Here is a 72,089-nt window from a genome sequence, read left to right on the forward strand (position 1 = left end):
TAATTATGTTGCGTGGTTTTAAGATGAAATGTAGTCCAGAAATGAACGTTAAACATATAATGTAATCAAAGTCAGTGAAGAGTAAAATATGGATCATATAGATATACTGCTGTGCTAATGGTATAGATTTTATCAAGATGCATTGCTTTACCAACTTTTATGATTCAATTTATAATAGTATCTATGCAAGTTGCAATGAGCCTATGTGGTAATGAGTTACATCTAAACATGGACTGTAAACAATTTAAGTTTGAATAAAACTCCAGACTAGTCTCATGTATGTCTCATCAAGGATATATGCACAGTATATGCTTGGCCAGGTTACAAAACAAAGTTGATGGAGCACAGAGAGAACAGACAACCTTAATTGAAAAATAATTATACATCATAAACAGTACGTATCTAGAACAGCCATACTTAACCTCCAGTTCATACAACAATCTTAAAATCTAAAGCAAATATCACAAGGCAATGAACAACAAATTGATAAAATGTACTCAAAATAACATCTGTTTACATATTAATTACATAAAATGTTTGATTATACTTGATATAATAAACACGAATTTAAGGGGAAAATACTTGCGAACATCATAACAGTAATGTCTTGTTAAATGTTCTAATACAAAAAGCAATATTTGTCAGTAATTATTACGAAATATGCAGAGACTAAAATAGTATTATCTATCTCGATATATACATTTTCATTTAAAGTACATCACAACAATATATATATATATATTTATATATCTATATATATATATATATATATATATATATATATATATATATATATATATATATATATATATATATGTGTGTGTGTGTGTGTGTGTGTGTGTGTGTGTGTGTGTGTGTTTGTGTGCCTCAAAGACACAATTAACTTTTGTATACATGTGAATGGCGGCTACACGATAGCAAAATATCATGTATGTATGGAATTTATTAGATACGATATAACAGGAAACTCAAACTATTAGACTGGCAAAAAATAAATTGTGGTGCAAGAAATGAAACATCTTGTGCCCAACCATTTTGAAAAATAAGGTAAATTAAAGAGCTTAATTCAAAATGCTGTAATCGTTTCCGACAGACTAAGGTGACGTCTTCATCTGAATACTGTTCTCACTTTAACCCATAAAGATATGTTATCTGTAGTATGTATGGCATCCATGATGTTACTCATTACTCTACTTCCAATGCAAGGAATGGAGGTTAATGCATTTAAGGTATAATGCAAGACTCAAACCCAAAATGCCGATATGCATTGATTGCAAAATGTAGAATTGTTTAAAAGGTCTAAAGCAATAATATAAATAGGCAAGGAATGATGTAAAACGCATTCACAGCAAAGCAAATTGACCACAGGAGCAAGGAATAACAACAGAAATTGACAACTATGTGAAACCTCAATTGTTAGTGCAAATCAGTAGATCATCAAATATAGGTCATGCAATATAATTCTAACTACGGTATATAGTTCTTTTTCGTCATGCTTCATATAACATAATACACAAGTTTTCGATCAATAATGTACAATAAACCGAGCTAAAGAAAAACACTCAATGCACTGTACAAGCTGATAAGAAATACAAATATATGAGACTTCTCATTATTGTATAAATTGTAAATTAAAGGAGCAAGAGTAGTTTATCATCAAAGGCTTAATAAAAATCTCATTTCTCTTACATGAAGATCTGTCATGGTTCAACACATTATTGTGTGTGTATACACAATACATATATTACATATACACATGGCATGGCGGAATCTCATATGCCTGAACACGGCTCGGATGAACAATTTGGAAAGTTCAAAATTGTTTTCACGTCAAACAGAATTGTTTCTTTCACATATAACATAATTTTACCGAAATATTACACACTGTGGATCTAACCTTCATATATCATAAAATGATGTACTATGTTAGATGGGCTTAAAGATATTCACACGCACCCACATACAGAGACACATACACACACAACACTGCAGAATAGTGTACCAACAATCCAAGTCGTGTTACAATGGACTGATTTGATTGCATGCAGGTTGTAAAAATGGTTGATATCTTTTATCACAACAACAAAAATGGTAACTTTATTCTGCAGTTAATGAACAACTGTACAATGTTCATTTCAAAACATTCCCTGGAATTAATCATGCTATCCCACTCAGATCGAAAGTCGGGGTAGTTTGCATATGTTGAGGGAAGTTATAACAAGGATCCACAAGTGTTAATACTGGGAAGTGTTCCTTTCCCATGACGTACAATGAACTGAGTATCTGATCCAGTCAACATCGGAGTAAATTTCTCAACTGTCATGTATTTCCTCCTAAATGTATGAAGAAATCCAATAGAAGTGTGTCCCTTCTTTGCTCATGGTGAAGCATGTAGCAGCTCTGTTAGTTTTGGATGGTTAGGTCTAGTCTTCCAATCAGGGTTATGATTGAATCAGTATCTGGAAAATCAATTTGCCAAACACCTTCACCAACACCACTAATAGCATCTAGGGCATATTTAGATTCGTGGACTTATACTTTGTGTGGAATTTGCCTTTTTTGACTGTAAAATATATAAAAGGAATGAGTATTTCAATCACCTTGTAATGACATAATTTTCCCCATGTACTACTGCACAACAAAATCTTGAGCCAAGCATATTGGATATTATTTGTGTTTCTTGTATCCGTTGATCTAAATTCTACCTACAGCCTCCCATTCTACTTGGCCATAATCCTGATATAAAACAGGTATGTGATAAACCTCACCATCGGAATTTCTCAAGAACAATGATTCCCCGAAATGCTGCATAAGCATCCATTGATACTCCATCTGCATCATTCCCCATTTCATTTACAAAGCTGAACCTTAATGTTGTATTCAAATTTGCAGATGCTTTGAAATATTACATTTCCTTCTGTAAATTGGAACGGTGCAGCATAATGGTCGTAACACATTTGTCGTCTGATGACGTTGCTTGTGACAGATCATAGGCTGGTTGAAACTGCTCTTGGGAATGAGCTGCTGTCATCAGCAACTCATGCGAAACAAATGTTAACTCACACACTTCATCATTAGGGTTGATCGAAGGCAAATTATCATTATGACCATAATAATGAATGCCTTTTACTTCAAAGCAATCCCCATGACATGTTATCAAATGCAGTGTTTGATTTTTCAGAACCAATCATATTTCAGCTTGGTTACTATCAGTTATATGTAGTTCATTAGTAGACACATATGATATTATAATTATATTGCCTTCGTGTCTGAACCTGAGGAGACTTCTGACCCAAATCGGACTGGTTTTGATGTATAAGCATGGCAGACGTTTCTGGTTCTGTATTAATTTTTCTTTCTTTGCTGCTGTTTACCATTTGAACTTTTTGTGTGTACTGTGGTTACAAACAAAAACCTAAGAGTCTTCAGTTTAGTGGATTCAGATATTTCCTTTAAAGTCAGTTAATCAGACAATGTTTCATGTGTTTGATTAGCAAGATATAAATCAAAGTGATCAACTTTTCTTGTCTTTGATATTCCACTGGGAAAGAAACGATTATTTCCTGTGCATTATATGTCGGAGACAGTTGTTTTAAGGAGGACTTAAAAAGTTCGTGTTCCGCCACCATATGTTGACCTAACCTGCTTCTTTCTGACTACTAACACTGTATGTATTTAAGCAGCCATTTTCCAATTTTCCTAGGATGTTTTGCATTTTTGTTACCTGGAATATGTGCTGCTCTCCTGAAATCTTTGTTCCCTGTTGATCGTAATTTGTCCAGTAGTCTATCTCTCAGAGATTTAAGAGTTCTTTGTTATTTGGCATAAGCTATTGTTGCTAAGCGGTCTCTATATCTTGATAAATATTTCTGTAGTTGTTATATATCCACCATGGAAAACATATCTCCATCTTTTTGAGATAAAATAAGAGGACTAATAAGAACATGAATTACAATATGCCTGTTTTAAGGGTCAGTACCTATATAGAAAATTTAAAATTCAACCTTATTGAGTTTATTGTTCGTGTATGTTTCTAAACGATAAGTACCACAGGGGATTATGTAATCCATCTGAGCTGGAGGCGTGAGTTTTATTTCCTCTTCACAAATCCTGAACAGGTCATTTCTTAATGCAATAATATATATGAAAGGTGCATATATATATATATATATATATATATATATATATATATATATATATATATATATATATATATATATATATATATAGAGAGAGAGAGAGAGAGAGAGAGAGAGAGAGAGAGAGATAGATAGATAGATAGATAGATAGATAGATAGATAGATAGATAGATAGATAGATAGGCATAAAGATATATAATATATATATAACAGTTAAAGGGCATAAGTAGATTTGTTATACAATGCAGTCAGCACAGTCTTTGTCCTTAGTTATTTATTTACTCCCTTGTGAGTTTCTCACTTAATAGTTTCTTATGTTTATATTTCCATAACTGTTCAGACTGTTGCTTTTTATCAAATAATGCAGTTATGTTCTTTGAATACCTTGGATGTTACAGCACAGAATATTTGGCTTATAGCTTCGGAGCACATTAAATTCCCCTCAAGGATGACCTAAATCAGAATATATTCCCCAAAACATAATACCAAGTTTTCGATAGTGTGTTTCACAAGTGACTTGTTGTGAAATGGTACAAGCTAAAATAATAACCTAAGGTTAGACTTTAAAGATTAAAAACTGTCAGTATTGTTCAAATATCTTATTTGCAACGAACACATATATTTAAAGTGTCACCTCATTGCGTTTCCGTGTCCACTGAGTCACGAGTTGAAAACGCCGTGAAATTATAGTTGATATTGTAAATGTTGTAAATGCTGTAACGCTGAGTACTGAGAGCCTGTATATACCGGTAACCTAAGCGCGATGTTTGATAGATTTATTAAGTGGTGACCATAATGCTTGTCCAGACATTACTGTAGATACTACACTGTCGGCAATTGCTTACGTGAGAGAGTTTAAAATCGATGACAGGTGGACTTCCAAAAAACTCATTAATGGATCTATTTATGTTTCTACGAAAACTCATAAACAAATGCACCTGATTAGAACAATCAGTTCTCAATGAGGTTGTTACTTTATTAACTGAAACTAACGAGTCAGTCATTGGAAGGATGTATTTTTATGTTACAGCGTCATTGTCTAATTGTGGTTCTCCAAGTTCAGTAATTTTACCATTAGACATATAGAGAGAAGCAGTCATTGTATCACCGGAGTTTTGTACCCGACCATTAATATTATTTAATATTGTTGATATAATAACACCGGGTTCAATTGTTCCATTATTATCAAACACATCTATGCTTTTTTCAGTTACTCCATTAATTATAACGATAATATATTTCAATGAAAGATTGCTTCTTTTGAATTTTCCTTGCTATTTTGAAATACAACACCTTTGTTTGGATCTATATCTGTAAGATTTAATAATTCAGATATTTCATCACTAATCTTTTTACCTATATTTTCATGAGTTATTACGTCAGTTTTTTGTTTTTGTTTAGAGGAAGCTTTTCCGTAAATGTCTATTATTATGCATTAAGATCTGTTTAAAAGGACGCTTATACTTGTATAATCGTGAACGACGTTATGAGGTGGTAATGTGATGATGACACAGCGTCGTGAACAGCAATTACTTCACAGCCACATAAGAGCTGATCGGTTTTGGTTTGTGTTGGCAATATTCAATGCCAAATTATTTTGGTAAAGCCAGTCCATACGAAAACAAATAATTAATTCCACGTGGATCAATTGTACCAGGACCGGAACTTTTATCGAGATTAATGATACCAGTTTCAATATTGTTTGGTTGTTTCGGTAATGGATCACGCATAAAAAACATTTCTAAATTTGGTGATGATTATTTTCTTAGCAGCTTGATATAAAGCCCAATTTGACATAGGAAGAATTAACGATGTGTTCCTGGAAATCTCAGATCGTTACGTACTAGTGTAATCTTAGACCGTTTCCTCTTGTGTTATCCATTTTCTTGTTTTACTGGTTTTCGCCTCAAATCCACCAGCAGCTCCAGCACCACTAAGTGCTGCTGCTTTTGCAACAGATGGGGCTGCAGTGGGTAGTACAGCTGGTACGGCTGCAAGAAATTGATATATCCCACCGGTTGTATTTGAATCTTTAACTGCGCCGTTATAAATATTGAGTTTAATGTTTGTTTTGACTGTTTGGAGTCATTGAAATGCCTCACTTGACGTTCTGACAATGAGAGTTTAGTTTGACCACCGGTGATCTCATCTTTTTTATAGTGATATTTGTATTCCACAGTTCTTCGCCGAATTTGGTTGAATTTTTTTAATCTGACCAGGAGTGAGAGTAACACTAGCATGATGATATGACATTTTTATAAGTAACACGTTATTTTCAACTGAGATGATACATGTTTTATATCGGTGCGTCAATAACTCGCATTCGTCCACCATTGTATTCAAGTAAAATTGACTTATCGCTCAATATAACTGCAATTGCTATACGATATGGAATAGCAGCAGCATCTCTATTTACACAAGTTCAAAAGTGAATATCAACTGCAGATTGTTTGAATAATTATATATGCTCCAATGAATAGTAATAGATCGGATACAGAGTTGCAAAATCTAACTGTGATATTTGTAAACGAGTATATATATTTTGACCACGTCCCATAATGGTCATTACACGATGATTTGAACGTGCTATATGATTCAAACCGAAATTTAAATATATATCTTCAGATGATTCTTGATGTGCATTTATCCGTAAAGAAACTTCATAAACTCCAAGTTCGTCAAATATCATGTCACGTGTTTGGACATTACTCGTGCATCATTTTGTAAAGCAATACAGATATGCCTTGGTGCAGAAGCTTCTTGTTGTGATGATATTTGCCATGTTACAATACCATTAATATTACTTTCATTAATATCTGCGGTCATTGTCAACCATGATAACAATGATTTTCCGCCTGACTTCATAAAACTAATTAACTTTTCTTCTCCAGCGACTGTTGGAGTCATTACAGGCATCCACAGTGAAAGCCTCTTTTATCAGTATTCTTCCAGCATCAGCAACAGCGGTTGCTCGCCAAGGTGCATTATCATCAATAGTTTTTTTTACAAGTACACCTGTATGTTTAGCCCCAAAGATAACCTTTCTACCATTTCTACAAAATCGAAAGATATGAGATAATGAGATAATATAATTGGGCATGAAAATCTTCTACATCCACCTTTGAACATTGACCAATGTGTAGCTACTTCTAAATTGTAATTTGCCTTCGTTGATGCAACTGCTTTTCCTCAACGGATCCTCCAGCGGCTTGTACTGCACCTTTAGCTAAACGTTTATGGTCAGGATGATCAGAATTATCCTTGACAAACATCACGGACGATCTAGCTGATATGATATAGTCATCTTCCTCAATTTAATACCGTCCTAGCAGCATCAACGTTTTTCAGATTATTTCGATATTTCCTCCTTCAGTCATATACGTAGCGCTGTCAAACAACGACATAATACCTTTGTTAACAGAACCAAAGTTAACATCGTCTCCATAATCACTATTATGTGGTTTTTTATGATTTCTCCTTTTACGTCGATAATGGCTTCAGCAGGCAAAACATATATGCTTGCATATTGAACTTGTAATTCTGTTCGACCACTTTGATTTGGCATACGTACGTCATAAGTATAATATTGATAATCGCGAACTTGTGCGTCTGTATGAAATGTGTGATCAAATAGGCGCTTAAACATGTCATCATAACTATCTTCGTCTGACACGAAGACCACGTCCTGAAATAAAACGTGTATTTGCCGGCATAATTGCATTAGTCAACTTTCCATGAACAACTTCATTAACAGCAAATTCTGTTAGTTTTTTATCTGCAGTTTGATTTATTATTTTACTGATATTTGCAGGCATACTATCAGTAATGGGTAATTTTACTGGAAATGATTTTCTTCGTACTAGTAGACCTAATCGTTCTTTAATTGCTGTAAATGCTTTACTGTCAACATTACCATGAACACTGGCACACTTATCGCACACAGCGTCGATAACTTTAATTCATAATTGTTTTGAAATCGGTATTACTTTTGGAGCCATTCTCTTAAATAAACATTGATCAACATCACCGAGTCCATCCCCTTAAATCGCTTTGTAGGTTGGAAATCGTGAGTTTACTACCCTAACTATTACATGTCCACGTTGGGCATTGTGTATCATCATTTGTTTAAATTACAAGTTGATTAATTAATTGTGTTCAGTCGATGTAATAATGATCGAAAATTGCATTAATGAGACAGAGAAAGACAATACGGTCCATAAAACCGCCTGTAAATATTCTTCGTCAAATATCAGATATTTCATTTGTAATTTCTGTATAATCATTTCCGCGTGCTTTCCTACGATCAGAACTTTTTGTCGATTAACATCGGCAGAAAATACTGTCAGGAAAATTCCTAGAACACTTCCATTGTTTGGAGTTTCTTCAAACAATCAACTAAAATGTTTCCTTTCCATACTTGGTGCTGAAATTCATTTGTTCTTTAATTTACTCTACGTGCATATGCTTGAACAAAATATATAGTATCTAAAGGTTCATAACAGCTTTTGCAATCACGATAGCAATAAAACCTGTAAATTGTCAATTTATCTTTAAGGTCAACTTTAGGTTTAGATTCAGGTTGACTTTACAGATGTTGCCCTATCTCTTGATATTTATTTATTTAATTTATATATGAGAAATGTATAGCCTACTGGGAAGGGAAGACTGTCTTCTTGTATAAAGTTTATCATAGATTAAATAGGCATAGGTCTGAGTGTTAACAGGACTACCATCATTGGGTGGAAGGAGATTAAATGGTGTGTTGCAATGCATAAATTATTCCCCAAGCCTGTCTGAAATACCCAGTGCGGCTCTATGCACGTACAGGAACGGATTAACTCTAAAGCAATAACCCTACAAGCATTACTCCCTTGATTTGTCAAGGTCGTCATTTATGTGAGTGTGTTTATAGATCGTCAGCAGGAGGTGCTATACGTGACGCAGAAACTGACATATTCGTCTATACATGCGTTACTTGGACCCTGCCGTATTCATCTATACGTTAGCTGTTCGACTAGTTCGGTATCCATCGGTGAATACGTTACACAGCCGTATTCATCTGTTAGTATATGGCAAGTATTGACTGTGAAGTTCATTATGGACAATAATATCCACAGCCACTTCGCAAACATTGCCAGTCGAGAAAACAGAATACATGTGCAGTATCGATTTTCGTACTGGGAGCTAACGTTTTCACCCATGTCAACCTAGCAGTATCGACTATAATAAGTCAACAGGGCGACATGGTTAAATTCGCCATTCAACGACAGTCACTCACGCAGTTAGGTCATGTCGCCACCAAACACGGACAATTATTGTCACTGTTTTCTTATATCAAACTGGCAAAATTTCTTTATATCCGTTCACTGACATATATGTGACAATCTCATTGTTTACTAGCGTGTGTATACAATTTTCCCCAGGTATATTTTTCTTTGTTTTACTTTATACAAATTCGAGGGACAGATTTTCTTTCCCATTTTCATTAAGCTTGTAATATACATGTTTTTGTATAAATTTTCATTAAGAATATCATAGCCACATACAATCCTTTTTTTTCACTTTCGTTATGAGTGTTATAATCATATTTTGTTATTCTTTATCATTGTCATTAATTGCTAAGAGAATCTGCGAGCAAATGTGCATGTGCATCATTTAATTCATCACTGCGTTTTCCATCAGAATGATTTGTCCACACTTCCATTGACTTCAGGCTTACAAAGAAAACAAGCATTCTTTACTACAGGATAGCTTAAAAAAAGTTATCCCCCCTTAGGTTTAAGTCACAAAGTACATAGACTACAAATAGGTCCACTGACTTGACGTTAGGGAATTACCAATGTTGTTGGTATGACGACCGGGATTCCTTTCTATATTTGTCATAAATATTAAGTAACCTTATAAGAATTTATTGCAGGATTTCTGTCTCGTCCTTACCTAAATAATAATTAGTTATAGTTATACGATTGTTACCTATTGTTTAGGTTCCGTTTCGACATTTGTTTTGTCAATATGCTGATGGCATTATGCATAATATGATTTTTTTTGCACTGCTTTGCATTAAGGTAGGATTATCGCCTTATTTAATTAGCATTTTTGTTCCGAGTCCCAACTATGAAAATAATGTTCATAATTGTTTTTATTTCCCTATTAGATGTTTCTGGCCTTTTCACTTCATAAAATCTGTTAGTTATCATACCACCGCATCTTTTCCTAAAAGTAATGGTGTATGATAGACAGTACTGTTACTCCATAATTCGGGATCAAATCTGGTTTGGCGTCATACATCAGTAATACTTCGCAAAATAAAATAAACGTCTTAAACACTATTATTGTTTGGGCACGTCATGTATTACTGTTTTTCAGATATTGATCGGATTATAGAAAATTATAAAAGAACATATACACACGTACGGTATAGGGCGGGTTTAATATTTAAAATGGGTAGAAATTTTTATTATTTTCATTAGACGTAAATATTGCAAAATCAAAACCGAGTTTGTTGGAGAACCTAAAGCAGGTTCATACGACAGATGCGAATGCGAAATTAACTCCACTCGTCACATATCGTGCGGCAAATTTATATGTTTTCCAGTTCAAACATGTTATCGAATTCGAGTGTTCGGGTTTGGTATGTTTATGACTACGCCCTCTTAGAGATCAATCGATATCACCACATCCTGCAATAAAGTATGATTACAATTGCTGAGTATGGGGCATAAGTTATCAACATAGCAAACGAAATCACTAAAACGTTTGACTACTAAGGCACAATTATTATAGATGTGATAATTTAATTACAATGATGTTTTGAAGACACAACACAAACTTTTTAACAACTGGTTTAAGTAAAATGATAGTGAACTGGTTCGTTAATATTTGTCATGCACTTAAAACTAAACGTGTATGTGGGGGTCTAAATACAATCCTTATGTTATGTGTGACAATTCATGATATAGTCATTGCAACGTTTGCAATATCTAGGTTACATTTTATATGACAAATGCGTAGTTCTCTGAGAAACAAACCTTTATATCATATTTATCTTCAAGTGTTTGCTATGAATTATACGTTTAAAAAATGCATTGATACTTTATCAACAAATCCTAATACATAGTTATTACCACAATTATCAGTTAGAATAAAACTACGACTTAAACGTGTTCTGTTATGCTTCCTCTTTCTCTTTTATATTACTGTTGTAAATAAATTTGTTGTCAATGTCAGTATTAGCAGCATCACCAGAAGTAGCACTACATACCTCGGAAAACTTTGTTCTCGTGTTTCTTGTTAATATGTTATATGATATCATGCATATTTATTATTCCAAGTTTGGGTTTCTCTGACTACCACTATCCTGAACAAAAATTGCTAATGGCCGTTTTGCAAATAATTCACGGACTTGTATAGCAACAATCACAATTAAATATGCAATAATGTGAATAATTACAGCCATGTCTTGCATGCGTTCAGAAAAGGCCATTTTAGATGTGAGGATCACTTTTTACAATCTGATTACAAATACTTCTAACAATCCGCTTTTAATGTTTGAGGTCGCGTGTTCGAACCCCGGCTGATTCATACCAAATACTTTTATAATTGGTACAACTAGATGCCTCAATTGATGATCAATATTACTAGGTTATTGTTAGGACTGGTCAGCCTAGTATCAGGATAATGTTACTGAGTTGGACATTAAGATACTTGTCTGCAAGTTAATGCCCCCAGTGCTAGTCATCACTATATACTGGCACGAAGCAGGCATCGTATAGATATGACATAATTTCAATATTTTGTAAGCTACGCTAGAAATCGAATTAGCACACACACACACACACACACACACACACACACACGAGCACACACGAGCAGATTTGGAACCCTCATCCAGCCATAATCCTTATATGGCTACCATTTTAAAACTCTATAGGGATCAATAATTTTGCGTGTGGACGTTTTTGATGACATATAAGGAGCAGAATAAGAAACAATCAAGATTGAATGCATTTTGGTTAAACAATTTCAGTAGTAATGTTCAGAACAACGATTCATATTTAATTTAAATTAAAAAGATGAGCCTACATGGCCACGTGCTACTTTTGTAACCCATTTTAAGACATATAGTGCGTGCATTGCTGCTACTATTATCTACACTTTCATTATCATGCCTGAAAATGTCCATGATACAAAGAGCTTAGAAGACGATATCTCCTGATCTATGAAAAATGGTAAAATGCTGTCAAACCTACCAAATGACAAGGGGAGAGAAACGGAGAGACACGGAGATTGAGAGAGACTGGGGGGAGGGACGGAGAGAGATGTAATATAATGTTTTGGTCAATAGTAAGGGTAATTAAAGCAGAATAATGACTTCGATAAGCTGTAAATATAATACAATATTTGAATTACCTCTTGTAACTTCGTAAGTTTTTTTTGGGATTCTAGACCACACTAATTTGCATACGATTGCCGACACGTAAATAACTGAGCGTTCAGTATTCAAGAAGATATCCATGTGTTTGTAGCAATCTGATTCAAATCAGATCTCCACTGTCCTGTATGACAACGACCGCTTAGGTGTCATATTATGTTGACCTCTGAGTCAGCGAATGGAAATGCATCTTTCGAAATTTGAAAGGGAATCAATTCGATAGAGAGACATTGATGTACTCCTACTGCTACTCCGTCTCCCACACTGATAATATTAGACTTTAATTGATTGGCTGATAAAAGTATTGTAATAGCATATACACCAGGACTTAATCTGAAAGAGGTCAGTGGAGTTCCAGTTTTAATCATATCAGTATTTATAGTCCTCGACTTTCTTCTTTAAAGTCATATGTCATGTTTAAATCATAGGTGTCTCTTCTATTTACTTAAGATGAATACAACTAGAACCTCGTAAATAAAAAGAATCAGCTCATCAATTTGCAAAGGGGCTTCTGAATAGCCACAAACGGCACATAACTACTTAATATAGCGGAAATCTTGGACAAAGATGTGAAGTGTTGCCTTTAGTCAACCTAACGTCGTTCAAATGAGGATTACCTGTATGTGTATGTGATGTAAAAGAAAACAATATAAATGAATGGTATATGCGCTGTATCTCTGATAAACCACTCGTTGTATAAAAGTTTCTTTAAGAAGAAACTCGAATAACCTCTTTCCCTTTTGACGAAAAATCTAAAAATCTATGTATCTCGTGGGATATAAATGATGCATAGCACATACATAATATATATATATATATGTGTGTGTGTGTGTGTGTGTGTGTGTGTGTGTGTGTTCTTATGCCACTTGCTTAGATAGAATAAACAGTAACACAAAAAGAGTGAAAACATTAAGCTTTTTAAAAATTTAACAAATAATTGATTTATCTGGAAATATTCTGTACACCTTAACAAAGAAGAAGAACGGTTTCAAGAATATAAACCAAACATATTCTTGCATTCAAATATATGGGCTGGGAGATTGTTCACTTGTATCTGCTAGTCACTACGAAGCTTAGTGTGGCCTGCAATCTTGGCCGCAAAGACAGGAACCTGATATCCATGTAAACGAGTATTACAATAATGAACTGAGCCGAATAGTGTTAACATAACTGTGCATGTATGAATCAGCATCAATGCAATTTCTTTGACAATACTTGGTGTTGTACTTGCCTCGGCTGATTTAGCAGCCAGTTAGTTCAATCAGGTTGTCCTAATACGTACACTGCTTAATTGTCTTCTAAGCCCCTTGTTCTGGTGGATAGCAAATAAAAATAAGCAGCTGTAGTGAGAGTGCACACAGAGTAGCTGTAGTTAACAAATACAAAGCGGCTAATGATGTGTAAGCTTAACTCAAAGGTTTAAACAAACCTTCATATGTTGCGCAAATTAATACTGATTGAGACAAAAATGAATTATAACTAATAGGCGAAAACATGTAATTAAATTAATTTAAATTGTAAAACAAGATGAACTGGTTCAATATACTCCTAGTTTATGTTGGGGCTAATGTCACATACGCTATCAAACTGGATGTATCCTGGCAAATTAAGAAACCAGTAGATCTTGTGATTAATGCTTTAATCTGCATTTATTATTGCACACACTATAGGAATGCCGACTTTTAAAGGTGTACATATTAAAACAATTGGTAATGTGTTATGGAATTAATGTTTAAATCTAATATATTTTTTCGTGAAGATTCAAATTTGATTTGTTATATTTTACTAACATCCTGAAATGGGCAGATACCACTGTTTGTTCGTTTCGAAATATGTTAAGGTAATACTTGATATCAGCATTATGGATATTCGTATGTGTCCTAACTAAATTTTCCACCCTTTTAAATAAAAACGAAACAGACTTGCAAATTTTGAATCGATTCTGCAATATATTATATATTGGTTTGAATAGTACAGCTAGCAATATGCGATTTACACATAATTGTGAAAACGGAAAAAGCACATACTGATACGTATGCATAAGTAAAGTAGTTGCACGTATATATATTTTGTCTATATTTTTCTATAAAACAATGTGGTGTAAACGCCGTTTGACTTTTGCTATATTTATTCTAACCTTATCCAAACTGCAAAGAGCGCCGAATGTGAAAAATACGTTCAAGGGAATTATTGGTGGAAGGAAGTCTGCAGTACTACATAGGAATACAAGCATGCATAACTGCTAGTCTAGGTTGTATAGCAATATAGGAAAGAGACGAACACAAAATTGTGTAGAATGTACTGCTACTGCAAACTCGTGTAAAATGACACAAATAATGACGCACTTAGTAAATTAATGTTCAGTTGCAAGATAAGGATCCCCATTTCTAAATTATGGAGGAGGCTTACCATTCCATCTCATGCAACAACCATGGATGTTTGACTATATTGCATGTATTTTAAAGTGTTGATACCTGTAATTGTTAATGATGCATTGAGGCATATACAAAACTCCAATGTTAGATCCTGAGGCAAACTTTAATATTCTGTAACAAATTTAGTTTTCGTTATAACGTCTTTAGAGTTACCACGTATGTCTCCAATTATTATATAAGTTGCCGAAATAATCATTTACTTCGAATCAACACCATATTGGTATCGATACAATAATCAGAAGAGTATCACTGTATTGATGCCTACACAAAATATCTTCTAAAATAAACAGTTTCGTTTTGTGTTAATACTATCATGCAAAAGTCTACTACGTTTTGTTTAGAAGAATATGTAGAGTGGGGCTACGTTACTTATTTCATCTGACAAACATAAAAGGTTAAAGGCACTTATTTATAAATATATCCCTTAATTTGTAAATTTTATGACCACATTTGTTGCAGAAATAATATAACTTTGTATCTTCGTCGCCGTCAGTTAACGAGAATATTGAATAATAAGTTCCATTTCGAATTTTTCGGTATTATTCGAGTAGGTAGAACTACGTCGAAACTGTCATATTAATGCATTAAAGTTGGATTGCGTACTAAACTAATAAAAATGGGCACTGCTTTACATCAGCCTTGTTTTCATTGTGTACTGACGATTGAAAATATTAACACTAGTTAGCAACTTGTTAACAACTTGTTACAACTTGTTATACTGCTACAAATGCATTTGACATAACTATACACTACCACAATGCAGACATCTTGACCATCGGACTAAACAATTATTAAAGCTACTATAACAATCCTAACATACCTACACACACACACACAGGTATTTGAAGAAACTTGCATAAATCTGTTTTGAAATTGTATAAATACTTCCACAGTTACTATTGTCAATCAGTTTTCATTTAGTGTGAACACTCTATCATACACATTGATCAAATTGTACCATTTGACCCAGTCGGTATATATCATTTACATTCTACTTTTGATAGCTTGTTGTCACGAACATTTCATCCTTGCACAAAATATCCTCTATTGAGTCCGAGTATAGTCTAGTTGTAATCTAGCATACAGTAAAATGTTCGTTATATTTAGCAAATTATTACATTTAAGATACCGAGAATAGTTTATCGCAGAGAAGACATATCACGATTAAGTAATGTGTGCCACGATGAGATAGTGATGTCAAACGTCTTGAAGAACATACAAATCATCTCGTTATATCATACCACTGCGTACGATCACGTTTATTATGGTCACATTAATCGCAAATGCAAAAACTCTTACAAAAGACGATGAGTAAGCACCTCAACAATCGATTATACTATTTATATAAATGTGACACATGAAGTTGTGCTTACCATTGCACATTGTTAAATAACAAACTATTTAGTAAAATCCTTAAAGTATGTATTTACCTATATTTGCAAGAGAGAGAGAGAGAGGGAGAGAGAGGGAGAGAGAGAGAGAGGGAGAGAGAGAGGGGGGAGAGGGAGGAGCATGCTGACACTGGAAATATAAGTATATTGTATCATTTTCACAATGTTATTTTACATAAGTTGAAAACGTTTTAACAGTCACGCATTAAACAGTCGTTGCAGGGACCTCCTCAATGAAACTGTTCACAATATTTTACTTAAGAATCATTTCTTTGGGACTATATTTAGTAACATGCATTTTAAATACTCGTACTCAAATGTGTACTTTGGCATAAAACGACATTTCGAAATATGGTTGTTTTGTTAAAACAAATGAAAATAACAGTAAATGTATATACTCTCCTTTTCTAAAGTAGAGTTTTGGTAGCGAACAAGACCCTTAATTAAAATTATGTTATATGTTCCTGACGATCGCTTCAAACGTTGCAAATTGTATATATTTGATTTGTAAAATCATGTAACTAATCTATAATACCAAATGAGGAAAGTCTTGCATCGATGCAGCACACCTACTATATAATTTATGTTAGTATCATTGTTATTGTTTCACGTTGCTGTTTATTAAACTATCATTCTTCCTGCTGTATTTTATTCGACTGTATTATTGATTGATGTAGTTTATTGCACTGTATTGTTTCATAGTATAGTTCATTTGGGTACTGTTTTGCTGTAGTATATTACACTGTAGTGTTTTCTTCTGTTGTTTATTAATGTGTATAGCTTCTTTCTCTAATAGGTTATTAATATTATATGTTACTGTGTATTGCTTTATATTGTGGTCTATCTATATATTTTGTTGCTCTAAGTAGTATAGTTTCCCTGTTAAAGTTTAGTACAGTGTATTGTTTCTTGATATGTCGTAATTTTCTTGCATTTGTTTATTGCATCAATTTTTCTTTGGTTTAATACAATATTGCATCTTGCTATATTTTGTTGCAATGTATCTCTTTCTTTGGTTTATTAGTGCCATTTTTGTGCTGTAGTGTATGTAGTATATTGTTTATTGCAATGGATTAATACAGTGTATTGATTCTTTCTGCAGTTTATTAAGTTTATTACAGTCTATTTTTCCTTATAATACTTTTCTTTTTGCTTTTTATCGTCGTTGCTTATTACAGTTTATTGTTTCTTGCCTTATTTGATTATTAACGTTGCTTGTTTTTTGTTGTAGCTTGTTACCGATTATTTTGTTTTTCCTATAATTTATTATTGTGCATAGGTCCGTGCTAAACTTCAGGGGTCTAGAACTCATACATATCACTACAAGGGTCACACGAGTACATTGGCCTAAGAGCTACATCACTACATCCTTTCATTCCATACAACGACGGCAGCTCACTCATATAAAAAGCACCGGTTTGGAAACAAGAGGTAAACTATGCAAGAATTTTGTTATGAAATTAGACATTCTATGTAGAAACAAAAAATGCATATTTTGTTTACAAATTCCTGGTTTTGATCCTGACTGCAGGAATAATTCCACGCTATGCCTGTTCGGGGCCTATGCTACACTTTAATCACAGAAAAGTGATTAAGCAATAGTTCGTCAAAGTATATTGTTTCTTGCTTTAGTTTATTATAGTGTTTTTTTTTTTAACACACCAATGGAGTGATGTTCACTTTTAAAAGAACTCACTCTCAAACCACGCTCTCTTTATTCAACACACTAATCAACTGATGATAATTCTCAAAAGGAAGCACAGTTGTATCTATATTGTATATCTGCTAGTACCAAGCTTGCCTGGATTACTCAACTCGTCTTGACCCAGCCTCAAGTACTCCAACCTGTAACCTTCAATGGCAGTACGTATCAGGTCCGAGTGCATGCCATCCATTCCACCCATCATTCTACAACACGTGTCAAATTTGAATATAGTAATACTTTTCCATTGAGAATATTATGTCTTACATGCTTTACACAAACTCGAACTCACATGCATTAGACGAATTGCCATAAAGTTATCCATTGATGCGTTTTACTTTCTGGAAACTAATACAAATACAATATTCCATTCAAAGACTGCATAATCAGTACAAATATATGCGCTTTGGTTAAATGCATATGAACAAGCCGACACTATTCAGTGGTAAGAACTCAATATACTATATTGTTGCATATTGAACATTTGGGTCAAATATTAGTAACCTGTAGGATAGTTTGCGAAATTAGTTATATCACAAAAGTTACATCATGTGGAACTTTCTCGCTTTTTGTTTCTAAACCAGTATTACACACATTCTTATACACATTATTCATGTATTATGCACCTCAAAAAGTACAATCTAATAAAGACTTTTATGTAAACATTGGCTATCACAATGGCAGACCCACGAACGCTAAATAGTAATTCTCATTAAGGCAGTATATTTGTCTCACAATTTAGACCAGTTTTCAGTAAGGTATACACACTATCATACACGGATATTATCAAGCTGGAAAACAGATTTACAAATCCAGAAGTGCGACTTAAGACTGACGTAAAGACGGCAAACAATGTGTTCAACCAGGCCTAACAAGTTACAAAAACTTATTTTGACTTGGATACAGTTACACAAACAGCAGTTGAAAAACCGACAACACCAGATAGCCAGTTACCGTTAGTGCTGAATTCACGTGCTATTTTCCTCCAGAATATCTCACTCATCACTGACTAGGGAGTTAACTTGATGCAAGAACGATCTTAATACTAACTTAGTGTGCTCCAGATTGTGATTGGAATAAATTACATATACCGGTCAGTGTGCATTTTTCTATACATCGTGACTTTGATTGGTTTATCATCATCTACACGTATACACAAGTGGTAGCTTTCCATTTTCGTCTTGTTCTTTAGTGAACCGGATATGTGGATCAATGGGGTTGAGATGATCAGAAAACCCATGAAACTCTTACTCGAGTAGTTCAGTCAAGGTATATATCTGAACCATATTGATGATGGACTCTTGGTCGATTAATGGGCCCTTTTTAAAAGCAATCCAGGTATATATTCGCAACCATTGGTCAGACTTGGTATTCCTTTGCAGCTTCAGGTTTATGTTGGTAAAACGGCCAACCATAATGAACCATACGTTGTGCAATCACAGTTACAAAAAGACATATGTTTAGCAGGAGACGTGATCAAGCTGATGATGAGAGCAGTGTATTGCCGAAATGTTTGAACTTCTACGATACACTGAGCATGGGATATTATTTGCGATCATGAATTATCCAGAGCAAGGATCATCCTTTTCAGTCAGTTGATGAATGGATCAACTTCAACACAGATTCAAATAAGCAAATACTGCGCTATGAACGGTAACTTTATATACATGTACAAACCATCACAACCAGACACTCAAAATCAGCACTTTACAGTTTAATTGTATGTTATTGTACAGCTTAATTCCGACGGATACCCAAAAACACATACCACTAAAATCGTATGTACAATATCACATGTACATATCAACTCCCATAAGGACGAAGTCAGAACTACTAATGTATAAAAAAAAGAACTTGTATACTATTTTCCTACTATATCCCATGTGCTCCCCCTATATCTTACTATGTATTCCCACTAGATACCACCATGTATTTCCACAAGATCACACTCTTTAGTAAACTTAGACTCTAATATATACTTACACTATATCCCACTACTTAGTCCAAGTGTACCACACGACATAATTTTACTATATCCCACTAGGTATTTCGGCTATGTCTAAGATTATATACTTACACAATATTCCACTATTTATTACAAAAAAAATCCATTATATTTCACGACTATATCCTAATAATATACGCAGTATATTCCACTAGTTCAAACATATCCCAATATGTATCCATACCGTATACATATGTACTCTCACTATTTCCCTCTAAGAACTCCAACTATACATGTATGCATATCCCACTATTAACCACACTATATCTCAATATCATTTATTCCAATATGCACTGCAGATGTATTCCCACTATGTACTGTACTACCACTATATTAGAAAAGCTTTATGCATATAATCTTGCAATTCTAGTTTACAGACCAGGTCACTACCACTCAAAAAGTCATACCAAAGAGAGACAAAAGTTTTACTCACTAATGATACTGGCTTATTACAAAATACTGACTTGAAGGCTAGACTCATTTATACTTACTACAAACACTTAAATGAGGCTAGACACAACGTATACTTAGTATAAAAATATGTATCAAGGCTAGACAAAATTCACAATGTTTTCAAACATTGACATCCTTGATTGGCTTTGGATAACATTTACATATGTTTTGTGAACATGTCAGCAAAGTTGATGTTCACAAGTCAGCATATATGTGGTGCAGTGGCAACGATAACATCTATATTATTGATGTGTTACAAGAATAAACATCCAACAATGTGGTGTTCATATTCGACAATCTGACTGAAAATTGTCTATTACTGAAAACAAAATAAAATCGTTTTAATTAAATGCAGATAGAACAGCTACACTGACCACCAGTAAATAAAGAACACTTGCCCATAAAGGGAGAGTTTTACTGTCTCCGTTTGTTCATAAATAATGCATATTTAATATAGGAAATACCTGCTTATCATGACATAGGTTTTGCTCTTTTCCAAATAGTCATGATTCCAAGATACGATTATACAGATAGACCATACAGTCAGACTTATTCGATGTATTCATATTGACCATTGAGTTCGATTTGTCTTTTGTATATAGTTTGACCATAGTGTCAGGCTTGTTCTATTTATACAGATTGACAATACAGACTTACCCTATTCATACAGACAGACCATTCAATAAGATGTATTTGTCGCAGAATTGTAACCGAGTGGGTTTTTGGACTAAATGAACAAGATAAACACAATGTGGGAAAGAAGGAAATTTATGAATGAATTAAATGATAAATATATGATGTAAAAATACAATCGAAAATAAACAAAACAAATATTAAATAAAATGAAGTGCAGATCCAAGAACCCTCATGGACTGCACATACTCCTCAAACAGTATTTTGTTCAACAAGATATTCACAAAATCTCGAACAAAATTATATTAAGATTCAAAAATAATCTTAACACAAGATTCAAAATACTCTTGACACCACTAGGTTCAAAATAATCTTGACACACCTAAAGATTCACAATAATCTTATCACAACTAAGATTCACAATAATCTTATCACAACTAAGTTTCACAATAATCTTATCACAACTAAGATTCACAATGATCTTATCACAACTAAGATTCACGATAATCTTATCACAACTAAGATTCACGATAATCTTATCACAACTAAGATTCACGATAATCTTATTACAACTAAGATTCACGATAATCTTATCACAACTAAGATTCACGATAATCTTATCACAACTAAGATTCACGATAATCTTATCACAACATACAGCGTTGTTCTGGAAGCTCCAGATGACTCCAAGACACTTTATACGGCTTCGTACAGCTTCGGACCGCTCTAGTCATATTCACAATCACATTGCATAGACAATCACGGCTACAAACACGGTCAGCTACCATAACAGTCAGCTACTATAACAATCAGCTACAAAGTCAGCTACGAACACAGTCAGAATCATCTTCAAACACAGTCAGAAACAGCTACAATAAAACCAAATTGGACATAATAGTTTCTATATAATCTCTAGATATATGATAATACTTTAAATTTGCGTTGTAATAAACACATTATTACGCGATAACACAGTACAAACCGAATATGCTTCGCCCGTCAAATAAAAATAATGTAAATTTAACACTTACCCCTATGGCTGGAGAAAAAGGAGAGTGCATACTCCTTGACGTGATCCAAAAACGACCAGTCTGGTTTTTAGAGATTCGTCTTACTTAAATCCATAGGAGAGTGAGTACAAGTCGGGGTAGAATACCCGTGCATATCATGTTAGTCATGATACCTGACACAATTAATCTGTGGCTAGGTACATGTTAATACAGTCGCTTACCTGGAAAAACACATTCACCCTATATAACGTTGTACGCATGTACAACGAGAAATAGTCTAATTGTTTTTAGGACAAAACCAAGTTATTTCGTTGCCTAATTCTGTGACAGTGTTTGATTTATACCGTTTGACCATACAATCAGACTTGTCTAATGTATACGTACTGACCATGCAGACATATCATATGCATGCATAATGAACATTCAGTCAGATTTACCTTAGGTATACAGTTTGACCATATAGTCGGAATTGGTCTGTTTATACAGATTGACCATACAGATCCATCCAATGTATGCATATTCACCATTCAGTCCGATTTTTGTTGTGTTGACCATACAGTAGGACTTGTCCTGTGTATACAGACTGAATACACAGACTTATTATATGTATGCAAATTCACCATTCAGTAAGATTTCTCTTATATATAAAGCTTAACAAAGGAATCGGATTTGTCCAGTGTATATAGACTGACCATACATATTTGTCATATATCTAAAGATTCACCATTCCGTCTGGTTTACCATATGCGTACCGATTTATGATAGAATCTGACTTGTTCCATTTATACAGACTAACCCTACAATCAGACCTGTCATTTGCATATAAAGAACATCTAAAAGGGTGTAGTAAAACCTATAAAACAGGTAGTTATCTAAATGAAGCTTTATTTGAACAATGCGATTGTGTTTGAAAGTGACAAAGTGGCTGCTGAAGACATGTGCTTGCTAAATAGAGGTGACTATTAAAGTTGGTCTGAAAATACTTCCTATCATACATTATAAGATCTTGAGTGAGACCTTATATATGTAATTCAAAATTTTACCCAGCTGTGTTTCAAGTTAAATATCAGTTACAAAGTATAAAATATTATAGTAAAACAGATTCTGCATGTACCTAGGTCAATGTCAAACCACACTGGGCAAACGATTCTGTCTTCCCGGGTACATGATACTCACATAGTACAAACAATTATATATGATCCAGACTAAATGGTAGTCACACAGTTTAACTTAGAATGATTGTTCCTAAGTAAATGTTAATTGAACAGCACAAAAGATTCTCACCAATGCGAAACATCAATCTACATCTTTTGTTAATCTTACTGGTCTTATCTCACTCTGGTTATCTCGGACCTGTCGTCTTAGTCATGGTGTACATGGACTAGAGACCACACCACCAAGGGACGCAACCATTTATGTATGTTTCATTTCTTGATGGAGTTAAGTTCCGATCAAATAAACTCCACCACTTGGGAAAATTTACCAAAAATAGGTGGGGAGATATATCATTAAAGCAAACTTTGTGAATTTGTACTAGTCTATTTAGAGTTTTATCTATAGACAGACGAAGACGAGAACAGTGAAGGACATATGAAAAAGATCATTGGTAAATCAGTGATGTACGCAAACCGTCTGTTTCCAGATAGATGTCCAATAACTATCTACACATGTTTTATGAACAAACGTACGAGTAATTTTATGTGACACTGACATTTTTCCTTGCCTCTATAACTCAGGTGCATGAACACATCGGTTCAATGTGCAATGTTTTCACGGGCGCCAGTTGGCAACCGAAAGCTTATCTCACTAATGAAAGAATTGGACATGAAAGCAAACTCGACAGATTTAGCTTCTAAACGCATTACAAACTCGAGCGTGAGAAAATGTCGATGTAAGAATGTAAACAATGTTCCAAACACAGGCTATCTACTATCCACATCACTGGAAACGAACATCATAGCTCCCTCAACAACTTCAGAAAATGAAGCAACATATACTAGACCATAACGATTTAAAGAACTAACGCACAGTTTATAATATTACATTCATATAAAAAAATCTTAGACAAGGTTGTTCTATCCTAGCAATGTACAATCTGCATATCGCCCTTGCCACAGTACTGAAACTACTCTTCTAAAATTAGTTAATGACATTCTCTCTGCCTTGGATAACGGAAATATTACAGTCCTCATCCTCCTTGATGTGTCTCCCCTAGTGGTTAGAGCGTCCGCCTCGGATGCGGGAGGTCGTGGTTCGATCACCGGCCGAGTCATACCAAAGACTTGCAAAAATGGTACTAACAGCTGCCTCGCTTGGCGCTCAGCATTAAGAGGTTAGTGTTAGGACTGGTCGGCCCGGTGTCAGGATAATGTGACTGGGTGGGACATCATGCTACATGTCTGCGGCATGATGCCCCAGTGCTAGACATCACTATAAACTGCCACATTGCAGACATCGTAGCGACATGACTGAACAATTGTTAAAGCTACGTTAAAAATCGAAAATCACATCACTGATTTGTCTCCAGCATTTGACACAATATACTATAATATATCTTCAGCATGTATTTGGCATTCATGATACAGCCTTACTGTGGTTCAAGTCCTAAATGGTCAACAGGGCACAAATTGTATCTGCAAATGGAATACACTCCAGCCCAGTTGATCTGTGTTGTGGTGTCCCACAGATGTCTGCTCCTGGACCTGTTCTCTTCATTCTGTACACTCAGTCGCTCTCAAGTATCATAGATCATCATGCAGTGTCACACTAATTGTACTCTGATGACATCCAAATATACAAATCTAGCTACCCAACTGAAGTTGATGCTACCATCCAAGGTGTAGAGAGGTTCATTTCTGATGTGAAATCATGGACGACATGTACCAACCTGCAGAGGAATGATGATAAAACTGAGGAAATTCTCATCACAACACAAAGATATTCTCAATTTTATCCTTTACCTCAAACAATAAATATCAGCAACAACACTATTAAATTCAAACAATCAGTAAGAAACCTACGTGTTACTCTGGACAGTATTCTCACATTGCACCAACTTGTCATGAACATATGCAAGGCTGCATAGCTTGAGCTGTGTCGCATCAGCTCAATTCGCAAATATCTTTTAGTTGAAACCACTACAACCATTGTGTGTTCATTATTACTTTCAAGACTGGACTATTGTAACTCAATTATGTATGGTTCATCTCAATATCTACTCCAGAAACTTCAGAAAGTTCAAAACACGGCTGCTCGTATAATACTTAGAGTACCACGATCAGAGCACACCTCTCCGCTGTTCTGAACCCTACACTGGATACCCATTCGATCCAGAATCAAATACAAAATTTGTTCTCTGTGCTACGTTTCATTGTCCAACATCCGACCTCACCCATGTGTACACACCAGCAAGATACTTACGCTCCTCTTCTGACAATCGTATACTCATTATTCCCACTTTGAAAACAACGTCACATAGACAGCGTTCTTTTGCATACCAGGGCCCAGCAACGTGGAATGAATTGCCTACTGAACTTAGCACAAACACACAGTGATCACATTCAAGAGGGCTCTCAAAACGCACTTATTTAGACTGCAAGAATATATATATATATATATATATATATATATATATATATATATATATAATTTGAAACCTTTGTCAAACAAAAGTAACAAAAGCATATATATCGATTATTTTAAATCTATCTTCTACAAATTATTTAGAACATTGCTTTCTTTCCCCAAAAATGTGTATTTTCCTTCAGCGATAAAGTATTCAATTTTCTATTGTAAACATCATTTTATAATGTAATAAATTCATGGGTGCTTTTAGCACTTGAACGATCCACTCTACATTTTCCTCATTTGTGTTTGTTATCAGCTCAAGCGTAATTTGTAAACACATCTATCCATAACAGAATTTATATGCATTCATCGTTGATGTTTGGTTTGCCCCATATTATCTAATTATCTTTTCTATCGCAAAATAGGCTTTTACTGTTATTTCTGCATTAGGTATTTTCGGATACTAGGCTACTCACCCAGGATCGGGAACCCCAATCCGCTCAGTGTGTTTGACCCCTTTTGAATTTCAACTTCCGTGAATATATATCAATTTACGCACTATTTGTTGTACGGTGATATCAAGCAAGTTGCGAAAATTCAAATGCCCAATTCCGACTGATCAACAAATATATACCATATGGTGGCGGCAAAGTCGATCAGTTTTGGACGATGATGCACACAGGCAATAGTTAGATCGACTTAGAGAATAGATCGTAATGTATTCCTAGATATATGTATGTATGTATATATATGTATATATAAAGAGAGAGAGAGAATTATAAATATACACTAGACAGAACGGAAAGAGCTATCCCTTAATTCCTATAGAATAATGATTTATAGTAGGCACAATTAATATTTTAATACAAATAATACTATCATACAGGTTAGATTATTCTATATTCGTACGGATATTCGAACCCGGATCCGCACCTATGGTCTTACTTGCGCACATGAGCCCTTATTCCCCCACGACTAAGCACACGCATAATCATCACACAATTATAGGATCGTTGAATTATGTTGCCCATTCCCAATTTAAAACAAAAACACTTGTGCATTAACAATTATTGTTGTAGCCATTCAGACAAAAGGTTCCAAAGTGGTAATCACTGGGCATTTACAATGTATAACACTACACATAAATGAAACTTTTACTGTTCTGATATAGAGAAACTTGATTCCAATGACAGAATTAGTTTTAAAAACAATTAGCTTGAGATGAAGGTCTTGACAAGACAACCATCTGATCAACCATGACAATAGCTGAAAATCATATTAAATTTTTAAAACCAGACCTAACCATAAATATGCTTCATCGATCCATATGTGTACGTGTGTATCTGATTTTGGATTTTTAACGTAGCTTTAACAATTTTTCAGTCACATCGCTATGATTTCCGCAGTGTGGCTGTTTATAGTCATGCCTAGTACTTTGACATCATGTTGCAGACATGTAGCATGATGTCCCACCCAATCACAGTATCCTGACAACATTCTGACCAGTCCTAACACTAACCTAATAATGCTGAGCGCAAAGCGAGGCAGCTGTTTGTACCATTTTCTGTAAGTCTTTGGTATAATTAGGCTAAGGATTGAATCCACCACTTCCTGCATCCATGGCGGACGCTCTATCCACTGTATCCACTAGGCCATCGGAGCGGTTCGATACTTATGTAAATTTTTCAATTATTGTTTGGGCACCGAATTTAGACATGCAATGATGTGTGACAAAAGACAATATTATACTTCAGTTTGCGTAGTTTCATTGGAATTATTATGGATTATGCCTAGTGGCTAGAGCGTACCTGGAATAAATGTGAGGCAGATAAATGAAAAAAAAAATAAATCAAAAGGGCATGACCAAACAAACATTTATGCAAGATTTCCCTTAAAACTGCACGATGTCAATAAGCAAAGGCTTAAAGAATATGCAGGCGCACACAACAGATATATGCTGGAAGTAATCTACAGTTTCTTGTTTATTAATTTCTTGATATGAAACACGCTAGATCCTTATACAAGAAAGAAGCAAATAGCGGATAATATCCGAATGAATTTTCATACTAAGTTCCAAACAAGTTAAAAATGGTTTTCCTATATGGTTGATATAACAAAAACAACTTTAAGCATAGTGTTAATAAAGCAGGTCCTAAGACACATTCTAAATGAATTGTCGTATGAAGGTACAATGCAGGCTGTATTATATGCCAGCATCATGTAAACAGTCCTATGCAGACAACTGAAACTTCTGCTTAACCCATTTTTATTCTGTCTTGACCTTTGATCCCAATATCAATACGCTTCTTCATTAACCTAAATGTAAATCATCCCGAGTGCTGTCCATATCTGTGAAATAATGTCATTATGCTCTTATTCTTGTCAAAATGACTTGATATGTGAGCAATTTAATTTTCCAAATTGATAGTATTCTTTCTTACTTTAAGAACAAGCCATTCACAAAGCTGGGCAATTGTTCATGGAGGGGAACTGTATTTTGTTTGGAGATGAAAAGGTAAAGACATATAGGTGGACAGATGGACATCATCAAATAATACTATGCTGTATGGCATGCACAAACAAATTATCTCAGCTGTTCAAGAAAGATTAAAAATAGGTATCCCAGTGGTTACTAATGAAGTGACACCGACATTATTTGGGACACATTATGAACTAAGAAACATTCCGCTAAACTGTACCAATATTAGCTTAGCTATTTATAAGGATAAATTTATATTATGTTTTCCATATAATAAAAGCAATATCATTGATAAGGGCGCCACTCCAAATTAAAGTTTGTGGTAGATCATATCCTAAGAAATAGTCCTGCCATGTTCGATCCAAAATGTCCCATCAGTCTTTGAGAAGTCAATATCATTCGCAGACTGTCAACACTGAATGCTTGGCAGATGCATAATCAGGCCTGAAACCCATACGGTTCCCTAGCTAAAATATGGCAAAATATGACTTCTCTAAACATCTAATATTCAATACATCCTTGTATGAAGCTAAGTTGATGACATTCAAAAAGGTCATGACTATGCTTCAAAATATCTGAAAATTATAAGCATGAGAAAAAAACGAGACTCAAAAATATTAGTTAAGATTCTGGAATGTTCATCATATATATATTAGCCTACACTGTTTCCGTATAGTATCCTTACAGGGATTTGGTAGTTCTCTAGATGAGAGCATTCAGTGTCAATTTCAACCCATACCTTTCTCACTCCATCTTCACTCGTTTCCACCATTATTTCAATTGCTTCTCTTAAACTTGATAAATGTACCATTTAGAACATTTTTTCTGTGTAACCGTTTCTGATGATAAGGATTTAAATGCAATAAATAATCTGGCCATATCACTCATTTCAGACATAACAAACATTATTTCTTCGTCTTTTTTCTCCCTTTTCATATCTTTGAAAATTGTCGATATCCAACTTGCTGGATAAGAGAATCAGTGTGACAATTGTCCAGCCTCATTGGTCCTAAACGTGTTCAGGATCTCTTATATAAACTCTTTATCTATGTGAATGATTGTGCTAGCAAAACGCTTTGGCTTCATATCATATGCGGTTAAATTTATGCAAGTTTGTTTATGCTTGTAAAAGGAACGGTTTGACAAAAATCACTTGCAGCGATAACACATTATAAAGCCATCATCATAATTGGGTTTTCTTTCCTTCATGAACTGCATGTTATCAGTTTCATTCATTGCTGGTTTCCTTCGTTTCGATTGTTCTCAAAAAACTTATTTAACAGTTGTTTGGGCAGCAACATAGCAATCTTTACTTGTTCCTCAAATTTGTGTTTCCTCAGGAGGTGTTGGTTTATCTTTACACAAGTAATTAACTAATGGCAATATATGCAATAGCGGCTAATTTCTAGAAAAGAAGAAATTATTTTATCTTGTTTAACCAATTTCAATGGTAAAAGTCCAAAGTTCTAATATGAGTGTCATGATCGGCCAGAAGCTCAACCAGTCAAAGAGTGTACACTTAAATCTTGTTACAAGTAGCATAGGTTCTGATATTATGTCATACAGTATAGTCATCCCATGTGGACATTCCAACATTTAAAAAGGAAAGTGAGTAGTCGCTCAAATTTCAAAATTACTACATATGAAGTCATACAGGATATCAAACTATAAAGTATTTCTATAAAGTATTTCATTTGGAACAAACTAAACAGTACGAAAACTACCCAAAAAGGTTCTGCAGAATGAACTTTGAACGCAAAACAAACTCCTGTAATATCAGGTTACAAGTTTTAGGCATAATTTTGTTCTCAGATTTCAGTAAGGGTAGTACAACGGCTCTACGCTAGTTCAAAGTGTTGAGCTAAAATTTAAATTGTAGTCATTCCACAAATTCTAGTAATTTTGATGTTGTTTCACTCAAAACATAATAATGGGAAGGTGCACATGGATATACGTATGATGTTCCATTGCCCCACTGTCTGACATACCAACCAAAGGAAGACCTTGTCCATAAGGCAGATACCATTTTCAGCAACATATAACAAATGAAATATAACATTACTGTCAGCTTTAACATGCAAAAAGTGTGCTCTGATGTGATGAAGGCAATACTGTATCGAAACTTAATTGTTTGTACAGTACACTTAGACCGAGAGTTCAGTTTCAGAAACTAAATTTCCAAATATTATGCAAACAGGTGGCTCATTGCGATATCTTTTAACTGTGTGTCGGCTGTTTGGGGAGTTATTTTGTCAATTTTATTCAGCAGTCGTCTCTTCCGCTGTGAGCAATACTCAAATCAACATTACATTTTGTCCAATAAAAATAATTTGTTGCATTTCCCGTTTTCCCCGTTTTTTTTTTCCAGGCCATCCAAGAATCAGAATATTCAGTTTTCTAATTTCATGTCACTTGTTTGATCATGCATTAGTTTGGTTAAGATTAAAGCATCCGGCGTATTCCTGTAGGTCTGTCTTGTTCTCTAACAAACTCCATTGAATCTGATATGAAAACCTAGATCTTGACCAAACCCAGACAAGCCGATATCAAGATTTTACTGCAACAATCATATTTGTATACACTTTGGATTTATTTAATAAATATTTAATATAAGGATCATTTCAGTAAGGGTTGCTAAATTAAAACATACATGTGAACCAGGTAAGGCACTTTTAAAGTGGGGTACTCACCCAAAAATGGATTTTAGAATTTTCTTAATATTTTAATCAGGGTTCAGCAAACATTTTTGAACCACTGATCCAGGACTAGTGGTTTCAGAAAATTCACCAGTCCCACCTTTCTCTTCACTAGTCACACTTTACTCTTCATTAGTCCCATTTTACTCTTCACTGGTCCCACCATGATAATCAATTGCCGAGATTTGCTGAGACGTATGTACTTAATCAATAGAAAACAAACAAAATAATATACAACATAATTATTTCTTAAAAGAAATTAATTTTTCAAAAACATTGGTTGTTATACATTTGGCTTCTTCAGGTTCATGTATATATGTTTTAGCTAATAAATTTGAAAATAAGTCCATGTACGTTTTATCCCTCCATTTTCAAACAAATCTACCTTCTCCGAATTGCAGTTATTACCTTTCTTGCGAAAATAATTGAGCAAACTCATTTTATTCCCAGAGGAAATATCAGCTTGCTTGACAACTACTTTTAAATTGATCATAACATCAATTTTCTCTTTTAAATACGAACTGAAACAGCTCATTAATTGTTTCTCTTCAAACACAATATCGCATGTGAGAATTAATCATCTGTATAATCAATTATATATTAAAGAATCATTACTGTCTTTTAATCAGTTCATAAAGGAAACCAACACCGATGTCGGTAAAGTACCATTCATTAATTTAATTACACTGACTCGCTGGATTAAAATCATCGTGAGCCGCTCGTTATGATCTAGATTGAGTACACTCATTGCACCAAAATGCTTACAACACTGCTAATTGATCATTCTCGTTTTCTGTTGTTTGACGTGTTTTGATTTGAGGATAATTTGGTCGCTTAGTCCAATATGCAGTCAAGCGGTAACAGGATGTAAATGTATACACGAAGAGGGGTAGAATCAAGTATTCAGTACGCCCGGAGGGCATGATTGGCCAAATAAAGGTAGATAAAGTGGTTAAAGCACAACAATATGGACCAGCCCGAACTTTTTAAAAAGCACTTGTCCCGGACTAGCGACTTGGAAATCTTTCTTGCCCGATTTAAAAAATGAATAATCTGTATCGTCGGGCTATGGGATTTGCTCATGCCTGATTTTAATATTAACTATGTGAAGTCAAAGTACACTGGCATATATGTTTGATTTTTTAAAATATCTACTCTGGGTACCATGTAAGTTTAAAAGGAGCAGCCCTAAATGGTTTGGTCAAACAAAAGGGACGGAGTGTCTGCATAGTCATCAAGTCACTTTCATTGGGGGTAAACGTATGGATAAAACTGTACTAAGTAATAAGCAGCCTAAATACTCACATCTATATATCAATGAGAGGCAGCAGGGCAGAATGATACTAAGCCCAGGTTTCTTTTAATGCCAATATTCAGGTAACTACTCCTTCTGAAAGCATCAAGCTTGTGGCTATTCTGACGTCTGTCATCAGGCCAGTCATTCTGATTGGTATAATTATTGCAAACATCCTGCATACTGCCACAAACCTGATCAACATCATCAAGCCGGTCAATGACAGGCATCATGAAGGTCAACATTCCGTTTGCTGTCCTTAAGCTGGCTAGTCTGATTGGCATCACAAAAGTCAACATTCTGACTGATGTCCTCAAGCTGGTCATTTTCACTGGCTCCATGAAGTACAAAAATTAAACTTGTATCATCAGGCTGGCTTTTTCATCAGCCTCATTAAGTTTAAGAATGCAACTCCTCTCTTCAAGCTAAATATTATGACTGGCATAACACAGGTTAACACCCTGAATGCTGTCAGCAAGCTGACTATTCTGGCTAGCATTTTGAAGGTTGACATTCTTATTGTTGTCATGAAGCTTACCATTCTACAATCGTTATCATCTTGAAGGTCACTGTCTGAGTAGTTATATTCTATAACAATCAATTGGATGAGTTCAAGTCATTTGTAACCTGATAACCAAAATTTGAGGCTTGTGTTTTATTAAATGCCTGGAACATGAAAACCAATGCCAAAAATATATTTGAGAAAATCAGTTTAGAAAAGTAAACATAGATATTATGTGATCATACAATAATACTAACATTAATATGGTTATAACTTAAGTCATCAATACAGTAGTCCCCCTCTTGAACGGCCACCCTAACCACCGGCCACCCGCTTGTTATGGCCAGAATCATTTGGCACCGACAAGTTCTTATTCTAAAGTACTCCTGAACAAGAACACTCTCATTAGAAAGGACTTCTCAGAAAAAGGCATAGTACGTGACGATAAAAGACTCTGAGAAGCTCCTGTGTCCCTTACAATTTTAATAGGGATAGGATTGGCCGAATCACCCAAGAGTGATATATAACTCTTCGATATCAATGGTTCATAATTCTCCATAATCACACCAGTCTCAGGTTTATTAGACCCAGCAAATGTATAGCTTTCGATATATGATCATGACCTTGACCTCTTAGAAATAAGAGCATTTGTAAAAGGTTTTTCTTCAGTCTGATGTATATTTTTCAGTTTGTAGTAATCATAAATAACGTGTTCGTTTTCTTGCAATGTGTACAAGTAAGAAGAGAACATGATCTAGAATCAAGCTTCTCCGAAGTTTGATTTTCAGAAGTTGTGCTAGTTTGAGGTTTAGAAGGGCTTGTATTAGGATGCCAGAAGACTGTTGAGTAGAAGTCTTATTTACAAAAGGAACGTTATGAGTTAAAGAATACTCAATCATCAGCACTAGCAGCATATACCTAGGTTTCAATTTAATGCTCATCAACAAAAGACTTAATGTCACTATGGACACAGATTTGTTTAAATCTTCAAGTAATACAAATTGTTTGAGACTTTCATAATCTTGCTCAACTTTCTTGGCTAAGCACCATCTATCAAATAATTGCTTTTTTTCTCTAGCAAATTCGACTTGAGTTTGTCCAGCTTCTTTTCTATAGTTTCTGAACTTTTGCCGATAAGCTTGAGGGACTAACTCATAACCCCTTAGCATGCATTCTTTAACGACATCGTAGTCATCACTTTGGCAAACTGACAGTGAATAATAAATATTACTAGCCTTACCAGTGAGTACACATTGTAACAACTGAGTCCATTGCTCCCTTGGCCATTTCAAATTTTCAGCAACCTTTTCAAAACAAATAAAGTTTTTGTCGACGTCTCTTTCTATGAAGGGGGCACTAATCTAAAGTTCTTTGCAATATCAAAACTTAAATTTGCATTTGAAGTGCGAATGTGTTTTTCACTTGCCAGTTCCACATCTTTCATTTTACATTGATATTCCCTTTCTTCATTCTCTCTCTCCTTATCTATATTTGATCTTGTAACTGTATTTGCATCTAATCTTGTTGCAATTCCATTTATCTTTCTTTCTATCTTTCCTGTCTCTCTCTCTCTCTCTCCTCTTTTTTATATTGTAACTGTAATTGTTTACTTGCATTTGTCTTAATATTTCTTCTACTTCTGCTTGTAATTTCATTTGGGTTTTTTTTCTTTCTCTAATTTCATGTTCTCTTTCTTTTGCTAATTGCAACTGAATTTGCATTTGGTTTTCTCTTTCTTTTTTCTGAAGTTCCAGCTTCCTCAACTCTAATTCCATCTGGTATTTTAATTCATTTTTCTGTCAGAGTCTGATACAGGCGTACTGACTGAAACCAAAGAACTTTTATCCAAAACATTCTTTTCTACCGAAAAATGAACCAAAAAAAACATTTTGCATTTCCTGTTCCGTTAAGAAAGCCTTTACTTCAGACAAAGGAACGTATGTTATGGCAAGTTTAATTAACTCATCTTTGTTGAAAAGATTTAATTGTTCCTGGGTAGGATTTGAAAGAAAGATTTTCACTGTTGATGCCATTTTAGAAAAATCTCATTGACTATTTCAAAACCAAAGGGAATTTAAATTTAAATAAACAGTTTTATGAAATGTTTTAGCTAAAATTCAAATATCCAAGGACGAGCGCCCAATTTATATGTTACATGTTTAGGCTCAAATAAACAGTAACACATAAAGAATGAAAACAAAAAGTTTTTTAAAATTTAACAAATGATTTATTTTCCTGGAAATTTCTGTAAAATTGAAAAGTCCTAGTGATAAATAATAATTTCAAATTCGAATCCTGATGTAAAATCCAAGATGGATGATGATGACGTATGCTGTAGGAAATACTGTACTTATCTGCATTTCCTTGTAGAAATATAATTATGGCACTCCGATGTTGGAAATCCAAATTAAATTTATAAGCAATGTCTTTCCAAAATGTATGTGTGAGCACTCCTCAAAACATTTCCAGAGAATAAAGAATTAATCCTTTTGAATTCCAACTGATCTGAATAATTATTATAGCTCAAATATGGTTAAAATAAATTAACCTGAGATCAGTATGAAAAGACCAAAACTGAGAAATCTATCTCAAACCATTGTATATATTGTATCATAAGACGCAGTTTCAAAATTCCCCCAAGTTGTGAAATCAGAGGTAGGGTCACATGATCATGTTGATATCATATACACAGAATATGGCCTTGATTAGACCAATGATTTTATTCCCAGAATACAAATTTTAAAAAAGTGTTTACTTCTTAACACACGTAGTCCCATCTTGACCTTGACAACAACCAATCATTTAAAAAAATAGATCTTTGTTTACTAATTCTCAATCTAGGTCAAAATTAAGATCGACACCTGTTGTTTATAAACTAACATTCAAGGTCCAACAATTTTCTGTAAAAGTATCATCTCTACTGAATACATTTACACTACAATAGCATGTAATAAAATACAAATTTAAAACTGACAAACAAACAATTAAAATAAAATATATACATATTAAATCAGATATAAGTAACAATATTTATTGTGAAAGCTACCGAAAATCTGTATATCTTCCAGCAATTTGAAGAAAATCAGATTCACTACGCAGAGAGCAAGTGAATGTGGTAGTCACGTGACATCAACATAAACAACGCTGACACGTGATCTGTACATCTTGAAAATGCCCCTCCCCCACCCCCCGCTGCGATACCTACAGGTTTCTGGTCATTGCTTTCAGAATAAATATACTGAGAATTAAGCGAACATTATATTTATTTACGAACATCAAGTGACGTCTTTATAATATGTCAAACTTATATGTACAACAACTTTGAAAAGTTGTTTATTGTCGATATCATATGACTATATGACATCTGATGTCATTGACATGTTGGTTGCAAGATTTGTAAAGTCATGTGACTCGGGATGCAAAATAGCCAGATCAAGGTCATATTTCAGCAACGACGGACTTTCCTCTCGTCTGTCAGCAGATTATAGACATGACGAATATAGTCTTGAGAAAAATCTTATTCTTATCGATTTCATGCAGGTTTACCTCAATGAAAGGTCACTAACGTTTGCTGGGATGCCTAGTAAGGGGCTACCCCATGCCAACACCAAATGGTGTCGGTGAATTCCAACTTTGCAATAGGAAATGGTCTCTACACCCCACCATACATATCAGAATGTCAAAAATGGGGTGACAAGGGTCATTGGAAACTGAGACTACCTTTACAAGAACAAAATTTAGTAAAATATATCCATATTAGAAATTTGAAAAGTGTTCAACTCATTTTATGAGGAATCAGCAGTTGTGATGAATATTTCTTGTAATGAAATCATGTCATTGGTTATCTTGGTTAAACAGCTGCATTTGTAGCTATCATTATCTGCGTAAATTATTGTAAAAGTATATTCCTGCTGATTATTAATAGTTCTGTTTGCTTTTATTAAATTGCGTGGAAAGTTGTTTCAATTGAATTCAACCTTTGTGGAAAATATTGTATTTTCCAGTCCAAGCTTTGTTAAAAATCTTTTCCAAAACATCTTCATCAATATTGAAGTCATTATGTGCTGGGCTATAACTGCTAGCGTTTGGACTTTTCTCAATCTCATTTTTTATAAACAAGGAACGGTGGTCCCAAGCTATAAGGATATTCTGCTGTTTAAGTGTATCGCACACCATAATCCCACCATGTTATGAATGCATTCATAATGTAAAAATAAAATGTTCCTGATGAAATAGATTTGTAAATTTAAACTAAATACGTTATAAAGTTATTAGAGAGAGGCTGTCATACAAAAACACTGTACCGTAAATAAACACAAATTCTCCAGAAACCAAAATTCTAAAGACTGAATATATTACTTCCACTATCATTATCACACTCATTAGCAATATAATCTTATTCATTTACTTGCTGAATTAATAAATAAAAATAAGAATAATCACTCACTGAATCATTAACAATGCTATTCGCAGATGATACGATTATAACAAAGTAAATATACATCTAGTTAAAATGTTGAACTGTGTCAGATCCATTATGAACAACAACGAAATTACTAGCCACAACTTTCTTGCAGTTTGTCCACTTTTATCTGCAATATCATGTTTCACAATCCATATAATTTTGGCTGTCCTAACATCACTTTTACATATGTACTTCGATGTTAGCTGACACTGCTTAACTCTCGTTCTGACGTTATCACAACAGATGAATGATATTTATCAACAAAATATGATGAAATTGGCGACAATACGAAATCCCCTTATCTGTTTTATAAACATATTAGTACAGTTAAGCTGACTTTGTGTTGTCACAAAGTTTGTCGTATTTTATTGATAAAATGTCAGACTCTTGTGATTACTTTTCTCAGAGTCTGAATAGGATAGTTTTACTCAAAAAGCTTGAAATTGGTACCGCTGGCTGTGACTGCTTAGTCCCAAACCTGCATTTACTCGTTTTTTGTTTTCAGCACTCAAGGGCCAATACCAACTATTCTCATGGGTTGTTTCCTTGAATTAAATGGTCGATCATGCATACAGTCATGGCCAACAGGTGTTAGTAGCAATGTCTTCGTTTCTATTAATATGGTCTTCGGATCTTTTATTCAGTGATATAATTTAGTTATTGGTGAGAGAGAAAGTAAGACAGAAAGTTTTACAAGTAGAACGACAGAGAAGAGAAAAGATAGCTCATTTAATTAAGGTAAAAGTATTACTTTCTGAAATCAAGAAGAAAACATAAAATGCAAATGAAAATAATTAGGTTTATTTAATGTAAACAATTAGTTAGATAAGCAGTTACAAATGAAGGTTATGTATTAGATGGATGGAGACTAAACTTAGGAAGGACATTAGGAAAGTATTACTTAATCTGATAAATGATTTAATTAATGGAGCCAAGCTGAATTTCTTACCATACTGTAGGCCAAAACAAACCATATGATTATATCGTGTCGATAGAGTAACTTATCTGCTCTAGAGCCACACAATGATGACTATACCAAGCTTCAACAACCACAAACAGCAATTCCACCTGACCGCACGATGGACCGGTCAAAACACATATAAACAATTGAATGTAAACACAAGCCGCAAATTGACTATCTGACATGCACAGAGAATTGACGTGTGCGCTGACAAGTAAAAATGGTCAGAAATAAACAGAGCTTAAATAAAGTCTTGAGGTAGAAAATAAGGGGGTGTAATCTTTGAATTTCAGTGTAAATAAGTCATAGATTAGATACATCGTTTATTAAAGAACTACTTCAAGTAAATTACACATTCAATTTCCACCATCGCACTTGTTTACTTAAAACTAACATTAGGTTATGTGCAGTTTGGCCCCAGTTTCCAGAGTATGAAAAGATAGTAAGTTATGGGGGGTGGAGGAAATTAGGCCTATCACAGGTAGAACAGCAAAACTTTTGAGAATTTGAAGCATTTTATTCCCGGACGATCGGTCAATATTTAGTGAAAACGAGGCTTAAAAATGACACAAAAAAGCCCCCGGTTTTAAGTCTCAATCCCTCTATATTTTTTAATTTAGTCTCCTTCCTGACATTTAAAAAGTTAAATACCGCCATGTCGGCCTATTCTACGCGTCGGGTAATTCTGCACAACGATACGTCATTTCTGTACAAATTTGATAACGTGCTATTTTTGGTCAAAAATCTATTCTGTATCCACAAAAAAAGAATCGTACATTAATTAAGAAACGTGATATTCATAAAGTATACCAACATATTCATCATCTAAACTAGAAATGCATTTCTAAATGGCAACGGGAAGACCAACTCCGTGACCTTTTAAAACCTGTAACCCACAAAAGTTTATTTATTATGCATATTTTAGAATCATAAAATTAATACATTATAAAAAAAGATGGATCTGAGTACCTTAAAACAACTCTATTTTAATCCAAGTTTCCATTTTTGCAAGAAATTGTCCCACACGTACAAACTCATCTGCTACCCAACGTGTCTACATGCCGCTAGAATATATATTCTCAACCAATTCTCCGGCATGTAGTCTGTATCTAAATTATGAAGTAATTTTTTCCCGTCAACAAGACGTTGTAAATACATTACATCCTATTTACTGTTCTTTCTCTTCCACGTAATAGTTTTTTTTCCCATAAAATATTGAACTTTACTAACTTTTTACAAGATCGGTTTAGTTCGCTTAATATATATTGCCATTTAGTGGTATTTTAGGTTGAATTTTGTAAAACTAGCTATAAATCTGGCCTAATTACTTGACTGATCTGCTGAGAAAAAGAGTCCACAGTAGTATATTTAATTTTTATAGCAAGATGGATAAACATTACAACTTTTCAAAGTTATGCGCAGAATGGGCCGACATATGGTGAGTCAGGAAAACAGGTTGGTGGTATCCATTGTGTTCAAAATTAATATTATTTTGAATAGAATATTCTGGTGACAACTGCATCTGTTCAAATAGTAAGCATTTCTGTATTTATTGTTGTCAATCGCTCGAATTCGGTATGCGTTTTGCTTCAATATTGAAAATGAAAACCTTAGGTGCTCAGAAATGCCCGATACCAGTGTATGCAATTCCAAATTTTTTTTAAATTATTGGAATATACTGTAGTGTACTCGAGTGAAATGACGCGTTATATATTCGTTGTCATGAATGGCTCTGCTGCTTGCTGAAGAAGAAAAGAAAACTGCACCAAATGCAGTCACTCGTAACATTAAATTTGGGTAGGCAATTCATCTTCCAGTCTAACCCTGGATACTTGCTGATTTTTAAGTTCTGCCATTATGTTGAGCACATACTTAAACAATCACATCCAGTAGAGATAGTGATCGTGGTCTACCCACAGGGGTTCGTATCTTTGCTTACAATTGACCTGGCATACATGTACTGTGTAGTTATTCTATAGCAAACGTATGAGAGGTCGATTGTAAGCAACGATACACTCAATTGTAAGCAACGATAACAGCCCATGTAGGTCCACCACTGAGATCCTTTCAGCCATTTTCTTTTACCGACCATGTTTATGCCATATATAGACAGACATATCGGGTAACCAATATCGATATATACGACTTTACGAAAGTACGATAATTCATTGTAACATTTAATCCGCTTACCATATCAAACAGGCCTAATGCATCTTCATGTCACTCCAACGCCATAACGTTCTTCTAACCTTTAGCATATCTGCGCATGCACGATGGGGGCAACCAACGACGGTAGTTTGCACTAAACACTGCGGCTGATATTCAATTTAGGACGTTTGTGGCATGCATAATTGTAAAGTGTTTTTCTTCTAGGGCTCGTAAGACTGCTTTTTCGGCACTCTCTGATATATATTGCCAAAATTAATCTCCAATAAAAGATCGGTAAGCTTTGAATAATAATTAGACAACCACTTAAATATTAAAATTACATCACTATAGATGAAGCAAAAGCATAACAGAATGTAATTAATACATATCTGTTTGTAGAAGAACATTTCGAAACTTAAGGAAACCAGGTTTTGGTTGCCCTAAAGCCATGGTCTACTTCAGGATGAAATTTTGTTCTGCTGGTCTCTCTTAGTTGCATTTCCAGGTTTTACATATATATATACAAATACTGTGTTTTGGGTTTTAAACAACGTAACAAGAGTTTAGTGAAGACAACAAGGTTTATAAAATTAAACAAAACATTTTTTCCCCAAAAAACAAGGCAAAAATGAGAAAAAGAAGTTACGGTTCTAAGATTAAATTCCAAATATTACTCAAAGAATTAAAAAGTAGAGGCCCTAACAATGAAACGACCTAAAGAAACTGCGTTCAAATCCCACATTAAATCCAAAATTTAAGGTGATGACGATTACGGAGCTGATTTATCAACAGTTCTTTGTAGAAGCACGGAAAATAATATTTCTGTGTAAATTTCGATCACTATCCCCGTCCGAGAATTAATTTAGAGCACTAGCAATCCCAAAAAATTAAATTAAATTAAATAGTCAGGCCAAAACTGGTCACAGCATACAATAATTTAACTTCTTAATTGTTAAGACATTAATGACTATTCATTCTTAAATCATCAACACTAAACATAGCTACAATGCAAGTCTGTGGGACAAATGACTATAGTAGCCTAATTGATACATGGTATTTGTCACGTTGTCGAAGTATGGCCTCAAGATAACGTTTTGCATCAAACTCAGAGAGAGTATACAAACTGAGAACAGTTGTTTAATTCAACTCTTACTAGATCTGAATCAAAGTCAGTAACTAAGTCATAATTATGTATGTTATCTCTATAAAGTATGTTACGACAAAAATATAATAAAAACAGTCAGAACTGAATAATATAAAATCCAGTAAAGAAAATTACATTACAATATACATGCGACATAGTTATATCAGTCTCATGCTATTAAAATGCAATTAAGGTGTCGTATTGCACGTATTTAAATTAGGTGTGGTTGTCAAGTAAAAGCGGTTGCGGTGAAACAACATTTCACCGTATTATTACTAGCAAAACCAGATATAGAGTGTTTGTTCTGTGATTTAAGAGAAAGCAATTCAGGCATTCACGGATAGAAACAAAACATATATGGGCTATTTCTTATCACTTTGCATGGAGAAATATGCTTGTAAAGAAAGAGCATTTCACCTAATCCCTCAAAATGGTTAGTGTCTTAAATATATTAAATTGCATAACTTTTTGGGGGGGTTAATACGACTTAATAAAATGGTGATTTTGTTCAAGGTAAAACTTCTAACTTCTTGACATTGTTTTTTTAATACATTATGCAAATGTATGGGACAAAATATGCACGTTGAGTTCGCATAGAAATGCGATGAATCTTTAAACGATGTGTGGGTCAATATGGTTACATATAAATAGCATTGCGTTTACATATGTATGGACATTTCAGATATGTCTTTTTGCAAGCGATATTGGACCATTAACATATCCCATTTTTTACGGGAACGGGATGAAAACAATCCTATTCCAGGAAATATTAAAGACAATTCAGATGATATTGCCAATGCTGATAAAGATTATACGATTTTTATAAGAAGATGCTGACTCCACTTTGAATATGTCAGCAGATCTTCATGATTACTCTGCTGGAAGAGTTAAAACACGTGACCAATATGGTTTGATTTAAATGCATTGCTAAATCGAGAATCAAAAAGATGTTTACTTATCAGCTTGTGTAACTTTATAATCAAGTTATTTCAACTCAAAGAAACCTCTTTCATCCAGTATATGTTTATCCGACAACACGGCACTACGGGAATAGAAATTTTAAAAGATTATGTCCTTCGTTAATCCAGAAATCAGAATATATATTAAGGACCAAATGCCTCAATAATCTGTAATAATGTACCTAAACAGTAAGAAAATTGATATGACAGAATAGACAATCGGATAGTACAGAGGGATCTACACAAATCTGGAGGTGTATCAAGTTATCAATATCTGACTGGTCACATGTTAGCGGCAAATTAAAGCTACAATAATGATCACGTAATTATGCGTGTAGAGAAACTTAACGTTGCATTGCATTATTATAAACAGCGATTATGTAAACAATGCATGTAATTACCATTAACTGGCAGGGCTGTTATTAATTAAATAAATGCACTGGGATCAAATTGTTCAGACTTTCTACACATCACATGTTAAATAAATTAATTGTAGGGTTAAGTCTCTTTTTCGTTACAAACTTTATTTAGCAGCCACAGTTTGTTGATGTCTGTACAAATAATTTTGATTGATTTAAGCTTTGAACAGCACATTAGCATAATTAATATTTATCAAATATAACATTTAACTGTTTTACATAAAATTCCAATAATGCACATAACAGTGAAATATAGTTTGCATATTTGTTGTACATCTTACATTATTCAACCAAGCATAGACGAGTAAAGATACACTTTTTAAAAAAAATGATTCAGTTATCTGGAAAGCTCATTAATCCATACATATTCACTGGGAATAAAGGTGAACGGAGTAACAGGTTTTCAATGATTATGCAGATAAACTGCTTTAATTGAAATCTATATGTTAGGCCATAATGTAGTTTATTTGAGAAACTGGCATGATTTAAACTGACCAGATGTCCAGTGTCAGGCTACTATGACAGATGATGATGACATGATGAGGCAATTTAAAAACTTCACTACCCAAAATGATCCTGATATGGTAATGACAGGAAACAGTCATTGATGTAACCTGAAATGGAGCGTCTATGACTATATTAAACATAGCAATCAGAAGATTTTTTTTCCAAAGGAATATCAGACTACAACCTCTTTGATGCTCTTTGATAAAAGGAAATGTGACATTTTAGCTGGTGGAAGATCACTGAGCCCAATGAAACATGACATGCTTTTTCACTGGCCTTGTGCGCCTAAGACATATATTGTTGATTGAATAGTTTTATTTCAGATTTTGAACTTAAACAACTACATCTAGTATCATTAGTAATAGAAGTGACTGTTTGAGCGTCCATGTTTGATTAAATGACCAAACATTGATATTGTTAACAAATATATACCCGGTCTTCAATGACAGGTTTCCATCTATTCTTGTCTGGAGCAAAGTAAGGACAGATACTCGAATTTTACTAACGTTAAGATTAACGCTTTATAGTGTCTATACATTTCTAATACACGTTTCTAGTTGACATAAACCCATAATGTGTGATGATGCCTGTGTCAGACGATATGTCTGGAAGTATAAGCGACAAATATATGACAAAGAAATGTGTAAATTTGACCCATTCTTAGTATGGTGTAAAACATTATTATGTATTGCCTTTGGACTTTTGAAAAACAAATATTTAAAACTCGGTATTCAAAGTGGATGCATAGAAGGTAAATATTATGTTCAGCTGAAACATTTTTAATGTAAACTTCGACCATATTTACCTATAATACAGCTGCACAAATTTTAGTTACAAGCCCTATGCATTTCAGTTGTTCGTTGATATCTCTTAACTTGACGTACTTATTGACTTTCTGTTCGATTTTACACTACTGCAGCAATCATATCGTCTGCTCTATATATGTTCTGACTGACATGTTATGCCCAATTAATGTAATTGTTGCTTTCATACTTTTATTCACAATAATCGGAACATCCCTTTTCTTTATTCTGTACTGATTATTATTACCTTTCAAGTGGCTTAACTTATGTGTCGCGTTCACGATATACCATTTGCAGGAAGCCTTTTTTACACTTTTTCAATCGACACTTTGCTCATGCGGACTTTTAACATGAACAAATATGTACAGTTAAAAGCGTCTGAGGAACTTTTATATATTGTATATGGTTTCCTAACCAACTTCACTGAATCAAATACGAAACCCTGATTAAAACAAACACGGGTGGGTAAATAATATTGATTTTACCACACCAAACATGTTTCGGTATTTTTCGCTTTTGCTCCTTAAATAAATGGGCTATGTTCATAAGATTTACTTCAAAATCGTAAGAGATGGCAGGTCTGCAAACATTCACTTTGTAGATTCTCTGCGTACCAATATCCACATAGACCAGTTTGTAAATACCTTAAAAAAGTATTCTTATTTCCGAATACGTGCTCATCGTGTTGTGTTAGGAAGGCTTTAAGTTTGCAGATTGTATATTGCTCCAAGCTTACATTTATGTTATACGCTTCATCAGTTCATTTATCTACCTCAGCTAGTGTTGACTGCAATAGTCGGCTGTCGTGATAGTCGACACTAAAGAGTTTATATATCAATGGAATTAAATATGTTGACGAACGGCATATATGAAGACATTGTTTGCTTAACCGATTTTAAGAGTATTCCATTTCAGTCCAACTAATGTATACATGAATTCTATTAAAATCGGTGTCAGTAACTACACTTTTAGAATCTGTTTAAATATATGCCAATACTGTCCTTATCTGTCCTTTAGAACTGCTTGATTGCATGCAGATAATATAGCAAGCGTCAACAATTTTATATTCCTTTATTAAGAAGCCGAAAAGACATTCATGGGCATTTTCTCCAATTACTAACGTTTCTTTTTTGTCTTATTTCAAACATATTATAGATTGTTGTCAAACTTTGATATTTATATGGGTGAATCTGAAAACGATACATCTTTACTCAGTTACTATTGCTTGCGTTTGTACAATGTGTACTTGGCATACATTGGTCGTTTTCGCGATATGTAATATTATCGTTACAAAATCTACGTTGTCGTCGAATTGCGCTGTGCATTAGACACATTGGTACATACATCTAGATCAATATGTAATTTGGTAAAGAAATGTTAAATCATCCGGTCTAAATTGTTCGCTGTTTAATAAAGGTAATCATCATTTGTTTTGTTGTGATTATTTTTTCTAAAACATTACATGATTGTTTGAATTTAAGTTTGAATTTGCCACGTCAGTATTTTCCTCATGCATGCTATTTTGTGCTTCTGATTTGTTTCTCCAAACTGTAATTTCATCAAACTTGTAAGATATACAATCAAATGATTTAAATGTGGTATGAATTAGGTTTTCATTCAAAGATATAGAACTAGTAATATCATGACTATATATATATATATATATATATATATATATATATATATATATATATATATATATATATATATATATATATATATATATATATATATATATATATATATTTGCCTTAGAATCTTGACTGCTTTAATCAGTGTCAATTAGAGGATATTCGATGGATTAACTGTCTAGTAGCCGTTCAAATTTTTAATGCAGGCTTGTATGTATGCATGCATGAATGTATGTATGTGTATATGTATGTATGCATGCATGCATGTATGTATGTATGTATGTATGTATGTATGTATCTATGCATGTATCTATGTATGTATCTATGCATGTATGTGTGTCTCTATTTGAAATGAGAACAATGTTATGCATGCCATTATTTTTGCCTCAATGACTAAGCCGATAACTTGCAATCGTACTGGCTAGTCATTGACTTTTATTTGACCTGCACTTAATATTATTCGTCTTGTACTATCGCAGGATCCACGTACAGGTTTATTCGACGATGATTAGTAGAAACATTAACTTTCTTTTCTCTGATTTACGTAGGGAATCTAGTTATTCTTCAGTATCATATATCAAATGGGTTTGTATCTCTTGAAGTTATATTTATTTTCTCGAAAGGTCAGACTTTTGTAAGGAACAATTTAAGCATGTTATATAAACACAAATTGTCCCGAAAATACGTATGACCATAACACTATAGCGAAGGCTCTTTATTTCAAAATATTTGCACATATTTTTATTTTTCTAATTTGATATAGATTTATACGTCCAATTGATAAAATCATCGTTTCAATGCATTTATTATCTTTAACAATGTGTATAAATACAAGCCGACATCAAGTGTAAGACAGAAAGAGGATTAACATCCTTACTGCACAAACTTTAAATGAGGAAACGTTTATTTTCTATATATGATAGGTCTTGAGAAACAAAATGAGTTTACATTCTTTCTTCACCGTATAGGATTTGGTTCCTTACACATTCAAAGAAATGTGAATAGTTGATATGTGTTGATTAGTAGTATTTTTGTGATAAAGACATCTTTAGAATATTACTTCAAAACATGTTTGTTAATGTTTCAATTCCTTTATAAAATACTTTTATGCATTTTATTTTTATATGAATTTAAAATTAGATTTTATCCATTCCTAGCAGAATATATATATATATATATATATATATATATATATATATATATGTATGTATATATATATATATATATATATATATATATATATATATATATATATATATATATATATATATATATATGTATATATATATATATATATATATATATATATATATATATATATATATATATATATATATATATATATATATATATATATATATATATATATATATAAGCTTTATATGACATTCACGTATTATAGAATCTGATCTGGACGACTTTTTTCTCGAGATCTTTATAAAATGGCTTCGAATGTAACACATTTAGATATCAATTTCCGTCTTTCATTATCATTTGTTCAAGCGAAAATATTGTGCAGAAAACTTATATTTTAAGACATGATCAAGTGGAAGAGCAATCAACCAGCCACTCATCCTTACATAACACGGTAACTGCTAACTACTATAGGTACAGCCTTGAGTCCTTCTCAACTACGCTCTTACGGAGGCCTATATGTTGGCTTAGTGAGCAGGGCCCCTTGATCTAGTTACCTACAGACACATACTACTGATATCGTGTCGCTAAACAACAACGGCATAAACTGTACGGCCCATTCCTGGCACACTTGCTCACTTACTCTGTTGCTTTGTATACATTTAATGAAATTATAGAATATGTGCAATTCACCCACGCAAATTGTGATTGAATCATATATATATATATATATATATATATATATATATATATATATATATATATATATATAAAGAGAGCGAGAGAGAGAGAGAGAGAAAGAGAGACATATAGAGAGGAAAGAAGGAAAGAGGGAGCGGACTACATTGAGACATGCTTATAGGAGGTTTCACGATTACAAAGGAGTTACTGATCGTAGCGCCTAAAATTACCTCCCTTAGCTCCAATGCGCATAACCCCAACAAATGTCCAGTTCCGGATAGTTGATCGTTCTACACTTGGTTAGCGAAACATAAAGTCAACAAAGGAAGGTATCTTAACTGTACTACAGATGATTATGGTTAAACCAATGACTCAGTTATATATGTCAAACATCTGTAATTCATACTAGGAAAATAAATATAGACATTAAATCATATAATTAGATTCCGTGTCCATACTTACATTCTATTAGATAATTAAATAATATTTACTTTCCATGCTTAAATGATATCAAATAATTAAATTAAATACACTTTCCATACCTGATAATATATATTCATTATCCATAATTCAAACATTTGTAGAAACATTTTACTCTACTCTCCGGTTTTAAACATTTTATGCACATTTTTGGTTATATAACTTTAACGAAAACATCTCAAGAATTTGCAGTTTTCATATGTTGATATACTCTTCTTTCTCAGTTATTTTCGCAAGACTAATGCTTCGTTTATAATAGGAGTTAAGAAAGTTATAATGCAAGTTCGATTAGAAAATTATAACATAAATTCGATACGTCAACTGATTTGTAAAACTAAATATTTTAAACCAGAAACGTTTGTTTTCTATTAAAAATATGGAACACAGTATTTTGATGTATTCAGAAGAACTTAACAAGGCAATAATTACATTAACTATCATAACGATAAATGAGTGCAATTAATGCAGACTGAATATGTATTCATATCTGGGTGTAAATATCGTACAATATTCAGATCAAATAGCATGCCCAATGAGGTTTTTTGTCTTCTTCTTCTGTTTCATTTTCTTTTTGACTTTTGAAACATCAAATATCGGACGGTACATGCAGCAACTTTCAGCATGATTTTCCTTTGATTATGCAGACACATAATAACTCTCAAATGTGGTGGGGTCTTTAGACAACATTTCTGATTGCAACCAGCAAATTCATATAGAACAGCCTTCTTAAAATTAGTTTATTTCTGTTTAACTTTCCTTGCATCAACTATGTAATTTTGTAAGATCCAATTATTTCACAGATTCCGTTATATTACTTTGGTTCGCCTTTCAATCAATATTGATCCACGCGACCGGATGTAAAATTGCAAAATGTATGATTCAAAAAAGAGACTGCTTGTAAGAACATACTCTACAAGTCAATAATACATAGATACTCGCAACTATTCATATTTGTTGTCTTTATGCATCAGTCACTTTTCCTAACTGAGCATCATGTTATGCTTGCTTTTAACCAGAAGTATGTTTATGTACTATACTTATGCGAACACACATTCATTCAAGGATATACATACCCATGCACCAGATGAAAGAAGACATACATACATACATACATACATACATACAGACAGACAGACAGATAAGTGAGAGCCACAAATGTCCTACAAATGCATATTGTGTCTAAAATCATATTTCTCTAAATTGTATACTCAAAAATTTCCAACCGTTCAAGGAAATAAAATTAAAATAATTATCAAAGAGACTCGTACGTACGCCTGTCAGTTCAAGCGGGGTTGACATTTGTCCATTTTGAAAAAAAACTCAAGTTATTTCATGAAAAATATAATGAACATTAATAGAAAAGAAACAGCCTAAATCAATAATAAAAAAAACTTAGAAGTTAGAATTTTTTTCACCTTGTCGTTCAACCTCCATTACCTGCTATGATTGAAGCTGTACCAAATAAATATATTTTCATTATTCTTCAATCGAGATAAATTGCAAGAACGTTTTATGCACTTTCACACAATCAAATAATACAAACTAGGGCATAAGGTAGTAATGGAAAGATAATGAAGTGTAATGGGCAGATACTATTTATTTGAAAGTTGGGAGCAGCGCAAGGTAGTAAAAATTAAAAGATGTAAAATAATTGCTCAAATATTGATAGAATTTCTTTTTAAGATAGTGAGATATCGATCCTGTTTGCATAATGTGAGCGGTCTGTCACCTTTTCTAAATCTGTATTGCCACCGATATGCCCTCTGGGGTTTTCAAGGGGACATACTAACCGTGAAACTCCCTATACTGGTCTCTTCATACTAGTTACATTTTACCTCTCTTTTTGTCGGTATATATGTTATATATGTAATAATATTATTAGTGCGCATACACATATCAGAATAATTCACGGACTGTTCCAGTGAAATCATTCGAGTCTTCGAGTGGGTAATCTACTGAAGCAAAAACAAAACAAATATCAGACAGAAGAAAAGGAACCAAAAACAATTAATAAATTATTGTAATTTACATTTATTAGGCTATACTTGATTAAGCTGCAATAAAGCCTGGTGGATGACAATAGTCATGAAAAGCAACATTGAATCGATTTAAGAAGAGATATCACACTCATGACTAACAACTAGTTTGAATATCGGACGAGAAGCTGATAGATTTGAGAGAAAACATTTCAAACTTAATATATAAACTACTTAACACATGTCTAAATCTGGCATTAATATTGCAGAGAAAATGAAAGTTGTGTATCTGTTACACATTTATAAATTGATCGCCTGTTATAGTTTGATATGATAAAGAAAATACAAAAAAAAATTTGAACGTCATATAACGAAACATTTGGACTTAATAATGTTACGTTTGATGACATAACAAACTTAATTCGAGAAGCTGATACATATTGTAAACACAATTGAAATAATATACATACATTACAATAGATCATAATATAAAAGGAAAAATCTAATACAGATATTAAATGCTAGACAATGTTTGATATCTTAATCATTACTTTAATCTACATTATGCTAACTATGAGTTAAGTATATCGGAGATTATGGAAACACGACATATTTCTCTGCTGTATCTCACATTTGGCGTGATGTATATAGGATTTCATTCTGAAAGAAAATACATGTTAAAATATGTCATTCAAAAGGAACCCAAGCAGACATACGACTTATAACATTTGATAGTTGTATTGTGTAATTGGCATAAAACTGACGTTATTAAATATAAATATATATTTATTACAATGTCCACCTTAACATTGACATGATTAATATTTTTCCTCCTTACAAGATAACAAACATTAATTTTAAATAACGGGACATAAAACTGAATTTTCTTATCCAATATATTTCAATTATCTGCAGTTTAACTGTACATATTAATCAACCGCACCTAGACCAAGTTTGGCGTCTATAAATATTTACATTATGTGCAACTGTCCACTATCTTAAACACGAAATAATTTAGAGATAATATTTATTTTCGAACAAATATCGAAACAGTTTACTGACAATGAATATCTCTCTTGTCTTAAAGTGATGCTCGACAGAGCAGTTGCTACATTTCTTCATAAGTACAATATTGTATACAATCTTAACTAATTTAAACGGCGAAACAAATAATAATAATATTTACAATATTAAGTCTCTGTATCTTCTCTAACTGATTTTATATTACATTGAAAGATGCCTACGATGTAAGGAATCCGTCAGATTTAAATCCTTGCCGATATGTTATATCATGCTTACATAATTTGCTGAACTTAACTGACTAACAAGTAGGTTACCGATCGTGTTGACTATAATAAATGTACCTTATAGTGGCCAATTCCTGGACTCCTTCAGATTAGGTCTCTTGATTTTGTACTGCAAACGTTTTCATTTTCTTCAAACAATATCAATTGAAAGATAAGATAAACAGGTCTGTTTAATTTCTATCAAGACTAAAAAGCGTCCAGCAAAAAGAATTGTTAATAATTTCTCATCCATACTTTCGAATAAAATGCATGAATTAATAAATAAACCAACACATCATGAATATGTATTACTGTTTGTACCTGTATATAAGTTAATATGATCAGCTAGGAACTAAATAAATGGCAAAAATGATACAGAATCATTACATTACTGATAAAACACGTTTCGTAAACGTGTGTAATCACTCATTTATGTTTTAATTTGATTTTGTCATCCTTGTTTGGATATAAATGTGTTATCTGTAAGAGAGAAAACATGTCTTTTGAAACATAATTAGCTACTGTGATCATTATATTGAAACAAACTTTCTTGCGGTATGTAATTTTGTTTAAGTATATGCATGTGCTCAAAATTCCGTAATTATAAAGCTTATGTTTCTTCTAAACGTTTAGTGTAAAATGCGTGTGGGTCTTGATAATTCAATAACTTACGTACACTTCGTTTACTTACATGATTGTCGGTGTCAATATAGTCGTAAGCTGAACGACGAGAGTTATGTTCGGATTGCATATAATCAAGTGTTCTGCTTCCCCTTGACAACGGTCTGGTGATATTGACTGGCTGATATATTAAAGCCTGAAGAAAACAGCTAAATATAGTGCATTCATTGAAGTCAGTTAATAAATGTCACCCATAGGATATTTGATTTGAGTATGTAATACACAAATCTGTTATACATATCGTATTATGAGTTTGACATTTATCAGTGCGAAAATAATTGATAACACAGCAGCCGCGACATGTGGATGAGGTACATTAAAAGACTGAAAGCAAATTCCAAATAAAACCATGTATTGCCATTATTAGCTTATTCAAAATAGTTTTCTACGTGAAGCTTTCAAATTGTAATAAATTGAACATAATCACATATCTCGATAATTTAAGTAATGCATACATCATGCAAAGCTAAGACTGTAACTGTTGAGTCAAAATTGCATGGAAAGGCTTAATTCGTAAAGGCAACCTATTAAGTAATACTTGCAAAGAGACACAATTTGAATAGGGCTACGTTGCTTTAGAAACTAACGAGAATCGGGTTGCGATAAGATACATTTGGGTAACATCCGAAATGATATCTACAATGATAAATGTTAATATAAGCATTTAAAATAGCACAAGCCTGAACCATAAAATCAAATAAGTTAAACTTAAATAAAAAAGCAAGCGTAATACAAAACAAACTAACTTCCTCTGCAGTATGTGGGTCTCTATATACTCTGTGGTCTTCACTTAATTCTGGCAGACCAGATGCATGCAGGTAGGCATTGGTTTCTAATTTGTCCTTAATATTCTGTGATGCATTCATCTGGGACAAATGAACCGAAGCATCGGCAACATTTAAGTCCGATCTGTAACAAAACCCATATGGATCAGCCACATTGTTATCCAGTTTATCAAAAAGCATATGCAAATACTAACATTCGTTTAACTTCCCTTATTGGAATTTATCAAACCAAGTATGTGCAGCCGTATTGGTGTTGAATGCCCGATTCGCTACACAAAGTGCTTGGTTCTAATCCTGCTAAAAAGATGAGAACTGCGCTGGTGAATTTCATGGCAAGCAAAGTACCACATTACAAAATAAATGTATTATAACAAGCTAAACATTATTGAATGTCAACACAAATTAATTCAAAATCATACGACGACAACTAGCAAATTATGAGTCACTCTGTGTGGTACAGAAGTTACCATTCGTCAATGAGTAGTTAAATACGTCACGCGTTGAATACAATTCTGTCGTCAGGTACAAAACGAGATCTACTAGTGCGGGAAAAGCTAAACCATTTTTGAGGTCACTCGTACCTGAGATGTTTTGAAATATATCACACTTTTCGAAAATCAAAGATATAAATCTAAAGCTATTTCTTCAGCACGACTTGACTAACAACAACATAAATCAAGCCCTGTGCCCCAACATCAGATCGTAACACTTCTGATTTACATTTAAATTGTGTCATTGTACTATGAATGCTGTATAATATTACTATTATATCTATATTGTATGGCCACAAAGTTATACGACTCGTGCAATTAGTTATCCGTTTGGTAATGTAGATGCCAAGTTATTTAATGTCAACGAATTAGTAATTATACGAGAAGGAGATAAAGGTAGAATAGTAAATGGACTGATAGGACAAGAGGAGTAATCACGACCGACTTTCCGTACACTCAAATGAGGCGTATTTAAGTATAGTACACTTAAAGCCATTTCCTGGGAAAGGAAATCCAAACTTCTGAATGTAAATTGATACGATAAAGATGTTACAGAAGAAGAAAATGTACAATATATCAAGTTTAAATAAGCGGTACCTTATTTAATTTAAGCACTAGTATCTCCTTGTTATTCGCATATTTAACGTTAAGGAAAATGTCAATCTTTTAAAACGTCTCCCACATTATTTTGCTTTATTTTCTTAATCTCTTTATGCTAGACATTTATCCACTAAAGATGGCAAGTCTTCTGTTTCCTCAACGGATTTAATTAAATATGTTTCCTTATAATGCATTATATTGCCTAATTTGTATGACAGCAAAGAAAAATACATTATATTTCTTATTACTCACCTTCCGCTATTTAGATCATCGTTGTAATTGTCTTTTTTCTTTCTCTTTCTTAGGCACTTGATCAAGTTGACAACAATGATAATCAACACAACTGCTCCTGCTGCAGCACCAGCAATAATGGCATAGTCCTTGGCGGAGAGGGATACTATCTGTACTTTCTTAATCGCTACCTCACATTTATCACCAATGTAAACATATTCGTTCGTATCTCGACACCTGCAAATAAGTGAGAACGGTTTATAAAGGAGCCACATATGCTCCTTTTTGTCTAACGCAAGCTGTTCAAATTTGTCTTGTAGTAAACAGGTAGCTTCTTATATATGTGAAACTACAATTACAAATAGATATTTAACGTCGTGAAGTACGTTATATTTACCAAGTGTTATAATGTATTTAAAAAATACTACTTTATTATCGTATCAGGGAATACTCTTAAAATGATTAGATGTAGCTGAGACATGACAGTTTGAAAGAACGCTCAGTCAGGTCCATCGCAAATATTTTTCTCCACTGATGAACCAGGGTTATTATTATTTTTCGGAAAGTCCAGAACTTATTTAATGAGCACTCTTTTCGGTACATGTCATCACAGCATTTGATAAAGAAAGCCTTTTATGTGGAAATGACCGAAATGCATTTATATTGTTGTAGCGATGCAAACTAAACGTACTTGTATAAGCATAAGAACAATAGAAACATATTATACCAAAATTAGAACTAAAGTCGTTTGCACCTACCGGCATTTCAAATTGTTATATTTATAGTCAATATAACATTCTCCATCGTTGGAACAGTAAGGAGGATCTGAATAGCATTTGTCCTGGCATACTGGTTTGGTGTCGATTATTTTGCACATATATCCAAATTCACAAGGGTTTATAAGGAAATCACACATATTTGATGCCTTTGCCCTAGTCAATGCTGGAATTAAATAAATATGATTTGATTGTCTTCTGTTTTTGATTGCCATAGCAAACAATGTTGCGATTTAAGTTCCAAACATTAGACTGAATTGATCAAGGTTTTAAATGGGTAAAAATATAAATGATATTCACATCTGCACATATGCAGATATGTAGAAGATGTAATTTTATAGTATAGTAAAATATCATTTTATTTTTAAAATAGCCTCCGTTTTAGAATCTACACTTGTAATAAATGAAAGTAGTTCAGAGTAAAACAAAGAGTGTTAAATTCAAAATTGGAGTAAACTGACGCGTTCAGAAAATGAAGGAAATGCAAAAATGACATGAATATCACATTCCTCAAAAAGTTTTCTTATCAGACTGATGAGAAGTTAAATGCTTTACTTGTTTCCATTTGTCTTGAAATAATGATACTATTCATTTAATAACACTTACACATTATGAGCAAAATATATGTCTCAAATATTGATTATTAAAATCATATATCAGAAGGTCTGTAGACGATTTAAACTATGTTTTCATGCAAGTATGTCTAACACGTTAGAATAAATAACATCTGAATATCGTCTTACTAATCAGTTTGTATTGTAATATATTAGAAGAAAAAAACATGTTATGTTACAAATTTAAAATTTAAAAGGCCTCTAGTACTTGTAGCTGATAATGTAACAGGTCTGAGCGGACCAGAAACTCCAGCAACATAAATTTACAAACTAAATCACTAACGAAAAGCAGAACTATAACTTAAATCTCAATTATGTATCTTACCATTCTCCAGCTGAGAAGACATATCCATTATTGTTATCTTTGCGTGCTCAGAATAAATCGAAATGTTCATGGTCTCTACTTTTTCTTTCACTGTAGTGTTTATAATTTCTAACGACGTGATTAGATTATCCTTGTCGGCTCTATAAAGCACAACATTGCAGTATACAAGTATGCTGCCATTGCTGGAAAGAAAAAATGTTGGCATTGATGTCTGATCGTGCAGGAGGTCATGTATACTTCAAGCATCTGCAGGGAGATGGTATGATGAAAACTGAGGTTTATACTTTTCATTACATAAGTTTCATTGAGGTGTAAATAGGGAACTTACACTATTGTGATGTCTAACCAGTAGGTTATATTTAATATGCATTATTTATGCTATCCCTGTTTCTAAAAGTGCCATATATATGAGTTTAGTATATTTCCATCTTTCCATATGCACCTTAAATTAGTATCGTTTCGTCTCAGGAAGAGAGTGATAAATTCTACCCGATTAGTATAGATTTAGGAAAAAGATAAAATATTATTCTAAATATATATTTGCAAGAAGTAAATATCAACTAGTGTTCATATTGTATGAACATGTAATAGTATGTATGTCCGCAATACAAAACACAAATCCCTAATGTATCACTAGAGAACAAATAAACGTAACAAGATCATGTACGTGAATAGTAGAATCAACATTAAAAATAGACGTGCGTACATAACCTACCTAAGACGTGGAATTTCGATAGTTTGCAGTCCTGGCGTAGTACTAAATGCTTCCAAGAGCTTCAACAAAGGAGAACATAATGTGTAGAATGCATTAACGTGTAGCAAATGGAACGAAATGCCCAGAAATGAAAACAAAATAGATTATCATGCCACACGGCAAAACTGGCAAAATCAAAATGTTCCTATTACGTAGTATATTTGTTATAAAAATAATAATAACAATAATAATAATAATAATAATAATTAAAAGAGACTTAACTAACACTAAATTGTCATGCTACGATAACAGACACACAGGTATAATTTAGTCCATCAACACAGAAGCAGTCAACTAAGGTATCAACAGACTATGGCATTTCCTCAAAAATTTGAATATGTGCTTATTGCAATAGTTTCGTGTATCACAATACTATTTTGTTACAATCTCAAGCTTTAATGAGAAACCATGTCTTTGTTATTTCAGTTGCATCCGTATGTTGGTCCGTTGACACAAATACTATGAATCACCATAATAAAAGTACCTATGCAATGGTAAAACAAAGTATATATCTGAATCCAAACGAAAATTGTGTTAAAATATAGTTTTGTACATGCGCTATACAAACCCATGCACATACCCACAAGCAGTGATTAAAAATCGTTTTAGCCGCAAGAATAGACAATTCTTATTATTAACTGGACTCACAATGTGCTCAAAAAATATAATGGGACATAACTATTTATCAGCAATTATAACGAATTCATGACAAATAGTTTCGAATATAATATTGTTATATATCAAAGTACTGTTTGCATATCATCACACTTCAAACCAATGACACATTAACTCGTTCGAGTCCACAATCAATATTAAGATTTATTTACAGTACCACGGGAATTCAATTGAAACTTCATTAATTTGAACCCGTGATAAAACGTTTTGGACTTATTAAGATTTATTTCAAATAATGAGCGTTCTGTTTAACATTTCACATTATTTTCTGCACAAACAATTATTTGTTAAAATTTACGAATTTTTATGGTTTTCACTTCTAAAAATTATATTTATTGTGTTTAAAACAAAAAACCGTCTAAACATTTCGGGACATGTTTGCTCAATATCAGTATAGATCCACAACCTGAAGTATGCATTCTATTAGAGTTGGCTATAACATTTTATGATAGCTGATTGTGAAAACATCATCCACAAATCTTGAAGCACACTTGTGTGTTTGTTCAAGTTTAGCCGTATTCATGTCACTGCGGCAATGCCAAGCTAAGGGACCAACATTAAAATTTGTGAGGATCAATATAAATAAGATTGCAAGTTTGTCGAGTCTAGTTAGCTCAGGACAGATAAATGCCTTGAAAGGTTCCTACAGAGATTTGTTATATTTGTATCAATTTGCGGTTAACCGACAATGTAAATTCCAAATAGGTGAAGAATTTCTTCATACTTTATGAATGCACTGTTTATGATTATTACAGGCTTCATACTAATTGTCTCTTAACCCAAAACTAATGCTTGAAACTTTTCAGGGTTGGCTTTTACTCTGTTAGCAGTGAGCTAGTCAATCAGAATGTTCGACTCTGCTTCAAATATGTTAAAAAATCTGACGAGGAAAAAGAAAAGTGTATCATCTGTATAGTCATATAAAGAGTCACATCTAACAAAACTACAATATATCATTGAAAGTCACATCTAAAACAAATGCAAGATATCATTGATACAAATATTAGAAAGTAATGGTCCAAGAATCAGCTCCCGCGGAACCTCTTTTTGAATTTTAGACCAACTGCTCCTGACACCTTGCAACTGAATTTGCTTCTTGTGATTTTACTGAGAGCTCACTAGGAGCGTCATTGAGTCATCTGACATACCGTAAGCTCTTAACATGCAAATAAAAATATCATACGGGAGACAAATACAAATATTATCAGGGAGACAGTCAAAAGCTTTGGATAAAGTCATCAGGACTGCAGCTATAAATTTGTGTTCATCAAGAGCTTTCCTCTAGTCATCAAGCAAATATAAAAGATTGCTCTTGAATCCGTGATCTTTAAAAAAAAAACACCCATGTGTTTGCTAAAAATGTTTTCAAAAAATGAAGCTAACTAGGTCTCAACTGGAATCTCAAATAGTTTTGATATTATGGACAAATTGCTGACAGATATGTTTATTATTTTTGTCAAGAAGGTTGTTTTTTTTGAAAATTGTAACTACTTGAGCTTTGTTCAAACAATCAAGACAAGTATTTGATCGACCCCTCCTGTAGGGCTTTTTAAATTTTAACTCATTGTCATATTATACACATTGTCATGGTTGACCTGCTTAAATTCAACCATTGAATCCATGTTACTGTTAACTTTAATAGTTTGATACGTATGGGTTAGCGGGTCAAATAGAACATCCTTACCAATTTTGAATGTCACATATTTCCATATTTCTATGTTGTTATTTACAATTGTTATATATTCAGTGAGAATTATCTTATCATAACCAACGGAATATTTATTAGAAACATATGGCATAACAGTTGACCTGAAGTTCCTAGACTTATGCCCCTTGTATATTACTCTAAGTTTGTTTTCTTCTAGTAGTTTTCCCATGCTTTTTTAACGATCTTTATTGAGTGTATATATATATATATAGATATATATTTAAAAACATGTGTTAAATACATATTTGCTTTCCTTAGAATTAGCGCAAAATTCAAAATGGTCATAGGACAGAAGGTTGAATAGCTTCAATGTCATAGCCTCAATGTCTCCACGAAGTAGGGTTAGTAATATTTGTGCTAGGGTCGTGCTATGCCACGTCGATTTACAAGTCGTCAAACATAGGATTTTATCTGGACATAGTTTTAGCAAACAGAAATCCGCCAATGGTAGCTCAACTGCTGGGATAAACACACAGGTCACATGGGTATAAAATATACAGCAATGTGTGCTGGTAAAATTGTCAACAAAGTTGTGCAGGTTTTAAATAAAGGGCTATATCATCAACGAAAGTGCCAGAAATTATCATTATAGACGTGGCCTACTTCTACATGTTTTCAGCTAACAAAAACATTGAGTATTAAAGTGAGTAACTGGCATCCTTCATAATTTGACTAATAACTATTTTTATTTAACCATTTCAGACTTTACGATATATACTCAATGTGTTTATACCAATAGTACGTCTCTCTTGTCATGCGGTCTATCTCGATGATATTGTAAAAGTGCATAGCTTAACACAAGATCCGAACCGTTGCTATAAGCAGCAGCAGTACACATGACATGTACCAGGAAAAATGAAATTGTTTCTTCTTCGTGGTTATATAATCATTAGGTACCAATGTGTAAAACATTAAGATGGTAGTTTTTATATAATTATTGTGCAGATTTACTAAATGTATTTTTGGGATACTAAGTCCCATGTTTGTTTAAAGGTTGTAACAAACTGGGGTTTTGTGCGTTATGTCATAAGTATATAAGGTATTGTGCGTTGTGAGCTTTCTTAAAATTTATTTTGTTTAAGTTGTTTTGTACTGTTCTATATATAGTTTAGGACCTTTAAGCAATATTTTGGACTAGTCCTACAACATAAGACACATCACCCAATACTTTTGTTGGGGTTGGGTGTGATGGGTCTTAATACCTAACGAAGGGTGCTGTGTAGCGTGTTTTGATATCGACTAACAGCGTAATGAAAGTCAAGTTTTCAGAAATATCACAAAAACTGGCAAACATTAACGATGCTTTTCTACAAAGTAAAGTTATAATGTTTTTTGTCAGACTTTACTTATCATGACGTCTTTTCTCGAATAAATGCAAATTCTCACAAAATAACTGGACCTGTTTTCAAGTTTTATTGACCTACATTTCATTTGGCTGGAAAGCGATGAAAGCCAGGAATGCCGAAATTGTTAAGTTGAAACATTATTCTTTAACAAAACAAATAACAATATATTATGCCAATTGGAACTGTAAGCAACGTTTCGCTTCGTTCAAGAAAAATATCCCCAACCTGAACCTACTTAAACATACTTTGGCGTACCTCGACTACCGTCGCATTGCAACAAATTCAAATGTATGTCAACGGAACATGAAAATGCGTCCATGTGCTAGTGTGATATTTTCACTCCACCAGGATAAAGACAGCACAGTATGTATATGAATTACACATAAATTAGCGGAAGAGTGTCGATATAGGTGGCCAAGTGTATGATATATTCCTTAAAATTGGACTAATCATTCCGATGTCAATTGACATCGAAATACATATTCATGGCCGTTATTTGGGTAGTAAGACATAGCACTAAAACAAAAACAACATGCACTATGTCTTACATTGTAGGACTATATTTTGAACATTTTTGTTTAAGATTTTATTTATGCACAACATACTATTCGATGATGGAATTTAATGTGCGTTTCTCTATTCTAAATTCTATGATTAATATTCATTCCTAACTTATTTCACAAGCAAACTACATATAATTATCTATGATATGACTGAGTTTGTTTTAAAGCTACATTAAAATCGAAATCACACACACACACACACTTAATCTAGCACTTTATACACATAATTCAAACGTTTTCACAAAATGCTCAAAGAATCCAGGTCATTGTAAGTGTTATCTTCACTGACATAATATTCTAACTTCAGGTCAACAATACTTCATTAATCTAGCAATTCAGAAAAGCATAATTTAATGATATTTTTCTTTCATAATTTACTAGGTGTCCAAGTCTGAGGTGGACAAACTGTTTTTCAATGTAGCCACAGTTGTGGTGAATGAGAAGTGAAATACATCATAATATGCCAAATCTGAGCCAAACCTACATGACCAAATTGGTGATGTGGTTGCCCACTCTGGGTCTAAGTCAGAGTGACCGCTGTCCTGACCAGTATGAAACCCAATTTAATGCAAATTATATAAATTCATTTCAAATAAGTAGTACGATATAGTTGAAGTGTAAAGTCAAGCAAGTTTTCCCTTTGCACATATTACAGTGAAGTCATATTTTCCATACTGTAATACACTTTATTGCAATTGATTCCAAAATAGTAAAATCTTAATCATTTTTCATTCACCAAAATAGGTATTAATACAATCCTGAATTAACTGTATGGTACTAAAATATACTCGGATCTTGTGTGAGATTGTAATATACAGAACTGTACCTCAAGACAACAATACTATACTGAATTTGTGTTATATCAAGACTCATGGTTATGGACTCAATTTAATTCATTCTCTCCACATTAGTCAGTTGTTAAGAAGCATACTCATCCTTATTATTATTGTCCAATGTAATCGTATTTGGATCAATCTTAGTGTTATAATATATGAATGGAGACAAAATATTATCATCCAGATTAAATTATTTTTTATTCAATCTCTACTTTAATTTTTGTAATTTCCTGCAGAAGAAAGAGATTTTTTAGGTCCATTAAACTGTATTAACAAAAATATTGTCTTCAGTATAGATTTTCCTTTACTTGGTAGTGACAAAACTCACATTTTGAAGTGGTTGTTTTGTTGTTTCGTTTGGCCTTTTATGGTAAAGCAACACAAGTAAGTTATTTTGTGCCAAGGCACTTGACGTATAGTGCCTTGTCCAAGGCCACACCATGGCAGCTACCTCAGTTTCGTCCGATGGTATAGTTTGAACCTACATTAGTTCAAAGGTCCAGAAAGCTAACCACTGAGCCACTACAGCTCCCCGTCTTATAGTGGAATACTGGTATACTTTATGAACAAGAAAGATGGACGGGGGTATGAATGTTGCATCTGAAAAAAGTGATTTCATTTTTGTTTACATAATATTTTAATAATACAATATGAACCATTTTATATAATTGTAAAAGGTATTAGATCAAGTTTAGGAAAATCATGTATTCTGTTCCCTGGGTCTGTGCTAAAATTCACTATTATTGTTTGATTTTTTGGTTGGAAGCTGGTATTTTTTTTCTTTTCAACTTGAATACCTAATTTGTTAACATCCTGTCCTAACTCTTCATGGTTTGTCTATAAAGTGACAATTGTTGACACATGTAGGGAACTTTTTGTTTATAGTTTTTGATTTTTTGTGGTTCTGAAAGTTACAGTATTTTATTGTTGTATTATTAACCATTTCAGTAATTAAATGAATGCAGAGTATACTGCTCCATAAATTAAATTTAAGGGAAGATAAGGTAAAAGTATGTTTCTCTGCAAATATAAATTTTTTTAAAAATAATTATATATAATTTTTCTTCTGTATATTCAATTGTGGTAACTAGTATTCCATCCAATATCTATATATCAAAATATGTCTTTCATACAGATGGTGATCATTTAGATATAAGTACAATTGAACATAATCAAATTATCAATGCAGGTGTTTTTTATTAGTAGTAGTATTGCTCGTATAAGTGTTAAGATTTCATATGCAGGCATGATAAGTAATGTTTAAATGATGCTCTTTGTTACAACATAAAATATGTTCATTGAAACAAATGGTTCACTAGTAAATTGGTAGTAAAGGTCTTCACTGAATGATGTTGCATAAACTATTTTACAATGATACATATATGATGCATCTCAATAATGATGATGATGTGGAGGAGGACTGTTAATTAGAAGACTGTATTTAAAAACTCCAAAAATCTTAAATATGTCCTAGAGGGTGGGGTTAGCAGTTACACTCCCATTTATGTTTGTGATGAGCAAAAGCAGCTGCACAAATCTGAGCTTTAGTTTGGTTCTGGTAGGGTAAAAACATGCAGGTACATTTTGATCTTTAAACATTAGCATAATTCCCATGTAATACTTTCCAAACCTAAGTATGCAATTGATTTGATAAAAGTTTGGAGATTATTGTTTAGGTTGTGTTCTTACAATGCTAGATATACCTGACTAATCCATAGTGAAATGGCCAACTGTTAAGTTAAATAATCCAGATGAGTAATTTTAGCCATTTGTTTAAGTGTTTTCTCATTAATTTCATTTGTGTCACATAGTTGCATGCAATATTTCTTTCTAGAATAAATTTATTTTATTTTCCATTTATGTATTTTATGATGTTAATTTTAATCTCTGTGGGATTTGTGATATACAAAACCCAAATGCTTTATGTACTAAAAGGTAACTAATGTGACAGGATCTGCAGTGAATCAATGGTTAGTATGCTAGACTCCTGACAAAAATGTTTGTGTTCAAATCATCTTATCAAATCAACCAAGTTACCTACTGCAGTGTACCCTTGCCTTACCCCAATTCCCTCAGTACTCAGTAAACAACTAGTGTTGATGTACCATAGCAAAACCAGTCCATATTGATTTTACCTAGTTTACTAAATCCTGACAAAAATAATTCTCTAAATAAAGCATGACTAATATGTGAAGTTCTCGCATGTAATCAAACTCATCCAAGCTTTTAATGATATGAACATATTTATCAATGTTTATCATATTTACATGAAAAGCTATGTTTTATTTATCAAATATGATCAATGTTTTCATCATATAAGCATTTCTGCTACATTAGATCAAAATAATCTTTTTTTTTCTTCAGAAATAGAGCCCTTATATTATTTGCAAGGTCAGCCAATCAGATGCAGACTTTGAGTTTAATATGAATGAATATTGTTCACAAAATTGCTCTTTTGTTATATCTTGATGATATAAACCTATTTACCAAGTCTGATAAAATTAATGAAAATTAGTTTTAAGAGCAGTAGCAAGCATGGCTAGTGAGATGTAGAACCACCACATTATATGCATACATTTTGCTTGATGCGTCAGACATACACGTACATAATTAAACAAGTCAGATATAATTTGGATCATAAACACTGTTGTGCAACTCATCAGAACCCTGCCAATCAGATGCAAGGTCACTTCATTACCATACCTTTATCACACTCATAATAAGCATCATTGAGATGCTTGATTATATAAGCCAAATGGCCAAGTTTGATCAAAATTGAATCAGCAGTACAGTTTTATGTGGTTAGAATCTCGTATATTCATGTGCATGTTCACTTCTTCAATCTAGATCTCATTTATATAAGCCTGTATTATAAGTTTAGTAAAAATGCACAATATGTATACATATTGCATGAGGTGGTAACATGCTCAGTCAGCTAAAAGATCACATTATTATTAATGGATAACACTCATCAAACGTCTAGGACAACTTAATGAATTTAGGCTATATTGTAGAAGTATGGCTTTTAGGGTGGTTAATAAACTCAACTAATCTGATACATGATCACCTCATGAATATACTTGGATTTTGCCCTTTATTAGATTTATCCAATATTTTGATTTAAGCCCAAAACCAAGCTTTATATATAAAAAATTGATCAGAACCATGGATTCCATAGTACGTGTAGCTTGTTTTACTGTTGAAAGACAGAAGGGGATGCTAAATAAATATCACACACTTTACCATACATAAACTCACATAACCTTTTGGCCAGTTGAGATAACATGTAAGCAACAATAATGTTAAATCAGATTGATAAATTATGTATTTTCACATTACCTATAGCTCTTTTCAACATGGATGGTATTTTCCTTTAACATATGTCACCTCTTAATCAGTGGCATTTTCCCATCATGAATGTTGCAGGTGAAATTCTCAGGATTATGCTTTTGAATTCATATCTGTAGAGGAAATAAAAAGTATTGGTCTGCATATATCAATGTCACTTGTTCTGTATTAGATCAAAAATTGAGATACCATATGTATATACATGTGTGTCTGTGTGTTCAGTTTAGAATTTAAGCATACTTGTCGCCATGTGTTTATTTTACAATTGATGATAACACTTAACTGGTTCAATGGATAAAATGTTCTTATTTCTTACAACTGCTCATTATATCTGACTTTGCATTCAATAGTTGTTTCAATTCACATACTTGTATTCATTTATTAATATTAAACACAGCTGATACAACATATTTCAAATGTTAAATTTAAAAAGAAGTGACAGAGAAAGTGAAAGAGAATAAAGGCACTGCAACACATATCTTCAAGCAAATTTTGCATTTTAAATACCATATGATCAAATCTAATAAGAGACCATAGGTAAATTCCACAACACAAATGTACAAAGCTATAGAACATTTAACACAATACAAACTGAGCATAATGTGTGATTATGTGTGTAGTAAATTTACTGAAGAATTTATTTGTACTTACTTTGCTAGGGAATGCTTCCATATAAATGTATATGGTACATATAGCAAATACTACACTGTACTACAACTATTTCCATTTTTCAAATATTGTATATCGTTTATATCTTTTAAACATAATGATTCATTGAAAAATTAGTTGAAAATGAAAGCTATATGGATACTCACATTGACTGATCTAATTTCCAGCGAGTTGTCTTGGCAATTCCTTGTCCCTTGCTTGTGCTCACACTTTCATCATTCCTGTTCAGTTTCAAGGTACACTAGAGAAGTGGACTATGTGATAGGCTCAAACTGTTAAATGGGATTTGTATGGCCTTGGTTTATACCATTCTTCTCCTAGGACTAGCCACAGCTCAGTATCTCTGATTCTGCCTCTTGACTGTCAATGTCTGTTTGATCTGTCAGTCTTGTTATCAGTAAGTGGGATTTTCACCCCAGTTAAATCTAACTGATTTTGGACCCCCCACCTAACTGTCCAGCTATAAAGCCTTTATTTGAGTTCCCTTTGTATGCAAGATATCCTTTTGGATTGATATACTGTATTGGGTTTACTATATTGTATACTGTGTTCTAAATGACACTCAATGGCTGTTGTTGTGATATTTTTGTCAATCACTCCAACAATGAGTTCTGAACAGTTTGTAAAAATATATATAGTCAGTTTGCAGAAAATATAGTATGGTGACATAAACAATAATTTCATGAAGAAGAAGTAGTAAAAATACTGTATTATTTGTTATTGGTAATTAGTAGTTTGCATCATGATTAGCTCATGTATACAGAGATAGAGAGTTTTATATCACAGTAATGTGTAAATATGCAGTGCTGAATTAGTTAAAGATCAATGAACAATATAATCCTCTCCAAATAGTTAACCATGTGTTTTGTATGCCTCCTCAAATTAAAAAATAAACATGTTTTATTTTGTCATATGTTGGTCATTTCTTGGTCAAAGCATATAAATAAAGACATACTTAAGGCATGATATTGTTTTTGGTATATTAAAAGTGTATGGTCAATAAATAGTAATAATATTAGTGACTAAATGTATCTCAGAAGCAACATTGATATAAACTGTTGTCATTAGAATATATATTTTGAAATGAAAACGTTTGATCAAGATGTCACTTGCTTTTTGCAAAATAAGCTTCATTTCACACTACAAATTGACGCAAATGGGATAATGGGCAAATAGATTATTTTGTCATTATATCATTTACCAGTCTTTTATCTTCCAAATATGTAAAATAAAGTACACACTATATTGACTTCATATTCTATAAGCATATAGATCGGATTGAATTTTTTGTCAGGTTGTTAAATGATATCATTCTTCAACAGGTTTTAATTTGCATACTATTTTCTGAAGTCTCTATATCTCAATAAAAAAGGATGGACCTGTCATAGCCATAGACGATTGTGTAAAGCTCCTTAATCTAATTATTCGATAGATGACCATAACAAAATTGTAAAGGAAACCATTGTTGTATTTATATAGATACATGTTTCATCACTACAATGACTTTGTAAAGTTCTATTTAATGAGCCCTTTAAACAAGTCTGTGTCGTACATCATTTCACACAAATCAACATTGTGCCTGTATGCAAAATAAGAATTTTTGATATCTTATGAAATGTCATGACTCTGTGGTCTTAAATTAAGAAATGAATTTCTCTAAGCTACAAAGTGTTGCGAATTAAATCTCCAATAATCATAAACATTTTATCGCAAATGCAAACGCAGATAATGTTCCCAATAAAGTCAAATAATCTTCAATTTGCAAATGCACCAATAATTTTGTATGTCTTTATATATTCGCAATAATCCAAAGTTTAAAATGTCACTAGGCAGATTGTAATTCAAACAAATAACTTAAATAATTCCGTCCAAATGATGTTTGAACACAACTGTAAACTCTGATCATAGATACCCTAAGACTGATATTAAAATCAGGAACGAGAAGCTTGTTTATTAACCTATATATACTATTTCACTTGGCCCAAGACGCAGCAGACTTTCCGAGGGAGATCACCAGGTATTAAACTCAAATCAGAGTGAAAACATTTTTTAAACGATGAGAAAAGAAATGTAGGATTAAACTCTTAATTCATAGACAAAATATCAAACACACCTGAATACATGAAAATTCCATCTTTAATTAATGATTACAAAACAGAGTTTTAATACAGTGAAAGGAATAAAATTCAACTGTTGAAGCGGAATTATAGGTAATTTTGTAAGAAAGCAGTATATGGCTATGCAGGTTTTATATATCTGGTATATGGAAAGAAAATGGTAATTCTATGGATTATGTAAAGTGTGACGGGATTGTGTAGGAGTTATATCAATTTGTGTATGTTGTCAAAAATGTACTCGGGTTCCGTTGCCGCGTACAGCGTCACCCAAGGGTGGTCTATTTTTTCCTTAGTTATTTCGAAATCCTGAGAGAAACTCAGACCATGCTGCACGAACAAATTGCCTGCAGCGGGGAAACTAAGTACCTAGCTGCGCATATCTGACACAGCTAGTGTACTTATAGAGCAAATTCTATATAATCAAATCACATTACGCCAAGTCTTGTCAGGAAGCTTTGCCCTTTACAGAAGCAAATATCCAGCTGTAGAGGTAATGACATTTTCTTTATTACTATTCGTTTATATGACTGAATTATTTTCATACTTTAGATGTTTTAGAACCTTAATTAATGTTTCAAAATGACTTGTATCTGCAAACATATTCATTGAATGCAGTAGCTAACGACCAGTAAACATATATTTATTCTAAATTCTACGGAGAGTCAATACCTAGGTCATACAAAGCCATATTAGAAATACTTTAGTCTGGTTCGAGTTAGCTATTTGTTGTAACTGAACAGACAAATTGATATTTAATTATACGCTGTTTGCATTAAACTATTAATGGAATGGGTAACGAATTCATGTCCGTGCATGCGCTACATATATCAATGAAGTACTTAACAGTGTCATATGTACTACACGGTTTAGGTGTCATTTTAGCTGCCTAAATGCCATGCCTTGTATATGGTTTGATTGGAGTCACCAGCTGTAGAGCTGCTTTATACATGCCTGCCATGCCTTATACATCGTTTAATGTGGAGTCACAGAACTGTGGGGTTTCGTGTGACGTATACGCTGTGTTTTGGTGACGTTGGATCAGAAGAGTGGACTGGTTTTCTCGATGCGAGGGACCAGGTCTTCGCGACCATCAGGTCTGTGATGTGAGGGATCCTTCAGCAGACTGAGAGGAGCGGACCATGCGTGGGTGCTTCTCTGGCCATTTACTAGAGCGCGTGGGACCGGAGTTAACATCTTGGTCGTCAAATGGGCGCCAAACTAATTAGTGTTCCATGTAATTTCCACAACTGCATTTCATAATTTCATTAATTCCTTTTGTTATGTCGTTATATGAACGATCGATAAGTTCATAATATCATTCATTTATATTGTTATGTCGTTATATGAACGTTCGATAGGTTCATAATGTCATTCATTCTTATTATGTCGTTATATGAACGATTAATAGGTTCATAATGTAATCCATTCCTATTGTTATGTCGTTATATGAACGATCGATATGTTCATAATTTCATTCATTCCTATTATGTCGTTATATGACGATCGATAGGTTCATCATTTCATTCATTCCTATCCCTATTTCAATATCGGTTTACGATCGATAGGTTCATAATTACAAGTATTGCTATATCGTTATGTGAACGATCGATATGTTCATAATTTCATTCATCCCTATTGCTATATCGTTATGTGAACGATCGATAGGTTCATCATTTTATTCATTCCTATCGTTATATGAACGATCGATAGGTTCGTAATTTCATTCATTCCTATGGCTATGTGAACGATCGATAGGTTCGTAATTTACACAGCTTTTCAATATCGTTTTATGAACGATGCGTTCAAATTTACCTGCTTTTTACAATCGTTATTTGAACGATACATAATTACATTATTTTCTAAATCGTTATTTTGAACGATACATTCATAATTACGTTCTTTTCTCAATCGGTATTTGAACGATACATTCATAATTACATTCTTTTCTGAATCGTTATTTGAACGATACCTTCAGGACTCTTTATATTGGGGTGTAGGTCACTTTCATTATGTTGATCGGTGATTGGATTTTACGTTTGTTTTGAAATTCCATACGTTAAATTAATGTTTTTCTCTCGTTGAGTTATTTGTTGATGATAGTTCCATGTTAGGAACTTTATAATTTTCCTTATCTTTTTGTTTATAATGGTGTCACATTTCTTTATATTTAAATTACGTTTATAAATAAACATCTTGTAAACGCAGCTGCTTTTGATGTCTTCCCTAATCCAGTCCCAACCCGGCTTCATCCTGTGTTATATTTATGTTTCCCAAAAGCAATCTTATGGATGATGCAAGTTGCTTGCAAAAATGAGCTAAAATTAGCCTAACACAGAGCATGTGTAATGGGTTGTGTTGGCACTGGCATTGCTGGACAAAAGGATGTGTGTGTGTGTCTGGTTTGAATGTTAAACAGTTTTAACAAATTTGATGTATCACTGTGATATCTATCAGCATGGCAGTTTATATTGATATCTAGCGCTGGGTCATCATGCCACATACATGCTGATCATGTCCCACCCAGTTCCATAATATCCTGACACCAGGCCAACAAGTCCTATCACTAACCTCTTAATGCTGCGTGCCTAGCTAGGCACATGTTAGTATAATTATCATATGTTTTGGTATGACTTGGCCAGGGTTTGAACACACAACCTCCCCCATCAGAGGTGGACAATCTAACCACTAGGTCAATAAAGTAATCACTGGACGGAAACAAAATTTACACCATGACAGTTGTCTTAATAATGATGTTGGTGGACTCGTAGTACTAATTCAGGTCCTATATTAAGCAGTTTAAAATAAACAAATTTAATAACTATACATATCTGAATACTCAAGATCATATCTATCAATATAGACATAGCCTTAATTCCAACTTGTGTGTAGAGACAACCAAGTGATTCACAGCATATTTTGGATCTAAATGATTTTGAAACAGTTCTGCACTAAAAAATTGGGTGCTAATTACAGTAATGAATTTTCTAAAGTCAAATATTTAATGGACTGAAATTCCATTAGTAACATACAGTCTCTTTTCTCTGTTACAAATAAGATAAGCTTCCAAACATTTCTTTTTAAAAATCTTATTTTTATTATCAACCAATCCTGGCCAGACTTAATATACCCTATGTAATCATCATCCATTTTTAAATTCCTTACGATTCTTCCGTTATGGTTAGCATCATGACCCGTTGTACTAATGACATATAAGAATTGGAACCAGTCTAGGAATTAATGAACAAAACATGTACGTTATAGTATACATGGCTTTTGGCTGACCATGATTGTCTGATAAAGTAAACGTTAAGTCAAAAACAATTTCTGAGTGGTTACCTTAGTTGGAGCTGAAAAAGTAGATAATACTTAACTCATGATTTTCAATACTTTTACAGACAAAAGTGACTGGAAAACTCCTTTATGAAGCTCCTGACTAACTGGTGGTGAATTGAAAATACATTTCAAACACATCTAGGGCCATAAAATGCCTCAAACCTGTATGTTTTTTTTTATATACATATAAGCTGTAACTAAGGATACATTTGTGCTGATATACATTCAGATTATTATCTCCCTTTGAAAACATCATAGGCCCTATGGGTGCAACTCACTTCCTGATAGTTCATTCAATAAAGATGACGTATGTAGATCAAGAAAATGTGACAGACCGCTCACAGTCTGCATGCCAGATCGATTTCTTAAAAAAATCTATCAATATTTGATCAATTGTTTTTACATCAGTTTTTATCACTATCTTGCACTGTTCCCAGCTTTTAAAAAATCTTTCCAGTACTACATCATGCTCTAGTTTGTATTATTTGACTGTGCAAAATTGTACCACTGCGTGAAAAGATTGTTACTGCAATTTATCGTCCTTGAAGAATAATTAATCATTTCAGTTACTGGAGGTTGGAAGATAACGATAAAAACTATAACGTCTTAAGGGTCTTCGATTATTGATTTTGACAGTTGCATTTATATTAATGTGCATTGTATTTTTCATGAAATGACTTGAGGTATATCAAGGAACGATAGACATTTTACAAATGCACAAATGTCATCATGCCTGAACAGACCGGTACACGTACGAGTCTCCTTGATGATGTTTTTAATTTTTATTCCTTGAACAGTTGGAATTTTAAAAGTGTTTGGAGACATATCACTATGCATGTATAGGACATTTGTGGTATTCACTATCTCCCTGTATATCTCTATATCTCTCATTTCATCTGGTGTATG

Source organism: Sinohyriopsis cumingii, chromosome 10 (assembly GCF_028554795.1).
Source record: "Sinohyriopsis cumingii isolate HCF-2022 chromosome 10, ASM2855479v2, whole genome shotgun sequence".
NCBI classification, from domain to species: domain Eukaryota; kingdom Metazoa; phylum Mollusca; class Bivalvia; order Unionida; family Unionidae; genus Sinohyriopsis; species Sinohyriopsis cumingii.